Source organism: Tachysurus fulvidraco, chromosome 7 (genome assembly GCF_022655615.1).
Source record: "Tachysurus fulvidraco isolate hzauxx_2018 chromosome 7, HZAU_PFXX_2.0, whole genome shotgun sequence".
Lineage (NCBI taxonomy): Eukaryota > Metazoa > Chordata > Actinopteri > Siluriformes > Bagridae > Tachysurus > Tachysurus fulvidraco.
In genome coordinates this window covers 17,073,918-17,146,006 of record NC_062524.1, presented here as the reverse complement: position 1 = coordinate 17,146,006, position 72,089 = coordinate 17,073,918, and the positions used below count along the sequence as shown (strand labels likewise).

The 72,089-nt window shown below is 40.9% G+C and overlaps 4 protein-coding genes and 1 long non-coding RNA gene across 8 annotated transcripts in view; 4 read left to right on the top strand and 1 right to left on the bottom strand.

Moving 5' to 3' along the window:
* Nucleotides 1-6,682, top strand: part of LOC113660584 — a 9,375-nt gene extending 2,693 nt beyond the window's left edge. Inside the window, exons 3-5 of the mRNA XM_047816663.1 lie at nucleotides 5,160-5,218; nucleotides 6,112-6,391; nucleotides 6,663-6,682. Coding sequence (XP_047672619.1) covers nucleotides 5,160-5,218; nucleotides 6,112-6,391; nucleotides 6,663-6,682 — 359 coding nt within the window. The remainder of the gene's footprint in view (nucleotides 1-5,159; nucleotides 5,219-6,111; nucleotides 6,392-6,662) is intronic.
* Nucleotides 6,683-26,810: 20,128 nt separating this feature from the next.
* On the top strand, nucleotides 26,811-27,890 carry LOC113660590 (DNA-directed RNA polymerase II subunit RPB1-like). Its single transcript, XM_027174173.2, has 2 exons — nucleotides 26,811-27,037; nucleotides 27,354-27,890. Exons 1-2 carry the CDS (start codon nucleotides 27,034-27,036, stop codon nucleotides 27,836-27,838), a joined length of 489 nt encoding a protein of 162 aa, XP_027029974.2. The 5' UTR covers nucleotides 26,811-27,033; the 3' UTR covers nucleotides 27,839-27,890.
* Nucleotides 27,891-41,395: 13,505 nt separating this feature from the next.
* On the top strand, nucleotides 41,396-56,058 carry LOC125145109. The gene is made up of 2 exons (XR_007143438.1): nucleotides 41,396-41,712; nucleotides 55,676-56,058. It is a non-coding gene; the product is annotated as an uncharacterized LOC125145109 (long non-coding RNA).
* Nucleotides 42,243-56,622, bottom strand: LOC113660570 (centromere-associated protein E-like). 4 transcript variants are annotated; one of them, XM_047815771.1, is made up of 5 exons: nucleotides 56,294-56,622; nucleotides 45,258-47,561; nucleotides 43,669-43,793; nucleotides 43,437-43,543; nucleotides 42,243-43,061 (listed from the first exon to the last, which is right to left on the bottom strand). In XM_047815771.1, exons 1-5 carry the CDS (start codon nucleotides 56,439-56,441, stop codon nucleotides 42,926-42,928), a joined length of 2,820 nt encoding a protein of 939 aa, XP_047671727.1. In that variant the 5' UTR covers nucleotides 56,442-56,622; the 3' UTR covers nucleotides 42,243-42,925. The 4 variants fall into 4 exon arrangements, 3 of the variants coding, with proteins under 3 accessions (XP_047671727.1, XP_047671726.1, XP_047671728.1); XM_047815770.1 differs by having other exon boundaries at nucleotides 45,258-47,567; nucleotides 56,294-56,621; XR_007143426.1 differs by having other exon boundaries at nucleotides 42,919-43,061; nucleotides 43,437-43,557; nucleotides 45,258-47,567; nucleotides 56,294-56,620.
* A 10,025-nt stretch (nucleotides 56,623-66,647) lies between these two features.
* The window catches only part of LOC113660589, an 8,000-nt gene continuing 2,558 nt past the window's right edge, over nucleotides 66,648-72,089 (top strand). Inside the window, exons 1-8 of the mRNA XM_047816662.1 lie at nucleotides 66,648-66,911; nucleotides 68,813-68,855; nucleotides 68,991-69,013; nucleotides 69,153-69,283; nucleotides 69,432-69,558; nucleotides 70,593-70,756; nucleotides 71,526-71,679; nucleotides 71,799-71,885. Coding sequence (XP_047672618.1) covers nucleotides 66,686-66,911; nucleotides 68,813-68,855; nucleotides 68,991-69,013; nucleotides 69,153-69,283; nucleotides 69,432-69,558; nucleotides 70,593-70,756; nucleotides 71,526-71,679; nucleotides 71,799-71,885 — 955 coding nt within the window. The 5' untranslated portion in view covers nucleotides 66,648-66,685. The remainder of the gene's footprint in view (nucleotides 66,912-68,812; nucleotides 68,856-68,990; nucleotides 69,014-69,152; nucleotides 69,284-69,431; nucleotides 69,559-70,592; nucleotides 70,757-71,525; nucleotides 71,680-71,798; nucleotides 71,886-72,089) is intronic.

Sequence of the window (72,089 nt, the reverse complement as noted above, 5' to 3'; positions counted from 1 at the left end):
TGGTGGGCTGGAAAACCAAATAATTTGAGCAATGCAAGCTGTGTTATAACAGGCTACACAAAGGCTAAGTTTAACATCTCCTCCTGGGCTGTTTATTCCTGTAACCTCCTTGTAGCTGGGATTTGTGAGATGAAAATATTTAAGAAATAAATAAAAAATAAATAAATTATGATTAAAATGAACAGGTTTAAAAAGATAATAGTACTTTGCATGATTATTTTAATTATATTCCCGCACACAGCATAATAAGTAATAAAAAAAAAAAACATCAATGAGCCAAAATCTGTAACAGAAAGAAAGTTTGAAGTGTTATGTGTTGATACTGGATGAAATCTGACTCACAATGCTGAATAATTTATGTGAATGAGTCTCAGTGTTTATTAATCAAGTTTAGTTCAAACTCATTTATCAGACTGTTATTATGTAGAAAGAAATGTGTTATTTTTTTTTTACTATGTATCTACATTTATTGGAAAATCAAAAATACAATAAATGGTCAAAAATGCCTGTCATGTGAGTCATATGTTCAAGTTAGCTTTATTGTCATTCCGCTGTAATGACTGAGACAACATCTGAGACGTGTACAGTACTTCATAAAGAGGTTTACTGCATACTTAGCAACACTACATGCTCTCCGTTCATGAAACACAACAGCAATCAGTGCCGAGAACAACACTACATCCCTCCCTTTGTTTTAGAAGAAAAATGTCAAAACATGACAACAATAACACATTATCCTAGACATGTTCATTATTGATAAGACTTGAGAGAACTGGCAATGCATTTCTCGAAATTATGTTAGCTTAAATCCTCAATAGAATTATAGTACATTCAGCATTGTAAACACATTAACTTACTGTGACCAGAAAACTTAGAACATATTAACTTTCTTTTTAATGCTATAACTGTTCCTCATAGTGCTTTAATCTTAGTTCATCAAGTGTAATCCATTAGCTTTCGAGGTCTTTTCCTATTCTCTCTTCTAGTATAATGTCGTTCTCGTTGCTCAGGATTTTCAGAAACATATGGAGGTCTTCTTTGTCCTTGAAGTCTGTCTCCATAATCGAATTCATCCATTTCATCATCAGAGAGATCACAGAGTGGTACATGTACTCTTTGTTTCAGGGGTTTAAAACCTCTTCAGGACCTCGCCCCCTTTTTGCAGGTTTTTCGCCTACATGACCTACCCAACAAAAAGTGGTACAGCTCCCACCTACTTTGACACACAGGGGTGAGAAGAGATTCTCTAGTTTCAGAAACTAGTTTCAGATTGATTCTAGGCCTTACTAGCACAAAGTTACAGAGGCTAGAATGGAAGGTTTTCATTTCCGCCTGGGTTGTTTACCTGATAAACTGATTAATCTTATTTTTCTGGAACATGTTAGGGACCAAATAACAACTGAGGGTCATAGCCACATGTCTTGGCTTTCACCAAAAACAATTTCAAGTCAATAGACCCAAAAATGGCTTCAATAAAAATATTTTTCTACAGACATGGTCGTCTGGTCCAGCGTTTTTGTGTACTTGTTTACTGTATAACTTTGAATTAAAAGGCTGCATGCTCAGTTTAAAAGGCCTAAAACATACAGGGCCTCTCTGTCTACAAGTCTGCTGTGTAAATAGGCCTGTAACTTGACACCCTGAGCTGTGAGAGTGACAAAAGGTCAAGGATTACGCAAGAATTCTTCTGCGCAGCTTTTTCACGCAGACACTGCCAGAGAACACACGGCATGTTGCATATCGTTGGAATCGTCTGCTTATTGGCTAAAGAGCTGTATAGGTCCCGGCCCATTTCATTGCTATTGGAAGGAGTAATTGTCAGTCAAACGCGGGTTCCCAAAAATGATGTCATGACATCATTGGCTTCCCAGCCATCTATCTCTGCAATTCAAGCACCGATTGGCTCAAGTGAGGGCTTGTTTGATTCGTTAGGTCCTGGGCTATAAATACTTATACATATAAATAAATACTTACACATATTATAAATATGGCTATAAATTCTAAATTTTGAATTTTTGAATACCCCAATGAGAAGTTAGAGCAGCAAAACAAGATGATGGCGCACTACTGTTTCCAGTTTTCGGAACACAAACGGAATATTTGCGGCGATTTGGATTAAAAGGCTTACAGATTCCAGTTCCTTGGACCTGTGTGGATTTTTGTGGAATATTTGTTTTGGAATATATTACCCCAGTGAAGAAAGGGAAGCGTCTAAACGTAAGGGAAAAAACGGTCTAGCGCCACCTAGGTCAATTTTGTCCAAAATTTTTTTCTAATAGTATGAAGGCTGTGAATCATATTATGCTTTGTGTGTGGGCTTAAAAAAATATTGAGAGTAAAAACTTTACTAGGTAAATAGTTTTTGTGTGTTTTTAGAGGATTTGATGCTTTAAAGATGAAATGAAGATTGTTTCTGGGTCATCCCCTAGTGGTCACTTTGACTTCGACCCGTAAGAGTTTAAAGTGTGAGGTGTTTCTTGTAATGATGTGTTGTCCTCTTTGTGCTGTTATCATTGTGCCTTTTGTTTTTATCACTTTGTATGGTTTTTGGGTTATATGGTGTTTTGAGTTTTCCTTTTGTCTTTTCACGAATGAGTACAGAGTCTCCTGTTGTGAGTTCAGATGTTAACTCTTTTCCTCTTGTCCGAGTATTGCTTCATCTTCTCTTTTTTGTGGCAATCAGCTTACCTAAGTGCATCGTCATGTACTGGGCTGTGTACTGTCGGTAATTTAATGTGCATAGGTCTTACGAACAACAATTCGGCCGGGGATATTCCAGTGGTCTGATGGGGGGTTGCTCTGTAGTTCCTCAGAAACTTGTACAATTCTTATTTCCAAGGTTTTCCTTCATCAAAAGCGGTCGACATGGCTTTTTTTTACCGTTCACATGAATCTCTCAACTTCACCATTGGCTTGGTGTGTAGTGTACCTAGGTGTGTAGTGAAGTTAGCCAGTCCTTAGCTGAAGAAAGGGGGGCCATTATCAGATTTCATTACATTAGGAATTCCTGCGATGGAGAAAACTTTGTCTAGCAATGGAATGACTTTGTTTGTTGATGTTGATGGTGTTATCTCTACAAAAGGAGATCTGGAGTATTCGTCCAAGATAACTAAAAGATATTCACCTGATGGGAATGGACCGCAAAAATCCACAGAAACATTTTGCCATGGACTTTCAGGTAGTTCAGACATCTGAAGTGGTGAGTGTTTGATCTGCGTTGAGGATGCTTGGCATGGTATACAGTTCGAAAGTAAATGTTCTGCCTGTTTGTTGATTCCCGGAAACCAAACTTTTTCCGTGAGTAGTTGTTTTGTTTTCACTAGGCCTTGATGACATTCATGGGCAAGTTCAAGCGCTCTTTGCTGTAAGGTTTTTGGCATTACAATACGATTTCCTCTTAGAAGAATGCTTCTGTCATCCAGAACAGTAAGTTCCTCTTTTACATTGTGGAATGATCTCAGGTCTGTCTGATCACATTCTGAAGTGAAATTATCATCCAGTGTGTGCCATTGGCCGTTGTGCATAGTGTTCATAACGCACTGAAGAAGGTTGTCTTTGGCTGTTTTGGCTTTCACTTCTTCTAATGTCATGGCTTTTGGGACTGCATTGTCAGCAATGAATTTGATATGTAACTCAGTGTCAACGTCATCGGTGATTGTATATTTGTGAAGTTTTTGTGGATGGTGGGACATATAGTCTGCCGGATTTGTTTTTCCTGCTTTGTAAACAACCTTGTATTTGTAGGGTTGTAATCTTAGTGCCCATCTCTCAATTCTTGCTGGGGGTTTTGACTTAGGGTTGTTGAAGATCAACTCAAGAGGTTTGTGATCTGTGATCATGTTGAATTCCGCACCGTAGAGATATAGATGGAAGTGTTCACAGTTCACATTACCCAATCAGGGGCAGAATAGGACGCGTCTCCACACAATGCGGGTGGGGTGATTTGCATGGGATGCTGTATAATGTAGACCTATGTAAAATACAGGACAATTCGCGTCCCGTATTGATTTGATACCGTATTTGACGATGACGATTCCGTATTTCATGGGATGGGTGGCAACCCTAAGTAAACCTCTTTGTGAATACACGTCTCAGGTGTTGTCTCGGTCATTACAATGGCGACGAATGAGTAAAAGGCAAAATAATGTGGAAAAGCAACCGAAACCACAAAGAGAGGGCTCAAACAACAGCATCCTTTCTCCTTTCTTAAAACTACACAGAAACAATCAAGAAAGAAACTAAACCAAAACACAGAAAGGTATAAAGTGGATTTCATACACGTGTGTAAATTTCATATAGCTTCACACGCTTTGCTAACGCCTGAATAAACGCTAAAAGCTAAAGCTATAAAAACTCAACAACAAAGCTACCATCATCCGACAAAACATGGATGCTACTGCTGTATTGCCACATTTTCCAAGATTTTACATTAACTCAGATCAAGGCTCACTTGCAGTGAAATGGAAGAAATGGTTATCGAGATTTGGAACATTTCTAACAGCCTCTGGTGTAACGAACAAGACCAGGCAAAGAGCGATGTTACTGCACTATGCAGGAGAACAAGTACAGGACATATTTGACACAATTCCAGAAAATGGCGACAGTGATGATTATGATAAAGCAGCACAAGTTCTGACTGAATATTTCAGCCCAAGCCATAATACGAAGTATGAAGTGTATGTGTTCAGACAGGCTAAACAAAAAGCAGGAAAGACAAACGATGCGTTTCACACAAGATTAAGACGGCTTGCAACGACTTGTGAATTGACAAATACAGACAGAGAAATAAAATCTCAGATCATACTCACATGCACATCATCTCGATTGTGAAGAAGAGCATTGAGGGATAGTAATCTCACATTAAAACAATTGCTAGATTTTGCCAGAGCATTTGAAACTTCAGAGCAGCAGGTGGCTGGAATTAAAAATGACACACAGGCTAATACCTTCGAAAGTGTTGCAGCAATACCAAAAACAAACCTCAATAAGAGAGCACATACAAGCCACCAACAGAAAATAACACAGAGAAAAACATATATGACATGCAGGAACTGTGGTGGCCCTTTCCCGCATCCTGGAGGACAGTTAACATGCCCAGCTAAAGGTGCGTCATGCAAATGATGTGGTAAACCAAATCACTTTGCTCGTTGTTGTTTCAGCAGGCCACAGATGGAGCGGGACAACAAAAGATACACAAAGAGAGGACATCTCGCAAAAGGTGAGAGCAGTAAAGCTAAGTGAAAACAGCTCACCAACAAAAACACTGAAGCCGGATACAACTTCAAGCACAGATGATGAATATGTCCATGTCACACAAGAACATGCAAATGTCAAACAACCAATGACAAAAGTCTGGATAGCCCAACAACCTCTAAATATATTAATAGACACAGGTGCTACAGTCAACCTGCTAGACAAAAACGCACACGACAAAATCAAAATGTCAACAAAACTACAACCAACCAACAAGAAAATACTGCCATATGGTAAACAACAACCACTTCCAATACTAGGAAAGCTAAATAAAAACATCTCAGCTCATCGAAAAACCACTGAGGCAACATTCTATGTAGTTGAAGGAGATCATGGATCTCTGCTCAGTCACAAAACGGCTACTGAACTTGGACTCATTCACATTGTCCTTTCTACAGACATAATTCAACCTACACCTTCTGTTGCTGACCAATATATATATATTGGGATAATGGTATGCTGGTCCAGCATTAGGTGCTGGTTGCTGGTGTGCTGGCCGACCAGCCTGGGATGCTGGTGTGCTGGTCAACATATGCTGAATATGATGCTAGTATAATCCCAGCAAGACCACAACAAAACCCATTTGTTACATATCACATTTCTTAGTGCATATTCATAGTTAAATAAAGACCAAGACAATTTTCTAGAGAATTGCAAATCACTATTTAATAAAGAAAAACATTATGGATATTCCTATCATTTACATGGCTTTCTTTATATATTATATATATATATATAGTGTGTGTGTGTGTGTGTGTATATATATATACATATATATATATACACATATATATATATATGTATATGTATAACATCATGTCGGTTACATCTTACATCTCCCGCGGGTCCTGGGTGCAGCAGCGGAGGACGCGTGACGGTCCCCGGTCGAGGACCTCTCCCCATTACCGCCGGTCTTTGAGATCCCCCCCCGGAACCGCTTCGCCCCCCCCCCCCCCTCGCAAGACGGACTGCGACAACGTGATCATCGGAGACTCCAACGTCCGCCAAGTCCGTGCTACTGTGGCTAAAGGTAAGGCTCGCACTCACTGCTTGCCTGGTGCTCGTGTTCTTGATGTCTCTGCACAGGTACCTAGAGTCGTGAGCAGAAACACCAGAGCTGTGGTTCTTCATGTCGGCTCGAACGACACCAGCCTGAGGCAGTCGGAGATCCTGAAGAGGGACTTCAACACCCTGGTGTAGACGGTTCGCAGCACAGCGCCCACGGCGAGGATCATTGTGTCTGGACCGCTTCCAACCTACCAGCGAGGAATTGAAATGTTCAGTAGACTTTTCACTTTAAACAAATGGTTACAGTCATGGTGTCAGGCTAAGAAACTACTCTTTATTGATAATTGGAATGTTTTCTGGGAGCGTCCTAGGCTATTCCGTGCTGACGGCCTGCAACCCAGCAGAGTCTCCAGGGCGCTGAACACCTTCTGACTGTTAAACTACTCTTTAAATTTAAATTTCAGTAGCCATCCTTCACCTCAGCACATTGACATAAAAAATGCACACAAAGCTCATCTTATAGAAACTGTGTCTGTTCCCCGAGCAGGGAGCTCAAAAAGTAAATACATGAGAAGTTCTCGAAATAATCTTACTGTAATTAGACCAGAAAAATGCCAAAGAAACAAACAAAAACAGTTCTTAAGGTTTGGGCTTCTGAACATTAGATCGCTTGCACCCAAAGCACTTATTGTAAAATAAAAGATCTCAGATAATAGCCTTACTGCACTTTGCCTTACCGAAACTTGGATTAAACCAAATGAATACATCAGACTAAATGAGTCTACACCATCAGGATATATCTATAAGCACGAGCCTCGTCTGACTGGTTGTGGAGGTGGAGTCGCCACTATCTTTAGTGATTTCCTTACTGTTACCCAGAGAACACAGAATGGATTTAGTTCTTTTGAAGGGCTTGTCCTTAATGTTACACTATCGCACATGCACTCGAAAAAATCCCTGATGTTTCTTGCTCTAGCGACCGTGTACAGACCCCCAGGGCCCTACACAGTTTTTCTTAGAGAATTCACAGATTTTCTCTCAGACTTATTGGTTAACTTTGACAAAGCATTAATTGTAGGAGATTTTAACATTCATGTTGACGACACAAACGACGCTTTAGGACTCACATTTACGGACTTACTAAACTCACTTGGGCTTAAACAAAACATCACTAGAGCAACTCATCGACGTAATCACACATTAGATTTAATAATATCACACAGAATAGATGTCACTGATATAGATATCATACCTCAAAGTGATGACATCACAGACCATTATCTCATAATGTACACACTACCTATAGAACAGACTAATTATGTCTCACCACGTTATTGACTCGGCAGAAACATTATTCCTACCACCAAAGACAGATTCACAAATAACCTGCCTGATCTGTCTGGACTTCTTACTGTACCCTTAAACACAAACGACCTAGATGTAATGACTAGCAGCATAGACGCTATATTCACTAGCACATTAGACACTGTTACCCCAGTCAGATTACAGAAGGTTAGAGCTAAAACACTTGCACCGTGGTATAATAGTCATACTCACACCCTCAAGAGGGAGACCCATAACCGCGAACGGAAATGGAGAAAAACTAAATTAGAGGTTTTTAGAATTGCGTATAAGGACAGTATGTCCAGCTACAGACAGGCTCTAAAAGCTGCTAGGGTGTTTTGACATATGACATGTCCATGTTGTGCTAAATTTTTGATTTTGCTAATTTTGGGGGCGGGGTTACACGTGACGTGAGCTTCCGTACCGGGAATTCCGGTATTCCGATCGCTTATAAAAGTCATAGCACACCTCTCCTCAATGAGCCGGTCGATTTGACACCTTGAGAGTGTGCTTTATATCTACAGAGAGAATAAAAGAGTTTTAAGAATTCCCCATTCAAGTCTATGGGGGAAAAAAAACCCTTTGAGCTTCCGTACCTTGTTATATGAATCAGTGGAACAGGGCATGCAATTCATTTTCAAGGTGTCGATTTATGCGGGGTCACAATCTTTCATCTGTAAATAATAATAATGTGCTTTGCAAGCACATTAACTATGAAATGAAACTGGAAGCTCACCAATTCTAACAACTGTGAAATATAGCAACAAGCTTTAAAGACCTTTACTAGATCTTTACTTCCAACGTTGTGTTATCTGACAGATTCACTGGTGTCTGCTGCCCTCTGTTGAATGTTAGCACATCTACAGAGAGAATAAAAGAGTTTTAAGAATTCCCCATTCAATTCTATGGGGAAAAACACCCCTTTGAGCTTCCATACTGGGAATTCCGGAATTCCGATTGCTTATTAAAGTCATAGCACACCTCTCCTCAATGAGCCGGTCAATTTGACATCTCATCCATGGGTCTAGGACAAAAGCTGCGGGACAAGTTACACGCCGAAAAAGTGTCCAGGAGAAGAATAAAAACTAGAACGGTACATTTCCTAAAGAAAATGTGAATGTGCTTGCAAGTGACGTCAGTTCCCCTCATCGTGCTGAGTGTTTTGATATATGACACATGTCCATGTTGTGCTAAATTTTTGATTTCGCTTATTTTGGGGGCGGTGCTACACGTGACGTCAGTTCCCCTCATCGTGCTGAGTGTTTTATGTTGTGTAACTGAGATATGGCTTCTTTATATTGCAATATGGTTCGTAAGGTGCACTACATGGTTGCTAGGGTATGGCTAAACAGTTACTATGGTTATATTTGCAGACTAGTTTCTCACCTGCAACAAAAGAGCACACCTGAAAATCCATTTATCTTTTCCTGAAACAAGCGCCATGAAGATTTTTAACTAAAGCATCAATCAGTGATTTTACTGGAAAAAAATATAATCACGTTACAATAAGGATCATTAGTTCAAATGTAATGTATTAACTAACATTTACTAACCATGAGCAATAAATAATTGTATTTAGTAATCTTTGTTAAAATAAAGGTTATTTTTTTTTCATGTTAGTTCACAGTATATTAAGTAATGTTAACACGGTGTTAATAATGTATTAGTAAATGTTGAAATTAACATGAACAAAATGAATAAATGCTGTAGAAGTGCAGTTCATTATTAGTTCATGTTAAGTAATGTGGTAACTAATGTCAACTAATGAACCTTTATTATAAAGTTTTAGGGAAAAAAAACTTCTAAGGGTGGATTCGAACCCTGAATCTCTGCATGCTAAACAGATTCGCTATCCACTAGGCCATCCAGGAACACGAGAAAGCCTTTGTGGTTTTATGTATTAATTCACTAATGTGAAGAATGGCGCGTCTAACAATACCCAAGCTTTATTATATTAAAGTCATTCTTATCATTCTTTGTGATATATACGTATCAAAGAAAAAATGTGCTTAATTTTAATTAATGGGTGGCTCTTAAAAGAGCCGTTGCTGTTCTTAAAAGGACATTAGTTTAAAGTGAAATAAAAGATTATAAAAACTACACTGATAGTTGAAAACAACAAAAAGTTATACAAATGGCAGAAACAACAACATATGTGACCGCCGTGCTGTCCAAGGCACGCCACGACTAGTTTTAAGCATTAAACCTCTAAAGTTTACAACTAGTCTTGCAATCCTACCACCTGCCCATTGGATCCACTCCCTACCAATATGCTCCAGACCATCTCACAAGACCTCTTGCCCTTCATTTCCACTATCGTCAATAGATCCATAGCATCTGGTCAGGTACCAACTACTTTCAAGAGAGCAAGGGTTATTCCCATCCTAAAGAAACCTGCTCTGGATCCATCAGACATCAATAACTACAGACCGGTATCACTTCTCTCATTTCTTTCAAAAATTCTTGAACGCATTGTCTATAATCAACTGTCTGTATATCTCTCACAGAACAACCTCCAAGATCCCAACCAGTCTGGCTATAAAGCAGCTCACTCTACAGAGACAGCCCTTTTTAATGTCTCTGAGAAGCTACATACTGCTAGATCAGCCAAACTGTCATCCGTCCTTATCCTCCTTGACCTTTCAGCAGCGTTTGATACGGTCAACCACAAGACTCTATTATCCACCCTCAAGAGTCTTGGGATTTGCGGATCAGCTTGGGAATGGTTTGCCTCCTACCTGGAAGGACGCTCATATCTGGTAACATGGAGGGGAGTGACATCTGCTCCATGCAGACTCTCCACTGGCGTCCCATAGGGCTCAGTACTTGGTCCTCTTATTTTCTCCCTGTATACTCACTCTCTTGGGGAAGTTATTTCATCACATGGGTTCTCTTACCACTGCTATGCTGATGATACACAACTTATCTTCTCTTCCCATCCTCAGATGCCACAGCTTCTGACCGGATCTCAGCATGTCTGGCAGAAATTTCATCATGGATGACTGCTCATCAGTTAAAGCTCAATCCTAGCAAAACTGAACTGCTGTTCATCCCAGGTGATTCATCCCCAGGTCATGATCTTGCTATGTCGTTGCACAACGATCTGATCTCCCCTTCAGCCACAGCTCGCAACCTTGGGGTAACCATGGACAATCAACTGTCCTTTTCCTCTCATGTTGCTAATGTGACTCGCTCATGTCGGTTTCTTCTCTACAACATTAGAAGGATTCGGCCATTTTTGTCCACACAGGCTGCTCAGGTACTTGTTCAGTCTCTTGTCATTTCTAGACTGGATTACTGCAACGCACTGCTGGCAGGTCTACCTATGAACGCAATCCGTCCTCTGCAAATGATCCAAAATGCAGCTGCCTGGCTTGTTTTCAACCTGTCAAAGTTCTCGCATACCACCCCGCTGCTGCGATCCCTCCACTGGCTTCCGGTAGCTGCACGCATCAGATTCAAAACACTGATGCTGGCCTACAAAGCCAAAAATGGACCAGCTCCCACTTACCTCAAAGCCCTCATCATTCCTCACACTGCACCCCACAATCTCCGATCTACCAGCACTGCTCGACTGGTCCACCATCTCTCAGTGTAAGGGGCAAGTATACTACAAGACTCTTCTCTGTTCTGGCACCAAGGTGGTGGAATGAACTTCCCCTAGAGGTCCGGACAGCTGAGTCGCTGGCTATTTTCAAGCGGCGGCTAAAGACCTACTTATTCAGGAAACATTTCAACTAGCACTTCTTTTCGTATCTTTGGCATTTAAAAAAAAAAAAAAAAAAAACTTTTGACACTTTTTCATTGTAAATTTGAACAAATGTTTTAAACTCATGGTATCTTAAGTATGTAACCTAGTGAACCAGCATTAATATATTCAATGTTAGAGATTTAAGCACTTATGTATGTGTCACAACCGGAAGCGGAAGGAGACAGACCCGTATGCAGGATAGCTTCAAAGGAAAGGGGTTTAATAAATAATAAAGACAACGACATAAAGACGATAATAAAAGCGATACAAATGAAGACACGTAACATGACATGACGAGGGGTAAACGTAACTAATGATTCCGCGCTGCACTCGGCAACGCGGCTCACTTAAATATAAAAAGACACGATGACACAATAAGGATCAGGTGTGAAGACAGGGAGGGGCAGACGAAGGCGGGGCAGACACGTGACAAAGAAGGTAAACAAAAACAGCACGTGGCCAAAAGTCCGGGTTGAGTCCTGACAGTACCCCCCCCTCGAGGCGCGGCTCCCGAAGCGCCAAACCCCGACAAGGTCCAGGAGGGGGGGGGGGGTGAGGCACACGGCGAAGGCAGATGGAGGAGCAAGGAACACGGCGAAGGTAGATGGGGGAGCGAGGAACACGGCGAAGGCAGATGGGGGGAGCAAGGTCCACGGCGAGGCCGGTGGGGGGAGCAAGGTCCACGGCGAGGCCGGTGGGGGGAGCAAGGCACACGGCGAGGCCGGTGGGGGGAGCAAGGCACACGGCAGGCACAGCCAGCGAGGGCCGAGCGACGTCCACAGCCGAGCAGAGGGGCCGAACGATGTCCACAGCCGAGCAGAAGGGCCGAGCGACGTCCACAGCCGAGCAGAAGGGCCACGCGACTTCCATAGCCGAGCTGAAGGGCCGAGCGACATCCACAGCCGAGCTGGAGGGCCGAGAGACGTCTACAGCCGAGCTGGAGGGCCGAGCGACATCCACAGCCGAGCTGGAGGGCCGCACATAACCCCCGATGCACCGCTGCCAGATCCACGTCCCGATGACCAGAATATGAAGGGTGGGAGGGTGTGAAAAGTCCTTCGCCCTGGGCCTGCAGCACCCCCCGCGGATGAAGTGAAGCGACGCCCTCCTCGGAACGGAACCGAAAGTGGAGCGACGTCCTTCACCGAAAAAAAAATGCGGGGCGATGCCGCAGGGCACCAAAAAATAAAAAAGGGGCAAAAACGGTATGGTGACATCCTCCGCGAAGGAAGTGAGGCGACGACCGCTTCGGACGGAACCGAAAGTGTAGCGGCGTCCCTCACCGGAAAAAGTGCGGAGCGATGCCACCGAAAAAAGAAAAAAGGGTCAGAAGGACTCGGAAGGAGACAGACCCGTATGCAGGATAGCTTCAAAGGAAAGGGGTTTAATAAATAATAAAGACAACAACATAAAGACGATAATAAAAGCAATACAAATGAAGACACGTAACATAGACTAGACATGATGAGGGGTAAACGTAACTAATGATTCCGCGCTGCACTCGGCAACGCGGCTCACTTAAATATAAAAAGACACGATGACACAATAAGGATCAGGTGTGAAGACAGGGAGGGGCAGACGAAGGCGGGGCAGACACGTGACAAAGAATGTAAACAAAAACAGCACGTGGCCAAAAGTCCAGGTTGAGTCCTGACAGTATGTCGCTCTGGATAAGGGCATCTGCCAAATGCTGTAAATGTAAATGTAATTGTAAAATACACGGTTGAATGTTATATTGTTTGAAAGCTTAGACTCTCGGGATTTTATTAAGCCCACACACAAAGCATAATATGATTTATAGTCATCATACTAATTTAATCCAAGTTGATAGTCACCGGAAATAGGCGGCGCTTACCTTTCTTCACTAGGGTAATATTTTCCAAAACAAATGCTTGTAAAAAATCCCCAAGAGTCTAAGGAACTGGAATATGTAAGCCTTTTAATCCAAAACGCTTTAATCCAAAACGCGTTTCTGACCGAAATGTGTAAACAACAATCCACTTCCGTCCTTTGTTTTCGGCTCTCACTTTATTTTCCAAAACAAATGCTTGTAAAAAATCCCCAAGAGTCTAAGGAACTGGAATATGTAAGCCTTTTAATCCAAAACGCTTTAATCCAAAATGCGTTTCTGACCGAAACACACTGCAGTTCCGTTCTTTGTTTTCGGCTCTCACTTGTCCTAGGAGGCTTAAAAAAATACACTGAGCCGTCAGATTTGTAGTCCAGGGCCTAACGAATCAAACGAAAATCATGAAAATAGGGGGCAATATATATATATGAAATGAAACTGAAGCTCACTGTGAAATATAGCAACAAGCATTAAAGACCTTTACACAGATTCACTGGTGTCTGCTGCCCTCTTTTGGATCTTTTGGATTTAGCACATCTACAGAGAGATTCCCCATTCCAGTCTATGGGGGAAAAAAACCCCTTTGAGCTTCCATATTGGGAATTCTGGAATTCTGATCGCTTATAAAATCCATAGCACACCTCTCCTCAATGAGCCGGTCGATTTGACACCTCATTTATGGGTCTAGGACAAAAGCTGCGGGACAAGTTACGCGCCGAAAAAGTGTCCGGAAGAAGAAGAAGAAAAATGAGTATGCAAGAGAATAAGAATGTGCTTTGCAAGCACATTAACTAGAACGGTACATTTCCTAAAGAAAATCTGAATGTTCCCCTCATCATGCTGAGTGTTTTGATATGTCACATGTCCATGTTGTGCAAATTTTTTGATTTCGCTTATTTTGGGGCGGGGCTACACGTGACGTCAGTTCCCCTCATCGTTCTGAGTGTTTTATGTTGTGTAACTGAGATATGGCTTCTTGATATTGCAATATGGTTCGTAAGGTGCACTACATGGTTGCTAGGGTATGGCTACACAGTTACTATGGTTATATTTGCAGACTAGTTTCTCACCTGCAACAAAAGAGCACACCTGAAAATCCATTTATCTTTTCCTGAAACAAGCGCCATGAAGATCTTGAACTAAAGCATCAATCAGAGATTCTACTGGGAAAAAATGTAATCACGTTACAATAAGGATCATTAGTGCAAATTTAATGTATTAACTAACATTTACTAGCCATGAGCAATAAATTGTTGTATTTAGTAATCTTTGTTAAAATAAAGTTTATTCTTTGTTCATGTTAGTTCACAGTATATTAACTAATGTTAACACGGTGTTAATAATGTATTAGTAAGTGTTGAAATTAAAATGAACAAAATAAATAAATGCTGTAGAAGTGCAGTTCATTATTAGTTCATGTTAAGTAATGTGGTAACTAATGTCAACTAATGAACCTTTATTATAAAGTGTTAGAAAAAACACTGTACAAGGGTGGTTTCGAACTCCGAATCTCTTGCATGCTAAAGAAATTGCTATCCCCTACTCCATTCAGAAACACGAAAAAGTCTTTGCGGTTTTATGTATTAATTCACTAATGTGAAGAATGGCGAGTCTAACAGTACCCAAGCTTTATTATATTAAAGTCATTCTTATCATTCTTTGTGATATACATGTGTCATATGTTTAAAAAATAATTATGTAATGTGAGGAGACAAAGAAAAAATGCGCTTAATTTGAATTAATGGGTGGCTCTTAAAAGAGCCGTTGCTGCTCTTAAAAGGACATTAGTTTAAAGTGAAATAAAAAATTATAAAAACTACACTGATAGTTGAAAACATCAAAAGGTTATACAAATGGCAGAAACAACAACATATGTAACCGCCATGCTGTCCAAGGAATGCCACCACTAGTTTTAAGCATTAAATCCTCTAAATACACGGTTAAATGTTATATTGATTGAAAGCTTAGACTCTCAGGATTTTATTAAGCCCACATACAAAGCATAATATGATTTATAGCCATCATACTAATTTAATCCAAGTTGATAGTCACCTGAACTAGGCGGCGCTAGTCCAGTTGTTTACTTACCATTAAACGCTCCCCTTTCTTCACTGGGGTAATATTTTCCAAAACAAATGCTTGAAAAAAATCCCCAAGAGTCTAAGGAACTGGAATATGTAAGCCTTTTAATCCAAAACGCTTTAATCCAAAATGCATTTCTGATCGAAAACTGTAAACAGCAGTTCACTTCCGTCCTTTGTTTCGGCTCTCACTTGTCCTAGGAGGCTTATAAAACTACACTGAGCCGTCAGATTTGTAGTCCAGGGCCTAACGAATCAAACGAAAATCATGAAAATAGGGGGGTGATCCCACTATATATGTATAAGAAATGAAACTGAAAGCTCACCAATTCTAACAACTGTGAAATATATCAACAAGCTTTAAAGACCTTTACAAAGATTCACTGGTGTCTGCTGACCTCTTTTGGATGTTAGCACATCTACAGAGAGATTCCCCATTCAAGTCTATGGGCAAAAAACACCCTTTTGAGCTTCCATACTGGGAATTCTGGAATTCCGATCACTTATAAAATCCATAGCACACCTCTCCTCAATGAGCTGGTCGATTTGACACCTCATTTATGGGTCTAAATTCTTATTCTCTTGCATACTTATTATTATTATTATTATTATTATTATTATTATTATTATTATTATTATTATTATTAATGTGCTTGCAAAGCACATTCTTATTCTCTTGCATACTTGTTCTTCTTCTTCTTCTTCTTCCGGACACTTTTTCGGCACGTAACTTGTCCCGCAGACTTAGACCCATAAATGAGGTGTCAAATCGACCAGCTCATTGAGGAGAGGTGTGCTATGGTTTTTATAAGCGATCCAACCAACGATGTTCGCACAGTGGACGAAAAAGCGGCCAAAAAAAGTCCCATAGAAATGAATGGGCAATTCCTAAAATTCTAGCGAAATCAAAAATTGAGCTCAACATGGACATGTCATAACATGGACATATCAAAACACTCAGCACAATGAGGGGAACTGACATCATGTGTAGCCCCGCCCCCAAAATTAGCGAAATAAAAAAATTTAGCACAACATGGACATGTGACATATCAAAACACTCAGCACGATGAGGGGAACTTGCCACGTGCAAGCACATTCACATTTTCTTTAGGAAATGTACCGTTCTAGTTAATGTGCTTGCAAAGCACATTCTTATTCTCTTGCATACTTATTATTAATGTGCTTGCAAAGCACATTCTTATTCTCTTGCATACTTATTATTCTTCTGATTATTATTATTCTGCTTCTTCTTCCAGACACTTTTTCGGCGCGTAACTTGTCCCGCAGCTTTTGTCCTAGACCCATAAATGAGGTGTCAAATCGACCGGCTCATTGAGGAGAGGTATTCCCAGTATGGAAGCTCAAAGGGGTGTTTTTTCCCCATAGACTGGAATGGGGAATCTCTCTGTAGATGTGCTAACATCCAAAAGAGGGCAGCAGACACCAGTGAATCTGTGTAAATGTCTTTAAAGCTTGTTGCTATATTTCACAGTGAGCTTTCATTTCATATATATATATATTGTGGGATCGCCCCCTATTTTCATGATTTTCATTTGATTCGTTAGGCCCTGGACTACAAATCTGACGGCTCAGTGTATTTTTTTAAGCCTCGTAGGACAAGTGAGAGCCGAAAACAAGGGACGGAAATGAACTGTTGCGTGTTTCGGTCAGAAACACGTTTTGGATTAAAGTGTTTTGGATTAAAAGGCTTACATATTCCAGTTCCTTAGACTCTTGGGGATTTTTTACAAGCATTTGTTTTGGAAAATATTACCCCAGTGAAGAAAGGTAAGCGCCGCCTATTTCCGGTGACTATCAACTTGGATTAAATTAGTATGATGTCTATAAATCATATTATGCTTTGTGTGTGGGCTTAATAATATCCTGAGAGTCTAAGCTTTCAAACAATATAAAATTTAACTGTGTATTTAGAGGATTTAATGCTTAAAACTAGTGCTGGCGTGCCTTGGACAGCACGGCGGTCACATATGTTGTTGTTCTGCCATTTGTATAACTTTTTGTTGTTTTCAACTATCTGTGTAGTTTTTATAATTTTTTATTTCAGTTTAAACTAATGTCCTTTTAAGAGCAGCAACGGCTCTTTTAACCTCTTACGGGCCCTGTGCCGTACACGGCACGGAAGTAGAAGTGACCACTAGGGGATGACCCAGAAACAAGCTTCAATTCAACTTTAAAGCATCAAATCCTCCAAAAACACGAAAAAACCTATTTACCTAGTAAAGTTTATACTCTCAATAATTTTTTAAGCCCACACACAAAGCACAATATGATTCACAGCCTTCATACAATTAGAAAAAAATTCGGACAAAACTGACCTAGGTGGCGCTAGACCGGTTTTTCCCTTACCTTTAGACGCATCTCTTTCTTCACTGGGGTAATATATTCCAACACAAATAATCCACAAAAATCCACACAGGTCCAAGGAATTGAAATCTGTAAGCCTTTTAATCCAAAACGCTCTGGTCGCGCCGCAAATATTCCGTTAGTGTTCTGAAAACTGGAAACAGAAGTGCGCCATCATCTCATTTTGCCACTCTAACTCCTAATTGGGATATTCAAAAATTCAAAGTCTACATCATATTTATAGCCCAGGTCCTAACGAATCAAATAAGCCCTCAATTGAGCCAATCGGTGCTTGTATGGCAGAGATAGACGGCTGGGAAGCCAATGGTGGCATGACCTCATTTTTTGGGAACCCGCATTTGACTGACAATTACTCCTTCCAATAGCAATGAAATGGGCTGGGACCTATACAGCCGTTTAGCCAATAAGCAGACGATTCCAACGGTATATGACATGCCTTACATTCTTTGCCCGTGTCTGCGTGAACTGGATGCGCAGAAGAATTCTTGCGTAATCCCTGACCTTTTGTCCCTCTCACAGCTCAGGGTGTCAAGTTCCAGGCCTGTTTTCACACCAGAGTGATAGAGAGAGAGAGTCTAGGCTTATTTATGGCTTGTCAGACTGAGCCTGCAGCCTTTTATTTCAAAGTTATATAGTAAACAAGTACACAAAAATGCTGCACCCGACGACCAGGGCCGTAGAAAAATATTCATATAAAATCCATTTTGGGGTCTTGAAATTTTTTTTTTGACTTGAAATTTTTTTTGGTGAAAGCCAAGACATGTGGCTATGACTCTCAGTTGTTGGTTTGTCCCTAACATGTTCCAGAAAAATAAGATTAATCAGTTTATCAGAAAAACAACCCAGGCCGACAGGAAAATCTGCATTCAAACCCCTGTAACTTTGTGCCAGTAAGGCCTAGAATCAATCTGAAACTAGTTTCTGGAGAATCTCTTCTTTCAAATGAGACCAGGCTCACCCCTGTGTGTCAAAGTATGTGGGAGCTGTACCACTTTTTGTTGGACAACGGATATAGGCGGAGGTCCTTGAGCCACCCATTAATTCAAATTAAGCTCATTTTTTCTTTGTCTCCTCACATTACATAATTATGTATATCACAAAGAATGATAACAATGACTTTAATAAAATAAAGCTTGGGTACTTTTAGACTTGCCATTCTTCACATTAGTGAATTAATACAGTACATAACACCGCAAAGACTTTCTCGTGTTCCTCAATGGACTAGGGGATAGCGATTCTGTTTAGCATGCAAAAGTGTCCCGGTTCGAATCCACCCTTGGACAGTATTTTTTTTTTCTAACACTTTATAATAAAGGTTCATTAGTTGACATTAGTTACCACATAACACGAACTAATAATGAACTGCACTTCTACAGCATTTATTCATTTTGTTCATGTTAATTTCAACATTTACTAATACATTATTAACACCATGTTAACATTAGTTAATATACTGTGAACTAACATGAACAAATAATAAACTTTATTTTAACAAAGATTACTACATACAATAATTTATTGCTCATGGTTAGTAAATGTTAGTTAATACATTAAATTTGAACTAATGATCCTTATTGTAATGTGATTACATTTTTTCCCAGTAAAATCTCTGATTTATGCTTTAGTTCAAGATCTTCATGGCGCTTGTTTCAGGAAAAGATAAATGGATTTTCAGGTGTGCTCTTTTGTTGCAGGTGAGAAACTAGTCTGCAAATATAACCATAGTAACTGTGTAGCCATACCCTAGCAACCATGTAGTGCACCTTACGAACCATATTGCAATATAAAGAAGCCATATCTCAGTTACACAACATAAAACACTCAGCACGATGAGGGGAACTGACGTCACGTGTAGCCCCGCCCCAAAATAAGCGAAATCAAAAATTTAGCATAACATGGACATGTGACATATCAAAACACTCAGCACGATGAGGGGAACTTGCCACGTGCAAGCATATTCACATTTTCTTTCAGAAATGTACCGTTCTAGTTATTGTTATTCTTCCGGATACTTTTTCGGCGCGTAACTTGTCCCGCAGGTTTTGTCCTAGACCCAAGGATGAGGTGTCAAATCGATCGGCTCATTGAGGAGAGGTGTGCTATGTCTTTTATAAGCGATCGGAATTCCGGAAATTCCCAGTATGGAAGCTCAAAGGAGTGTTTTTCCCATATGCGGGCTACACGTGATGTCACATGAATACCTGGTGGGGTTATATGTTCATTAAGGATAGTATTTAGTTTTTACACTGTGCTCTGCAGTTCTCTAATACATGGGTATTTCATGCTATTCTGTATCACATGTAGTCGCGCCATCTCCTCCTGCGCTCCCGTTGTGGACAATGTGACTGTAAGGCAGCGCTGATTATTCATTCGATTATTATTCGATTATTCGAATTACTCGGGTCATGAGGAGCCTGTGCCTATCCTCAGGCGTCATTGGGCATCAAGGCAGGATACACTCTGGACGGAGTAGCGCTGATTATTATTATTATTTTAGTTTTAATACATTTTGAATAACGTTTGGATTTTACTAGATGTATATAGCCTAAAACAATCGGCACAAATAACACTGTTGGATTTAATCTTCATGACAATGTAGATATAATGTATGAAATGGAGTGAAATGTCTTTATTTCTTATAATTAAGATAGGATATTGGTTTTGAAACCATTTACATTTTTTAATGGCAGCAAATAAGAACACCGGTTGTCCTTCCAGGTCAAATTGACTTGAATGCTTATAAATCATAAACTGTACAATGATCACCCAATTCAGCCTTTTTGAACATTTGTGAACATTTTACACTTGTAATATCTCTGAGCAACCAACAATGGGCCACACACACATCATCATCATCATCATCATCATCAGAGTTTTCCCTATTTATTTGTTATTTAAAAATATTATAAAAATATTTAATCAATAAAAGCTTCTTCTCTTCCAAAATGTTTGTGCTAATGGTCTATAAAAACACGATTGCAATATTATTTTGCAACCTGGTGGGTCTTAAAAATTCTTTAATATCTTCAGCATGGTTAACAACTGTTAACTGTTCCCTCTGAGAATCAAAGATAAACACAAAGTCTTAAATACAGTTATAACAGTCTGATATCCTTTTCTCTGCCTTTGTTTCTTTCTTAGCCTGTTTCTTTGTACGTTGACTTGTTTTTTCATCTTAGCTTAACTGTTTCTGACCAGGAGCTGAGGGGTGAACCATTTTAGGTTAATTGGATTAGATTAAATGGATGTTTACATTTTAAACAAACAAAAATGAAATTAAGTAGACAATAACACATACACATATTTCTAAGTGACTTTATTTTACCTGAGCTCTCAAACTGCTGGGAGCTTCTGGCCCTCTGGTTCTGCAAATTGTCCTCATTCACATAAATATCTTCATATGATTGCTCACTGTCACTGGAACCAGCTCTATATGTCTCTATACCATCTCTAAATGTCAGTAAAGATTACGGCGACTTTTACCTTCTGTAAAAAGGTCTGGAAAAATACCTCAGGTAATACTAATCCAGCCCGAATAGACCCGCTGTAAACATGTACGGTAAAATTACATCATTTCCTGTTTTGGCACGTTTTGCAAGCATGGAGGCGTTTGAAACAGGAAGCAATGTCATACACACATGACGACAAGGAGGTTACTGTGGTGCGTAAAGCGAGTTACCCCTCCCACTTCTGCTAGTATTACTGAGATGTTTTGTCCCGTGCGAATTGGCCAATTAATATTACAGACGTACTGAGGTAAAATTGCATTACACCATGTCCCCACGTAAAACTAATCCCGTCCGAATAGGGCTTAAGGCTCACATTTTTGTAAAAACTTCACACTCACACAAACATTCTTTGGATGTTTGAATACATTTGAGCTGAGTGTGAAAAGGTGTGATAAAGGTCCCAAAAGTTTCAGAACACAAGCGTCTCAACAATCACACTCTTAAATGATATACTTGTAAGTTTATGTTCCTTGTAGATCTGCATAGTTTCACATACACAGTGCAAAAAGAACTTAATAGATCGGGAGTAAACAGATGTATAGCCTCAAGAAAACAAAGTTATCAATTAGACTAATTTGAAAAAAAAAAATGCTTCAGTTTGCTAGGGAGAATATACATTGGATGCTGGAGTAAGAGGAAAAGGTCATGTGGTCTATTGAGTGCAGATTTACCCTGTTCCAAAGTGATGGGCACATACCTGTAAGAAGAGAGGCAGCTGAAGTGACCCATCATGCCTAGTACCTACCACACAAGCCTGTAGGGGCAATGTTATGATCTGGGCTTGCTCTAGATCAGAGGTATTCAACTAAAATTGAAAGAGGTCCAGTAAGAGAAAATTTCTTGAAGTGAAGGTCCGGAAGATCATAATGTCTATTTAGTGTGATATATATTTAAGTAGCCTAGTAGTTGTAGCAACATCTGCAAGCAATCAATACCTGACTGTCAAATCAAATAAATTCAGTACAATTCAATATTCATTGTCACGTACTGAAACATAGAACTGAACATATGTGTGATTGTAGACATGTATAACGTTCTCTCATTAAATAAATAAAAGTAGGGCTACATTTCAAAATAAGAGAAAATAAATAAAATGTGGAAATTGTGTATGTTTACACCTATGAAACATCCTATTGATTGCTATGTTATTTCCTGCTCTTTTCTTTTAAAGAACCAAGCCAAATGACACCTCATCATATCATATCATACTACTTCGTACCACATTACTACACCCATCTGCATCTACATGCCCTCCTCCATAAACTGTGTACCTGTATTCTGACCAATACCGAGGGATAGTACAGTATTAGATTACAGTCCTGAGATACAACCTTACAAACTTCCCAACAATACTGTAGTTCTTCATCTGCACTAGTCCTCTTTCTTTCTATATGATCTATATTCAAAGATTCAGTTCAGTCAACAGAGCCTTCCAGGTAAAAGTGTTCTTGTGTGCCATACTGTTGTACTCTTCTGAATCTTCTCTCCCTTATGTTCTATCAAATCAGATAGAGGACTGGGGACTGCTTTTTGCGTACCATCTCAATTAACCAGACCTGAAGTGGGCGATTATTGCACCCCAATGCAGCATGATCAGCACTTCCAATAACATTCAGCAATCCTGGCTGCCCAGATCCCTGGTGTACCTGTAACAGAGCCCTGAAAATGCTGGGGCAACAGTGTTCAAGGTAGCATGCACTATACATTGATGGCTTCAGGGTGCAACCAGAATTTGATCCACCAATGTTTTTTTTTGTTTTGTTTTGTTTTTTTTGTCACAATTTTGTGATGCATATGCTCTGATTCTTGCTTATTAAGCCTGAATATAAGTCTGCTCACTGTTCCTAATTCTGATTTTGGATTCTTATAGCTCTAGTAGAACCGAGAGAATCAAAAATTTAGCGAGGCATCCCTCTGGCAGGTCAGGGGGAGAAGTGCATGAGTTGTTATCAGAACTAGCCACCACTGGATGCTTTCACTGATTATGCCATATATCACCAGATCTTCCTGAAAATTAATTGTCTCCTGTTGCTTTGCCAGCAAGAACGCAAATGAAGATTCATCTTATTACTGTATTCAGTAAACATTAACCCAATGGAAACATGTTCATGAATATCTGACTATTGCATATTCCATGGCAAAAGTGACGATATAAGCTGTAAAAATACTTATTAAATATTATATACGGTACACATGCATGTACTATGTAATGAAAAGAAGCACAATGTAATCAAGATCTATCTGACAAAGAAGATTTATTGCACTGCTTCAAAGCACAAGACAACAAAAACAAGTTAAAAGGGAACACATGAGATACAACCTTAAAGGCGAACCTTAAAGCTGCATTTTCCAGGTTTTTGTTAGTTCAAGTTTCATCAACTCCTTAACCACACCCTCTCTTCCAAGGCACCTCAGAAAACCTTCATATTTAAATAAAAAATATACTGCCAGGGATAGGGATAGATATATAGTATTTAAAATTTTCAATTAATATTTTTTAATTAATTTTAAACTTCATTTGTATATATTAATTAATTAATTTTTATCCTTATTTTTTCTTCACACACACACACACACACATACACACATACACACATATACCCTTAATATCAGCTCACATATTACCCTCCGCTATTACCCTTTGGCTGTGCAGGCCAAACTATAGGACACACAAAAAATTATAGTGGAAGCACCACTTCTTGTAAAGTCCCATGATATACAGTATAAACCTGTTTGATCATCTGTTTGTTCTTTGGAAGTTTGTATACATTTGGGCTGAGTTGGAAAAGGTGTACTTTTGATTTCTTGTAAACAAATAGTTCTAAATGCTGTATAAAACACAAACGTTTCAGAATCACACCTTCAAATTACAAACTTGTAAGTATACATTCCTTGTAGATCTGCATAGTTTTACATGATAGGACCTGAGAATACAACAACAGTGGCTAACACAGCTGTATTTTCAGTGTAAATCTGGTTTTCATATAATAAAGCCTTAATTGAACTATTCCATAAGCACACTTTCTCTCAGACCCATATTTGTTTATATGAACATGGCATGTCATTCCACTTCTTACTTCCTTGTCCACCAAAAATCTCAACACAGTCCTCATCATCTAAACTATTCGGCCTTCTCTCAACCCAGTACCTAAAACACAGAATTAAGAAATAGTTCATTGTTCTTTTTTTTTTTTTTTTTCAATTCCACATATTTAAATCAACCAAATGCTTGTGTTTACTAAGATTTTTAACCACATAGCACCAATATAAAGTCATATGATGATATGGTCACCAATATGGCCACAAGTATGATCATAAGAGATAAAATTATATTATTTTAGTATTTAGTTCAATCAGCAGATATATACCTTGTACTTGTAGCACAGTAAAATGGGAAGATATTTATTAATAAACACAGATAAACAAAAGTCTCTTACATAGTGGTCAGTGGTGTACCATTCACCCATTTTCACACCCCCTCTTTGTCTCTGTCACTCAGACCAATCTAAGCCCTTTTGCTGCCCAGCATTTTAGTAAGAACTCTAAGAAGAGTAAGTAGTAAGAAGAGAATTATATACAATATCAATGTATTTCTCTCTTTCTGTGAACTGCTGTATATATTATAGCACAATGTGAAATGTAGAAACTCAGTTCTTCTCCCTCTCTCTTTCTCACTCACCTGTTCCTCTCAGCTGTTTATGACCATCAGGTCTTCTCCTCTCTCTATGCAGTACTTTCTACTAATGATGGCGAAGTGAAACTTTATTGAAGCAGTGAAGCTTTCAACCCAATTGTATCGGAAAAAGGTTCATTACTCGAAGCTTTTCAAATCAGAGCTCGATGAGGACCTCTGCTGTTGAAAGCGCTATCACAGAAAGTTCCACAACCAAACAACGTATTAATTTTAGAAGCAAAAATTAATGAATTGACAAATTAAGGATAGATTAATAAACAATAATGTATCAATATATTAAATACATGAACAAAGCATGTTCCACTGTATACGCATGGTAGCTCCAAACAAACATGTAATAAAGATAACTTTTTGTATGGTGAATGTGGACATTTTGACTGTTTTTAGAAAAAAGAATCAAACTCATGAATTTTGAAGGTACATAAGTACAAGTACACACACTTTTACACGATTATAAATCTGTCTTACAGACTATTGTACTGTAGGCTAGATGGATGCTTTGTGCTTAATTATGTTTTATTAAAAATTAGCAATCAGGTGTCCACCTGTTCAGCATGACTATGTAGACACACAGTCTTATTTATAAGTGTGAACTCGTGAAATGGACATTGAAAGTGTTCTTGAATGAGTGACATGGATGATGTATTATTATTATTATTATTATTATTATTATTATTATTATTATTATTATTATTATTATTATTATTATAGGCCAGCTGCTGGGAGCAAATCAAACACTGGACCTAAAAACAGATTAAGGATAGACCTTGTCTCAAGTATATGGTGTGAAACATTTAAAAAAAGATCACGGTATTAAGCGGTGCACAAAAGTTTTTTTCTTGCATTCCCTGCTATCCTATATACTTATTACTACTATCCAATGAATATATATGCCAAAATATACGACATGGAATGTTACATTAAATCGTATAATTGCCAAATGATGAGTGAGATTTAAGTTATAAATATAGGCTTCACAATAAAACCATATACAGTACATTCACTCTCTCTCTCTCTCTCTCTCTTATACGATACGTATTATGTTCTACACTCACTAATGACAGTAGCATTGTAAGGGCTTAACGAAAACACAATACACGAGACACAATTGACAGCGTGAACGAGAGTGGTGAGATACAGTACATGGGAAGAAGCTGGGAGAGGATGCGAGGATGTGTCGGAACTCAGAGCCGGTCTCCAAGCCGACACATCACAGGGTGTCCTCTTCTCTTAGGCCTTTAGTTAAATTTCACTGTTAACTCTATAATTACTACAAAAAAAACTGAGAGAACTCCTCAGGCCTGGATGAGAATGAGCAAACTTCTTTATTGTGGTCAATCAGCCAACAAATTGTAGTTGCCAAATTCAAAGTATCAAATTTCCAAATTTAAAGTAACAAATTACCAAATTAAAAGTAACAAATTAAAACCCATAAGAGCATGTCATGCCAAATCAATCAAGAAAGAAACAAAAACTCTCGCGACGTCCTTGCGAAAATAAAAACAACCCCGAACTGACCCGCCCGCCCCGGATATATATATATATCCTAACACTCCTCGCCCCCGCTTTGCTTCCCACTATTTTTTGGAGTCCCAGGTGCCATATCACCTGTTTTTATCGGCATTACACACTATGTTCACTAAACACCCGGACCCAATTTCCCCTGATTTCCCATTACCTTTCACCCATATGCCCATTTATGGATTTTCCTTCCCTTATTTCGCATAACTTTAGACTAAACACCTGGGCCTTCTTCAGTCTGCACAACATGTTTATGAGCACCAAATGCCCATTTATGGATTTTCCTCCCTTTAGTTCTCAGGGCCTAGGTCTGTGGACCCCTGTTTTTTTCCATTCTACCTAACATGTTTTTGCTATGGGCCAAGGTCTGAGACCCATGGTCTTCTTCATTTTCCATAACAATTTATGAGCTACGGTCTGGGAACAATGGTCTTTTCCATTCTACATAACATGTTATCGCTATGGGCCAAGGTCTGAGAACCACTGTCTTTCCCATTTTTCATAACAAGTTTACATTTGTTATTACAAATGTGCACAAAAAGGGGCTCCATTCCCTCGTCAAAGTTACATTTGCCATTTGCTTCTGAGTCTTTTACGACAGACATCTGCCCTGAGGATTAAACCTGCATTCAACTAAAATGAGTAAGTTTCCCTTTTGCTATCTTCTCCTGTATATGATGTTTTCTGATTATATTCACTCTATGAGTCTATTCTATGTCACATGATATTATGTAAAAAGCTCTTACCTATTCGTCATTCTATAACGTTACTATTGCTAAGCTATTGCTGCTGTAATATTGCTTGTGTACAAGTGGAGTTCTTTGACTCCTCAAGCCTGTTAAATTGTTTATGATCTCAGCCTGTCTTTTTATCCCCTGGCTGGGCTTGCTAACATATACATATCTCAAGCTTCATTTCCTCTATCTCTACTAAGTCAGTTACTCTTCTCTCTCCTTAGATCCTTCACCTCCAGGTCGGTCAATTCAGCCTGGCTACACCCGCCGGGACCCTCGTCCTTCTCCCTATCCAAGACCTGCGCCTGCTGACCCCATGGCCGGCTATCGCTGCTTCCAACTGCGTCATATCATCTCTGAGCTCACTACGCTTCTGGAACAGCTCAGTTCTCCTGAACTGCCTGCGCATGCTTATCTGCCATCCCATATTGTGAGAAATCCTCCTGTTCTCATGTCCTCCTCTCAAACCACTCTGGTAAACCTCGTGGACAGGGGATCTCAAACTGATGGCTGTCCTCATGCTCACCCTTGCACCCGTGAGCTTGGAACTCCCGGCTCCCCCCCTCCTTATGCCTATGTTTGTCCCCTCTCTCCAACCTTTCCATCTTCTCCCTCTGATTCTAACCCTGGATCTCCAGATTACACTCCTGGATCTCCAGATTACACTCCTGGATCTCCAGATTACACTCCTACTACCCCCCTTTACTAAGGTCTAATAATAAACACCTTAATAATAATAATAATAAATCACCTTCTATCCACCCTCTGACTCAAGTGTGGTTATTTGGTTATTTTATTCTCTAGTTATATATTACCTTAAGATTATTACAACATCTGGGGTTTATCCCCATGTGTCTTATGACTCCAATCATAATTGCCTTAAGGCGATTTTTCACAACAGATGCCAATCACGTGCCTTGTCTGAGTGCCCGTGGGTATGTACAAAGCCTCTGAGAGAGTTTCTCTCTTTGTCTGGCATCCTGGGAAACCGTTTTTATTTATATTTTTCGATGAATAATCGTTAAAAAATCACCGGTGCACTGAGGCCGCGAAACTTGAACCATGAAACTTGAACCAAGGGATTACTGTATTCAGAACGAGTTCGCGGCTTCGCGCTGTTGCTCAAGTTACAAGTCTCATACGCCTGTGGTTGCAACACAAAACTGCTGAACAATTGTATTGCTTCCGCTAAAGAAAATAGTGCGCTTCAAAAAAAAAAAACTAAAACTAAAAATTCTGAGCCCACCGTCTAGGCAGGCTTTTTGTGTTAAATTATATTTCCTGTCGCTGCGCAGGCTCTTTTATTGTACATGACAGCTTATGTTCCTATGACCAGTCTTTGCATTACGATTAAAAGCAGTTTCAAAAGAGTAAAAAATGTTCAGTCAAGTTCGAGTGTATGCACTGTTTAAACGAGTGTTCTCAACTTCTCACTGATACTTTTGTGGTTCGCGGAGTTTTAACAAGTTTTATAGCCTTGATATTGTTTCTTATTCAAAAGTGGTGACATAAAAAGCACTCCCAACCTGAAACCTCTTCCCACGCCCCGTCACAATCACATCATAATCAAAATTAATAATTAGGCTTAAAAGCAAATGTATATGTAAGGGAATCAAGTTTCACATTTACATGTAATATTGCTCCAAATATCAATAATGGTGTGTGCAATACCATGTATAACTTGCATTAAGTTGGTAATTTACTTATATATATATACATATATATATATATATATATATATATATATATATATATATATATATATATATATATATATATACACAAACAGTACACCTACAGTTTTGATTATGGGCTTTTCATTAATCATTAATAATGTGTTATTTTAAAAAATACTAAAATTTTTTGACTAAAACTAGACTAAAATGACGAGACTTTTAGTCGACTAAACTTGACTAAGATACCTTGAGTTTTCTTTTGACTAAAACTAGACTAAATTGACGAGACTTTTAGTCGACTAAAACTTGACTAACAAAAAAAGATATGTGAATGACTAAATATGACTAAAACTAACAAGGACATTTGGCACAATACTAAGACTAAGACTAAATTAAAAATAGGTGATGAAATTAACACTAGTAGTCTGCCATAATTTCTATTGCCCTCCAGGTGGTAAAAAATGAGGTTAAGTACTGTTACAGTTGCATCCTGGACCCCTCTATTTAGTCTGTATGCAAACTGTAATGGGTCAAGGAGGCAATTTGTCATAGACGACAGTTTTCTTTTGATCAGCTTTTCAAAACACTTCATCGCAACTGACGTAAGGGCTATGGGACTGTGGTCATTTAAAGTCTTAGGGTGGCTACTCTTTGCAACAGGAACTGATTGACTGTTTCCATAAGTCTGGGACCATCACTCGTCCAGCCCAAATTAACCCAGCTCTCTGTGTCCTCCTCTGTCTGTCAGTGGATCACCAGCTTTCTGACAGACAGGCAGCAGCTAGTGCGATTGGGAAAACTCAAATCCAGCACCCGCAGCATCAGCACTGGTGCCCCCCAGGGCTGTGTCCTCTCCCCACTGCTCTTCTTCCTGTACACAAACGGTACCTCTAATGACCCCTCTGGCACCTCTAATGACCCCTCTGTCAAGCTCCTGAAGTTTGCAGATGACACCACACTAATCGGACTCATCCAGGACGATGACGAGTCTGCTTACAGACTGGAGGTTGAACGGCTGGCTGCCTGGTGCAGCCTTAACAACCTGGAGCTGAACACGCTCAAGACAGTGGAGATGATAGTGGACTTCAGGAGAAACCCCCCTGCTCTCCCCCCACTCACCATCATGGACAGCATTGTCACAGCAGTGGAGTCATTCAGATTCCTGGGAAAAACAATCTCCCAGGACCTGAAGTGGGACATTCACATACACTCCATTGTGAAAAAGGCCCAGCAGAGGTTGTACTTCCTTCACCAACTGAGGAAGTTCAACCTGCCACAGGATCTGTTGAAACAGCTCTACACTGCTATCATTGAATCCATTCTCTGCACCTCAATTACTGTTTGGTTCAGCTCAGCCACCCAATCTGACCTCAGAAGACTACAGAGGGTAGTCCAGACAAAGAGCGAATCATTGGCACAACACTCCTCACTCTCCAAGATCTGTACTTCTCCAGAGTGAGCAAAAGGGCAAAGTCAATCACTCTGGACCCCTCACATCCAGCACACTCCCTCTTTGAACTGTTGCCATCTGGTCAACGCTACAGAGCCCTGATCACTAGAACGACCAGATATAGGAACAGTTTCTTCCCTCAGGCAATCCATCTGGTGAACACTTAACACACATGGAACACACAGCACTTCAATTGCACATTTCATACTTGCACATCTGTACATACAATTGTCTATGCACATTTCATACTTGCACATCTGTACATACAAATTGTCTATACTGTTTACTTCAATTGTACATTTCACAATTGCACACTTGTACATACAAATTGTACATATTGTATACTTCAATTTCACATTTTCACACTTGCACATCTGTACATACAAATTGCCTATATTTGTATGTGTATAATTCAATTGCTCATTTCAACCTGTACATGTGTACATACATTTTTGCCTATATAATATATGTCATTCTGTTACACTGTGGAGCTTCTGTCACTAAAACAATTTCCTGGCATGCGAAAACATGCCTGGCAATAAAGATCTTTCTGATTCTGATTCTGATTGATATAGAATGTGTAGAGGCACCTATTATGTCAGTATGAACTCAACCAATAAAAAAAAACATTTCTTCAGCTGATTTCCACTTAAAAATCTACTAAATGTTAATAGTAAGTGTGTGTGTGTTCTCTTCACATGGGTTTGCAGGATCCTGTTTGCTCTTGTTCCAATAACTCTCCAATTTCAGGTAATTCTCATAAACACCTTCATCCGAGTGATTTGCATTAACTCCTGCTTTTGTATTTACTTCCTGACTCACCTTCATTCTGCACTCACCACTAATCCCGATCTTCAAGTGCAGGCCAATATACAAAAAAGATTTTTAATGAATTTATATATATATATATATATATAGAAAGATAGATAGATAATATAATCAGGGCAAAGTCTTAGCGTTGCGCACAGGCCTGGACAGGTTTCAGTCTGGAAAAATGAAAAGTGGGGTGGATGCACACTGGGGGAGCTTGAGCTCTCACAACCGGATTTCTCACCTTGGATATGGGGAATGGACCAACGAACCGGGGAGCTAGCTTCCTGCATGGCAGCTTCAAAGGGAGGACTTTAGCAGAAAGCCACACCCATTGTCCGACACGATAAGGAGGAGCGGGGCGGTACATGCGGTTTGCCCCCGAGCGTAACTCTGGGAGGATTTAAGCAAGGCGATCCGAGCTCTCCTCCAGACTCGACAACAGCGGAGGGCATAAAGTTATGGGCTTTATCTCTCTACATTTGATTATATTGTCAAATATATTGTCTATAAAGTAGTTTCCAGACTTTTGTATACTATCTGCTTAACTCACTTTGTTCTAGAGTAGTGTGATTTGAATTGTGTTATCCTAGTGAAATGCTCTCTGACAACAAATGCAATGAGTTTGCAACCTTTTTCTCTGAGAAAATCAGTAATATCAGAATGGCAATCAATACGGCCTCATATTGTAATGTGGTCAGTCAGACCTCACTACAACAACCTCAAAAATTTGTCATTTTCTCAAAATTTGATATAATACATATAAAAACCCAGGAAGAAACAGTACAACATGCAGCCTTGACACCCTCCCCACATCCTTTCTCAAAAAGGTACTTAACTGCCTAGAAACTGACCTCTTAAAAATAGTAAATACCTCTCTGCTCACAGGCACTTTTCCAGAGTCCCTAAAAACGGCAGTTGTTAAGCCTCTCCTAAAAAAGAGTAACCTAGACAAAACCATACTTAGCAACTACAGACCAATCTCTAATCTTCCTTTTATAGGCAAGATCATTGAAAAGGTTGTTTTCAATCAGCTGAACAAATTCTTAAATTCAAATGGCTACCTGGACAATTTTCAATCTGGTTTCCGCCAGCATCATAGCACAGAGACAGTGCTCATAAAGATATTATTAGAGTTTTATTTTAGAGTCTGTTTTAGTTTATTTTAGATTTAGTTTATTTTACTTTATTTAGTTTATTTTAGAGTCTGTTTTATTTTAGTTTAGAGTCTGACCTTAATTTCAGTAGTCATGTGAAAGCGATAAGCAAATCAGCTTACTACCATCTCAGAAATATAGCCAGAATTAGATGTTTTGTCTCAAGACAGGACTTAGAAAAACTTGTTCATGCTTTCATCACCAGCAGGGTGGATTATTGCAATGGACTCCTTACTGGGATCCCCAAAAAGACCATTAGACAGCTGCAGCTCATACAGAACGCTGCTGCCAGAATTCTGACCAGAACCAAAAAATCTGAGCACATCACTCCAGTCCTCAGGTCCTTACACTGGCTTCCAGTTACATTTAGAATAGATTTTAAAGTATTGTTACTCGTTTATAAATCACTTCATGGCTTTGGACCGAAATACATTACAGATATGCTAATTGAATATGTAGCCCAGTTATGGTTCTATTAGGTATAATTTCTGTGTACTGCAAGTACCAGGTTGTTTGTAATGCACTGGCTCAAAACGTGTCTTTATCTAGCAAGCTTGTTTAGTTATTGGTGATTGGTCATTTTCCACTTATTAACGCCTCCGCGGGTGGAGGGTGAATTCTGGTTGGACAAAAAGAGAGAGGAGAGAACTGCCGATGGAGTGAGAGTTTGTTTTGTTTTTGCTCCAGCGAGTTAATTCGGATATAGACAATATACCCACTAGCAAAGTGCGTTAAATGGTCTGTATTTCGTTAAAGAAGTGTTAATACTTGTATTAAGTGGATTAGTGTTTATACTCGGTAAGAGAGTAAACGGTTATGTTTTGTTTTCAGAGTCTGAGGTAGAGCCAGCCTGTCGCTAAGCTAACTATCGGGACTAAGCTAAAAAAAAAAGGATTCTATCTGACGGGTTTTCCAACCGGTTAACCGCCTAAGTGTTTAGTTATTTAATTTTCGGGACGGAGAGTAGTTCATGGAGCCGTTGTGACTCTATGTCGGACGAGGATTGGATGTTGCTATGCTATGGTGATACAGTATCGCGTGGCTGCTGTTCGGGAGAGGAGGCCGTGAGACTACCTAAATATCTACCGCTGCATTTAAGGGAAGTTCGTGTTTTAAGCACCTTGGAAGGCATTCAGGTGATCTATTTATTTTCTTTTAGCTCGTCAGAGCGAAGAGGCCATTTGTAGTTTTAAAGGCCACCACGTTCCCCAGCAACGTTACAGGCCTGCAACAGGTTAGGGTTTGTGACTGGCGTGTGTGTGTGGGCCCATGCATGTGTTTGCCTGAGAACTATATTATGGTGTGTTTTGTTTCCTGGAGTTTTGGATTATTGATATTTTTGTTGTTCTAGAAGGTTGTTCTGCCATATATGTGACGCACTGAATCTCTGCACAGTGTTTATTCGGGGGTTGTTACTATTTATGTTTGAGTTAATTTAGTGATAGGGTCACACATCTTTTGTGAGTTGACCTGAAAACTGTGAAGTTCTGAGAATATAGTTTAAAGAGGCTAGGCAGAAGGAAGAAATACATAATTGGTTTACCTTTAACTTTATCTTTATTTATTTTGTTGTTTTATATATATACTTAAACAATTACTTACCATTTCCATGTGTACATAAATAAATGCCTTTAAGTTTACTTATCTTGTGAATTGAATTTAATTGTTGATAACTTGCTGCATTTAGTGTGCACACCGTCTAACTTAGCTCATAAGTAGACAAAAGTGCAAAGGAAGGAAAGTGATATCCCATCGAGAGACAAAGTGAGAACCCGGTCCTCCATCCAATTAAAGTTTAGGGGTAGAGGGCGCTACAAATATAAACCAAGCAGACTACTCAGATCGATAGGATCAGGTCAGTTAGAGATACCAAGGGTTCACTCAAAACAAGGTGCGTCAGCATTTAGTTATTACGCCACCTATAGCTGGAATCAGCTTCCAGAAGAGATCAGATGTGCTTCAACAGTAGACACTTTTAAATCAAGATTAAAAACACATCTGTTTAACTCTGCATTTACTGAATGAGCGCTGTGCTGCTTCACACTGACTGCACTTTTTATCCAAATCACTTTACTCCTGTTTTATTCTTTTTAACATATTTTAAACTGTTTTTATTAAAATCACATTTATTTTCTTTAATTGTTATTTGTTTTTGTTATGATTTTATTGTGTTTCTTATTTTTCATATATATTTCTTTTTCTCTTTTATAAACTGTTTTCTAATTTCTATGTAAAGCACTTTGAATGACCTCTGTGTATGAAATGTGCCATACAAATAAACTTGCCTTGCCTTGCCTTATATTCTATACCATTGTTGATTTTATAGTGTTAGTCTTTGTTGTTCTCTCAGCTGATTAATCAGGAGTAGTTTCAGTCTCCCTAAAGGTGTGAATTGTGGGCAGGGCTTACCTATTTAAATTGAAGTTTCTCTGTTCTCTAAGTTTGTCAGTATCTCTCTCTCTAACATTAGTGTCTAGTACTGTTTTGATATATTCTACCATTCCTTAATTCTCACTCTTGTTTGACTACAAATATGTGCCTTAAACCCATCTCTGTACTCAAGGCCTACTCTCGTAGACGCTCTCATCCACAGAGCAGAGGTCACAATCCCAGTAACCTCATCTACCCTCCTCTGTTGTGTAAGTCTCAAACAGTGGTGGGAGGTGGGCTCTGGAATTGTCAGTCTGCTGTAAAGAAAGCTGATTTTATCTCTGCTTTAACTTCCCATTACTCTTTTGATTTCCTTGCACTAACAGAGACCTGGATATCCCCACAGTACACTGCTACACCAGCTGCTTTATCCTCTGCCTATGCTTTCTCTCACTCACCACGAGAAACAGTAGATGCAGAAGAGAATAGAATAGAATAGAAGCAGAAGAGATTTTACAACTCATCCAGTCCTTTAATCCTACCACCTGCCCATTGGATCCACTCCGTTCCACTATGCTCCAGACCATCTCGCAAGACCTTTTGCCCTTCATTTCCACTATCATCAATAGATCCATAGCATCTGGTCAGGTACCAACTACTTTCAAGAGAGCAAGGGCTATTCCCATCCTAAAGAAACCTGCTCTGGATCCAAGAGACATCAGTAACTACAGACCGGTATCACCTCTCATTTCTTTCAAAAATTCTTGAACGCATTGTCTATAATCAACTGTCTGTCTATCTCTCACAGAACAACTTACAACTCTGACTCATGACCTCTGTCTTAACTGTGGTAAGGCGGGACACTTTGAAATTTCATGTCCAGCAATAGACAGGGCTTGCCATTGAAGGAGCCTCTGGTGCTTAGCCTCCCCCAAGCCATTTCTCAAGGCCCATTTTCAGATGAAGAGTCAAGATCACGAACTAATGCCCCAGTAGGTAGAAAGAAGCAAAGTCTTCTGCCTCTTTCTACCAGGAGAAGATTGAGGAAATCTGCCAGACCTTCACTTTACCTACACCTTTGTTGTCGCATTTCTCAACTGTAGCAGCAGAAGAGATTTTACAACTCATCCAGTCTTGCTATCCTACCACCTGCTGGTAAGCATGGACAATCAACTGTCCTCTTCCTCTCATGTTGCTAATGTTACTCACTCATGTCGGTTTCTTCTCTACAACATTAGAAGGATTCGGCCATTTTTGTCCACACAAGCTGCTCAAGTACTTGTTCAGTCTCTTGTCCTTTCTAGACTTGATTACTGCAATGCACTGCTGCAGGTATACCTATGAATGAAATCCGTTCTCTGCAAATGATCCAAAATGCAGTTGCACGGCTTGTTTTCAACCTGCCAAAGTTCTCGCATACCACCCCGCTGCTGCGATCCCTCCATAGGCTTAAGGTAGCTGCACGCATCAGATTCAAAACACTGATGCTGGCCTACAAAGGCAAAAATGGACCAGCTCCCTCTTCCCTCAAAGCCCTCATCACTCCTTGCACTGCACCCCACACCCTCCGATCTACCAGCACTGCTCGACTGGTTCCACCATCTCAAGTCAAGTCACTTTTATTGTCACATCACCACAGCACGTGTGCCATTGTGAGTGAAATTCTTGGGAGTGAACTCCAGAAATCGCAGAACAGTTTACATATAGTAATTATACAGAAATTAAGAACAGTTTACAATCGCATGAAAATGTGCAAAATGCTCAATACCAGGTGAAATGTGCAAATGTGAAAAAGATGCAATATGCTTATACATAGTCAGTACACACAGTGTACTTTTGGATATTTACAATGCACTACACATTATATTCGATATGTACTTTTATATATATGTATATGTATGTATGTATAAGTATAAATATAAATATATATGTAATATCTCTCAGGGTAAGAGGCAAGTATACTAAAAGACTCTTCTCTGTTCTGACACCAAGGTGGTGGAATGAACTTCCCCTAGAGGTCCGGACAGCTGAGTCAAGACCTTATTTAAGACTTATCTAAGACTTATTCAGGAAACACTTCGACTAGTACTTCTTTCCTTATCTTTTGCATTAAAAAAAATACAACCTTTGACACTTTTTCATTGTAACTTTGAACAAATGTTTTAAACTCATGGTATCTTAATTATGTAACCTAGTGAACCAGCATTAATGTATTCAATGTTAGAGATTTAAGCACTTATGTACGTCGCTCTGGATAAGGGTGTCTGCCAAATGCTGTAAATGTAAATGTAAATGTATGGGCATACTCGACCCATACCAAGTTGGAGGCCCAGGAAGAATGATCCAAGGCACAGAGGAGGCGGAGTCCTGTCTCCAGCTCCTGGTTGATCATTCCGTCTGCCCATTGGACTGGGGGTGAAAACCCGAGGAGAGATTAAGGAGACACCTAAGAGCTGGCAAAATTTCTTCCAAAAGTTGGAGGTAAACTGGGGTCCTCTGTCTTAGACTATGTTCCGTTTCTTTGGTTGAAGGAAGATTGGTCAGGGGAACAAAATGGATGAGCTTAGAAAAGTGATTGACCACTGAGAGAATAGCCGCCGGAAAGAGGGAGACCGGTGAAGAAATCTAATGAGATATGTGACCATGGTCTGCAAGGAATTGGCAGAGGCCAGATGGGAGAGATGGAGAACTCTTGTGTTGAGCACATACTGGACAGGCCACGACAAAGTCCCAAGCATCACGTCTGAGTGAGGGCCACCAGAACTGTTGCTGGAGAACCGATAAGGTCCAAGGGAACCTGGGGTGACAGAAAAGTTGGGAATTGTGACACCACTGGAGAACTTGAGACCAGAGGTGATCTGGAACATAGAGTTTGCCCTCTGGACAGTCAGTAGGAATAGGCAGGATAGAACTGGCTTGCTGAACTCTTCTCTCGATCCCTAGTCAAAGCGCCCGAATAGCAACGGAGTGAGGAAGAATGTGTTCAGCAGTGGCCTCGACGCGATCAGAGGAGAACTGACGAGATAGAGCATCTGGCTTCCTGTTCTTCGTTCCTGGCTGATAGGACAGCGCAAAGTTGAACCTAACAAAGAAGAGTGCCCAACGAGCCTGTCAGGGGTTTCAGCCTCTTGGCTGTCCAAAGGTACTCGAGGTTCTTGTGGTCCATCCAGACCAGAAAAGGTTGTTCAGCTCCCTCCAACCAGTGACACCTTTCCTCCAGGGCGAGTTTGACAGCCAGTAACTCACGTTTGCCAATGGTGTAGTTCTGTTTGGATGGGGAGAGACGACAGGTAAAGCTGGCACAAAGGTAATGATTATTGTCTTGGGGTCCCTCTGAGACAAAATGGCCCCAACACTGGTATCTGACACATCAACCTCCACCACAAATTGTCGAGTGGAATCCAGCAAGGTGAGGATGGGGGCAGAGGTGAAAAGCTGCTTAGGTTTCTTGAAGGCTTGCTCGGCTTGAGGTCCCTAAGAGTAGGGTTTAAGGGGGGAAGTTAGCTGGTGCAAGGGTGCTGCGGCTGAGCTGTAGCCCCGGATGAATCAGCAATAAAAATTGGCAAACCCCAAGAACTGCTGGAGATGCCTACATGTCCCGGGTTGAGGCCAATCCCTAACAGCCTCGATCCAACCGAAAATTCCCTGCTGCCAGAATGAAGCCCAAGAAGGTGGTTTTCGGGACATGGAACTCACATTTCTCAGCCTACACATAATTGGCTTTGTCAAAGCTGGGGCATTAATGAGGCCGAATGGCATCACCAGGTACTCGTAATGACTAGTGAAAGTGTTGAATGTGGTCTTCCATTCGTCAACCCCTCTGATACGGGCTACATTTACATTTACATTTACAGCATTTGGCAGATGCCCTTATCCAGGGCGACTTACATAAGTGCTTAAATCTCTAACATTGAATACATTAATGCTGGCTCACTAGTGTATCCCCAGTTACAAAAGTTATTAAAATATAATTATTTTTCATATTGAAGCTCTAAATACAGTTATTTTATGTCAATGAATCAGCCAATAAGAAGAGAGTTTAGTGTCACGTTCGACTAGTGATGTGTCTGAATGTTGGTTAGTGCATTGCTTACTTCCTGGTTTCTCTCGCCCATGTGAGAGAGCGTCGAGTAATGTGCACGTGCGACAGATAGAGAGCAGACGTAATTAGAGAACTCCGGAGAAATTTGGGGTATAAACTACTTTAATATTGAGCTTTTACTCAATTCACGTGACGTCATGTGAAAATCACAAATTTGCACAACATGGACATGGGACATATCAAAACACTCAGCACAATAAAGGGAACTGCCCCATGGGTATTCGGATCACGTCACATGCTCATGTCCGCTCACCTCCAAAAGTATTGGCACCCTAGCGGTCCAGTAGCTTTCACAATCTTTCTGTCCACTCGCCTCCAAAATGTACCGGCCTTTGCGAATACTTGCACCGTCAAAGCCAACATCAAAGTTTGTCGCGACGAACTTTACAAATCTAGTTACATTTAATGTGTTTAAATGTATATAAGTTAAATATGCAATGTGAAGAAGTTTATTTAATTTTCTTTACGGTTTGAGAGTGAAATGTGAAGCTTATCTGCTTTATATGTAAAAGACTTTGAAAACTAATGATGCTTTTATGGCCGTGTGTATTCAAGGTCAGGGTTTTTTGTTTGTTTGTTTGTTTGTTTTTTGTTGTTGTTGTGATTGTTTTGAAGTTGCATGATCCTTACTCTCCATTGCTCCTGCGCTGTGAATGCTGCATGTTGGGGTGCTGATTTGTAGACGAGGCTAACGTGCTACGGTAACGATAGCGTTTCCTGGAATCATTTCAATTCTCCCTTTAATGGGTGGAGTTGCGACTGGCGAGCCACGAGGAGTTTTCATCGAGTCGTAAATGCGTGAGATTTAACCCTTTCATTGCCAAACAGACTGTAGGCAAGTGAAACACACACAGTTACATTTTTTCTATTTTTCTTGTGTAGGAAATTCACCTTAAAAGAAAGACTGAGATACAATACTGTTTTGTAAAAGACTGATTAACTGTTTTGTAAACGACTGGTTTACTAATTTGATGAATGTGATGTACATTTTAAATGTGCATGTGAGACCTTACAGTGAATTTGTTGTTTTTGTTTTGGGTTCAATTCTAAGGTTCAAGTCTAACCTTTTGAAATAATCGTTATATGCACAGTGAGAAGTGTTAATGTGAATTGACTTACCAGTGCTTTATTTAATTTTTTTCCTGTATTACTGTGATTCAGGTGATTTACTTTCACAGAGTAAATTATATATTTATAGAAGGGAAATAGAAATTTTGATACCGTTTACAATATAGCAACAGAACAATTATTTTGGTTTATTTTTGTTTATTTTCTTATTTTCCTTTTCATGTCATGTTATTTGGCAATTCAATACATTTATCTATTTTCAGTTGAACTTAAGTGTGTGAGTGATTCATTGTTGTTGGAAGCTCCTGGGCTCAGTAGTCGAATCAAATCTTCTGAAAGAGATGGTCCATAGTTCAGACCCGTTGTGTCTGTAGGAAATAAAAGAAGGATTACATTAGGTTACATACTTAAGATTCCATGAGTTTACAGTAAAACATTTGTTCAAAGTTACAAAGAAAACGTGTCAAAGTTTTTTTTTGTTTTTTTTTAATGCAAAAGATAAGGAAAGTAGTGCTAGTTGAATTGTTTCCTGAACAAGTAGGTTTTCAACCCCCGCTTGAAAATAGCCAGTGACTCAGCTGTCCGGACCTCTAGGGGAACTTCATTCCACCACCTTGGTGCCTGAACAGAGAAGAGTCTTTTAGTATACTTGCCTCTTACCCTGAGAGATATTACATATATATTTATATTTATACTTATACATACATACATATACATATATATAAAAGTACATATCGAATATAATGTGTAGTGCATTGTAAATATCCAAAAGTACACTGTGTGTACTGACTATGTATAAGCATATTGCATCTTTTTCACATTTGCACATTTCACCTGGTATTGAGCATTTTGCACATTTTCATGCGATTGTAAACTGTTCTTAATTTCTGTATAATTACTATATGTAAACTGTTCTGCGATTTCTGGAGTTCACTCCCAAGAATTTCACTCACAATGGCACACGTGCTGTGGTGATGTGACAATAAAAGTGACTTGACTTGAGATGGTGGAACCAGTCGAGCAGTGCTGGTAGATCGGAGGGTGTGGGGTGCAGTGCAAGGAGTGATGAGGGCTTTGAGAGAAGAGGGAGCTGGTCCATTTTTGCCTTTGTAGGCCAGCATCAGTGTTTTGAATCTGATGCGTGCAGCTACCTTAAGCCTATGGAGGGATCGCAGCAGCGGGGTGGTATGCGAGAACTTTGGCAGGTTGAAAACAAGCCGTGCATCTGCATTTTGGATCATTTGCAGAGAACGGATTTCATTCATAGGTATACCTGCAGCAGTGCATTGCAGTAATCAAGTCTAGAAAGGACAAGAGACTGAACAAGTACCTGAGCAGCTTGTGTGGACAAAAATGGCCGAATCCTTCTAATGTTGTAGAGAAGAAACCGACATGAGTGAGTAACATTAGCAACATGAGAGGAAGAGGACAGTTGATTGTCCATGCTTACCAGCAGGTGGTAGGATAGCAAGACTGGATGAGTTGTAAAATCTCTTCTGCTGCTACAGTTGAGAAATGTGACAACAAAGGTGTAGGTAAAGTGAAGGTCTGGCAGATTTCCTCAATCTTCTCCTGGTAGAAAGAGGCAGAAGACTTTGCTTCTTTCTACCTACTGGGGCGTTAGTTCGTGATCTTGACTCTTCATCTGAAAATGGGCCTTGAGAAATGGCTTGGGGGAGGCTAAGCACCAGAGGCTCCTTCAATGGCGAGCCCTGTCTATTGCTGGACATGAAATTTCAAAGTGTCCCGCCTTACCACAGTAAAGACAGAGGTCATGGGCCCGGTGCTGCTCCTTCTCCGCTGAGGACAGGAGGCGGCGTCCAATTTCCATGGGTTGGGAAGATGGGGGCGACTATGATCTGCTAGCTCTGCATAAGATCACCATCAGAAACGCACAGCAAAGTCCCGCCTCTCCAGATAAACGAAGGAGTACGCTGACATATAGGCTGTGTAAGTACATTATCATGAGTCGACCACGACACATTGTACAACACTGTTATTTTTTTATGCTGCATCAATGCTTTTCAAGGGTAACAGTTGACATCTACACTTCTGTTTTCTTCACGTCAACACACGTAGAAGCCACAGTGCCTCAGTTCCTGTTTTAATTGCAGAATGTTAATTTAATCTCAAAGACACTCAGTAAGGAAGTACAGCGGTACAGTCGTGCTCTCATTAATTTAGAGAAGAGTTTAAATGTTTTATTTACGCATGAAGACGTGATGGGGGTCATCTATACATCCACAGACAAAGGCACTGACAATGAGGCCGCCTACTTCAACACAAAGGGTCACTGACAATTTCAACTCACAGTTTGGACACTAGAGGGTAGTAAATATACAGATTTAATAAGATTGAATTTTTTGGTTCTTGCTGTGATGGATCTATTCAGATTCCTGAGATTTTATTTCATTTTATTAGTAATATATATTTTTTTGTAAAACCCTTAATTTCTGTACATAAAAAATAACACAAATGAATTCATTATTTGAATTATTTTATTGTTTCTTATATATGGAAAAATAGATAACAGGAAAAAAAATTGCAAATAATCACTTATTTTTATTATTTTATTCACGAGTATGTAAATAAAACCATTCACCATCAGCACATATGCAAATTGAACAATGATGTTTTATACAGTGTGAAATTCCCCAACGTAAAATTTAAACCTACATATGAGTTTAGATTTATTCAGCACACTGAATGCAAACACAAACAATAAAACGTACATGCATTAGAAATATAACCAGTGGTAAAGCTGTACTTTTCACAGCCAGATGCCAAAGCGTTTTCAGAGCAATATTTTTTTTAGTTGTCTGAATTATGAAGGTCAAAATATTTTTGTTTTATTGCTCTAATCTTCTGTATGTTGAGAGAATATGGACTCCACTTTACTGTACATTATAAAATCTTCATTGGGTCCTGGTCATTATTTAGTTAAAATATATAGTATATATTATTTTATTTCATGAAAATAAATTTCATTCCATTTAAATGTTACATTTCTCATATACATTTAATCATAATATCTTTTTTTTAACATATAAAATAATTCTGAACTGGATCTGACTGAATTTTTTTTTATAATCAAAGGAGATTATATAGTATGGTTACAGTTGCTATATGTGTAATTGTAAGTAATGATACTGTAGTCTAATGTTTATGTCTGAGAAATGTATTCACAGATCCAGTAGTATTTTTCTGTGCAAGGTCTGTCATACCATCCTGTATTTCCATCATAACCATTTACAACACAGTCTTCCGAATCTGAAAAGACATTTCCATTTGACCAGTACCTGGAACAACACAGAATTCAATTTCAAATTAAAATTTTATTTGTCACATACACAGACATGCAGTGAAATGCTTTAAGTTTTCGCATATCCCAGGTTATTATGAGCCTGGGGTCAGGGCGCAGGGTCAGCCATAGTATGGCTCCCTGGAGCAGGTGAGGTTAAGGGCCTTGCTCAAGGACCCAACGTTGATGTCTCAGCAGCTTGTGGGCTTGAACCCTGACCTTCTAAACAGTAATACAAAGACTTCCACTGAACCATCACGTCCTCATCAGAAAAAGTGCACTGCATCAGATACACTGAGCAAGAAAATGTTTTCCAATGAATAATGTACCATCCAGTGTTGTGTAAAATAAATATAAACCTATAAACTCTTACGAAGTGATCAGTGCCGTTCCATCCACCCATTTCCACGTGCCTTCTTTGTCACGATCACTCAGACCAATATAATATCCAGGCTTCTTGTTGAGATTTCCCACAAAAGTCTGGTGACAGAAACCTGATTATCACAGTGCAATCTGGAAACCCAAAGTAATTGATGTATTTGTACAATATTCACACACACAGTCTTGTATTATAACTAAAACAATGCTGAACTATGCAGAAGTACCTGTTCCTCTTTGCTGTTTATGATCACCAGGTCTGCTCCTCTTTTTCTGCAGTCCTCTCTGCTCTCAATCCAGTTCTTATTCTCAATTGAGATATAGTAAAATCTGGACTGAAACAAAGTCCACCCTGGGAGGGATTGAATGAATGAATGAATAAATGAATAAAGAAAGAAAGAAAGAAAGAAAGAAAGAAAGAAAGAAAGAAAGAAGAAATTTAATGTTTAAAGTTTGAAACCCAATTAATTTCTTGTTGTTTTGCCTGTTAGATGTAAATAGGAAGCTGTTTGGAATTATTTGCTAAGTCCTAACAGGCTGATGGTTAAGGTGTTGTATGTATGATCAGAAAGTCATGAGTAGAATCCCAGACCAAACTGCCACTGCTGGGACCCCTAGATGTCTTTTAAACCGGTTATGGGTTTAAAGGTAAACTGTTAAATGTAAAGTCTCAATTTAAATATTAAATTCTTTTTAGACTATATAAATAAGTTCACAGTTGACTGTGAATTTTGCTTGTATTCAGTTTAATGCATCAATGTTATCAATGCTATGCTGTCACTACAACACAGATGGAATTCAGCATAGCATCAATATACAGTCATAAGGTGATATGGTCACCAATATGACCACCAGTATGAGATAAAATTATATTATCTTAGTATTTAGTTCAATCAGCAGACATATACTGTACCTTGTATTGCCACTCTATGATGAAAAGTGAAAATGATCACACAGAATGATACATTTAGGTCTGTAAAGTATGTCAAGGACATATTTAACAGTTTAAATGAACACCTATTGTATCATATTTGCTACATGATTTTCTGAGACTCTATGGGACTTGTCTTCTGCTCCTGGGAATATATCCTCTTTTCAAATGTCTACCGTCAAATTATTGTCTTAAATTTGGCAAAGAAAGCTATTTAAAAAAAATACTTTGAAGGATCATAAGCAGAGAGAACAAACATTTGGTGAAATCAAATTGTAAAAAACAGTACATATCATGGATATGTTTAATAGTGACAGTAAGAGCATTTCAACATGCATGATGTGAAGAGAAGTCAAGGGATTTGGGAGAAAATAGCTATGTTGCCTTACTAAAATCTTAAAAAAGCCAGTGCTGTGGACAGGCCACCACCTTAACCACCACCACCCAGTTCAGACCATGAAGTATTTTGCAGGTGCTGATGGAGACTTTCCATTGTTGTTAATGCAACTGTGGATAGAAGTAAATGTTGCGACATTGCAATGGCCTTTTAAAACAATGCCATGGAAAAAATGTGCCAAAATCAAAGTGTGTGACTTTTTTGGCCAGGTAGAGTACATAAAACAGAATCCAGCATAGAACTTAAGCTAGAGTGCCGGAATACTCTTGCACCTAAAGGTAAAGTAGACAGTGAATGAAATTTGCTCTCAGTAACAGATGCCAGAAAATAAGCGTGCCATGCTGTGCTACCAGTGATGCCAGCAAATGGTGTACTTCACGGTCACTACTTTTTGTCCCAGTAGTTCCTAACAATAATCCATGTTCTCTGACTTTTCTTATCCATGGATTCTGTTACAAACATTGACCATCTAAACAGCATGTACTCACCCGAACCAGTTAACAACTTCTGACAGTCATCATTTTGCTTCTTTAACTGGTTTCTCTCTTTAGTCAAGGTGTTGTAACTGGTCTGTAACTGGTCTCTCTCTTTAGTCTGGGTGTTGTAACTGGTCTGTAACTGTTTTTTTTCTATAGTCAGGGTGTTGTAACTGGTCTGTAACCGGTCTCTCTCTTTAGTCAGGGCATTGTAACTGGTCTGTAGCTGGTCTCTTTCGTTAGTCAGGGTGGTATAACTGGTCTGTAATTGGTCTCTCTCTTTAGTCAGGGTGTTGTAACTGGTCTGTAACCGGTCTCTCTCTTTAGTCAGGGTGTTGTACCTGGTCTCTAACTGGTCTCTGTCTTTAGTCAGGGTGGTATAACTGGTCTGTAATTGGTCTCTCTCTTTAGTCAGGGTGTTGTAACTGGTCTGTAACCGGTCTCTCTCTTTAGTCAGGGCGTTGTAACTGGTCTGTAGCTGGTCTCTTTCTTTAGTCAGGTTGTTGTAACTGGTCTGTAACTGTTTTTTTTCTTTAGTCAGGGTTTGTACCTGGTCTCTAATCTGGTCTCTGTCTTTAGTAAGGGTGTTGTAACTGGTCCGTAACTGGTCTCTCTCTTTAGTCAGGGTGGTGTAACTGGTCTGTAATTGGTCTCTCTCTTTAGTCAGGGTGTTGTAACTGGTCTGTAACCGGTCTCTGTCTTTAGTCAGGGCGTTGTAACTGGTCTGTAACTGGTCTCTTTCTTTAGTCAGGGTGTTGTAATTGGTCTGTAACTGGTTTTTTTCTTTAGTCAGGGTGTTGTACCTGGTCTGTAACTGGTCTCTTTCTTTAGTCAGGGTGTTGTAATTGGTCTGTAACTGGTTTTTTTCTTTAGTCAGGGTGTTGTAACTGGTCCGTAACTGGTCTCTCTCTTTAGTCAGGGTGGTGTAACTGGTCTGTAATTGGTCTCTCTCTTTAGTCAGGGTGTTGTAACTGGTCTGTAACCGGTCTCTGTCTTTAGTCAGGGCGTTGTAACTGGTCTGTAACTGGTCTCTTTCTTTAGTCAGCGTGTTGTAATTGGTCTGTAACCGGTCTCTGTCTTTAGTCAGGGCGTTGTAACTGGTCTGTAACTGGTCTCTTTCTTTAGTCAGGGTGTTGTAATTGGTCTGTAACTGGTTTTTTTCTTTAGTCAGGGTGTTGTACCTGGTCTGTAACTGGTCTCTGTCTTTAGTCAGGGTGTTGTAACTGGTCTGTAACTGATCTCTCTTTTTAGTCAAGTTGTTGTAACTGGTCTGTACCTGGTCTCTCTCTTTAGTCAGGGTGGTGTAACTGGTCTGTAACTGGTCTCTCTCTTTAGTCAGGTTGTTATAACTGGTCTGTAACTGGTCTCTCTCTTTAGTCAGGGTGGTGTAACTGGTCTGTAACCGGTCTCTCTCTTTAGTCAGGGCGTTGTAACTGGTCTGTAGCTGGTCTCTTTCTTTAGTCAGGTTGTTGTAACTGGTCTGTAACTGTTTTTTTTCTTTAGTCAGGGTTTGTACCTGGTCTCTAATCTGGTCTCTGTCTTTAGTAAGGGTGTTGTAACTGGTCCGTAACTGGTCTCTCTCTTTAGTCAGGGTGGTGTAACTGGTCTGTAATTGGTCTCTCTCTTTAGTCAGGGTGTTGTAACTGGTCTGTAACCGGTCTCTGTCTTTAGTCAGGGCGTTGTAACTGGTCTGTAACTGGTCTCTTTCTTTAGTCAGGGTGTTGTAATTGGTCTGTAACTGGTTTTTTTCTTTAGTCAGGGTGTTGTACCTGGTCTGTAACTGGTCTCTGTCTTTAGTCAGGGTGTTGTAACTGGTCTGTAACTGATCTCTCTTTTTAGTCAAGTTGTTGTAACTGGTCTGTACCTGGTCTCTCTCTTTAGTCAGGGTGGTGTAACTGGTCTGTAACTGGTCTCTCTCTTTAGTCAGGTTGTTATAACTGGTCTGTAACTGGTCTCTCTCTTTAGTCAGGGTGGTGTAACTGGTCTGTAACTGATCTCTCTCTTTAGTGAGGTTGTTGTAACTGGTCTGTAACTGATCTCTCTCTTTAGTCAGGTTGTTATAACTGGTCTGCATCTGGTCTCTTTCTTTAGTCAGGGTGTTGTAACTGGTCTGTAACTGGTCTCTTTCTTTAACCAGGGTGTGGTAACTGGTCTGAAACTGGTCTCTCTCCTTAGTCAGGTTGTTGTGACTGGTCTCCAGCTTCGCTTTTTCTGTATTAAGGATGCTGAATTTGATCCACAGCACTGTGATGGCAGTCAGCAGCAGCAAACACACTGTAGTCAGTCTGTAAAGTTTCTCCCCTGCAATGTTGATTCCTGTAACTACAGAGAATTTATGTTATGTAATCATTTTTAAATTTGTACATCAGTTAAAAATTCATACTGAGAAGAAATTAGTTTCTTTAATATATAGGTCCCCTCCTTGAACCGCCACCTTATTGTGGTGGAGGGGTTTGTGTGCCTGAATGATCCTAGGAGCTATGTTGTCTGGGGCTTTCTGCCCCTGGTAGGGTCTCCCAAGGCAAACAGGTCCTAGGTGACAGGCCAGACAAAGAGCGGTTCAAAAACCCTTTATGAAGAAAATTATAACAAGGTCTGTGACGTCGCCCGGTATGGCGCAACCGGGGCCCCACCCTGGAGCCAGGCCCGGGGTTGGGGCTCGCATGCGAGCGCCTGGTGGCCGGGTCTTACCCCACGGGGCCCGGCCGGGCTCAGCCCGAAGGAGCGACGTGGGGCCGATCTCCTGTGGGCCCACCACCTGCAGGAGAAACCATAAGGGGCTGGTGCAATGTGGATTGGGTGGCAGTCGAAGGCGGAGCCTCGGCGACCCAATCTCCGGACACGGAATCTGACTCTAGAGACATGGAATGTCACCTCGCTAGGGGGGAAGGAGCCTGAGCTGGTGCGGGAGGTTGAGAGATACCGACTAGAGATAGTTGGGCTCGCCTCCACGCACAGCTTGGGCTCTGGAACCCAACTCCTCGAGAGAGGCTGGACTCTCTACTACTCTGGAGTTGCCCGCGGTGAGAGGCGGCGGGCTGGTGTGGGCTTGCTCATAGCCCCCCAGCTCAGCAGCCATATGTTGGAGTTCACCCCGGTGAACGAGAGGGTCGTTTCCCTGCGCCTTCGGGTCGGGGAGAGGTCTCTCACTGTTATTTGTGCTTATGGGCCAAATGGCAGTGTAGAGTACCTGACCTTCTTGGGGTCTCTGGGAGGGGTGCTAGAAAGTGCCCCGACTGGGGACTCCGTCGTTCTACTGGGGGACTTCAACGCTCACGTGGGCAGCAACAGTGACACCTGGAGGGGCGTGATTGGGAGGAACGGCCCCCCCGAACTGAACCCGAGTGGTGTTCTGTTATTGGACTTCTGTGCTAGTCACAGTTTGTCTGTAACAAACACCATGTTCAAGCATAAGGGTGTCCATCAGTACACATGGCACCAGGACACCCTAGGTCGGAAGTCAATGATCGACTTTGTGGTTGTTTCATCTGACCTCCGGCCGTATGTCTTGGACACTCGGGTAAAGAGTGGGGCGGAGCTGTCAACTGATCACCACCTGGTGGTGAGTTGGGTCCGATGGCAGGGGAGGAAGTTGGACAGACTTGGCAGACCCAAACGTACTGTGAGGGTCCGTTGGGAACGTTTGGCAGAGTCTCCTGTCAGAGAGATCTTCAACTCTCACCTCCGGCAGAGCTTCAACCAGATCCCGAGCGAGGTTGGAGACATTGAGTCCGAGTGGACCATGTTCTCCACCTCCATTGTTGATGCAGCCGCACAGAGCTGTGGCCGTAAGGTCTCCGGTGCCTGTCGTGGCGGCAATCCCTGAACCCGGTGGTGGACCCCGGAAGTAAGGGATGCCGTCAAGCTGAAGAAGGAGTCCTATCGAGCCTGGTTGGCTTGGGGGACTCCGGAGGCAGCTGATAGTTACCGGAGGGCCAAGCAAGCTTCAGCCCGGGTGGTTGCAGAGGCAAAAACTCGGGTCTGTGAGGAGTTCGGTGAGGCCATGGAGAAGGACTATCGGTTGGCCTCGAAGAAATTCTGGCAAACCGTCCGGCGTCTCAGGAGGGGGAAGCAGTGCCCTGCTCACACTGTTTACAGTGGGAGTGGGAATCTGCTGACTTCGACTGGTGACATCCTCGGACGGTGGAAGGAGTACTTCGAGGATCTCCTCAACCCCACCAACATGTCTTCCATTGAGGAAGCAGAGGCGGAGGGCTCGGTTGTGGACTCGTCGATCCCCCAAGCTGAGGTCACTGAGGTAGTTGAGAAGCTCCTCAGTGGCAAGGCACCGGGGGTGGATGAGATCCACCCTGAGTACCTTAAGTCTCTGGATGTCGTGTCTTGGCTGACACGCCTCTGCAACATCGCATGGCGGTTGGGGACAGTGCCTCTGGACTGGCAGACTGGGGTGGTGGTCCCTCTGTTTAAGAAGGGGGACCGGAGGGTGTGTTCCAACTATAGGGGGATCACACTCCTCAGCCTCCCCGGAAAAGTCTATGCCAGGGTACTGGAGAGGAGAATTCGGCCGATAGTCGAACCTTGGATTCAGGAGGAACAATGCAGGTTTCGTCCTGGTCGTGGAACACTGGACCATCTCTATACCCTCACCAGGTTGCTGGAGGGTTCATGGGAGTTTGCCCAACCAGTCCACATGTGTTTTGTGGATCTGGAGAAGGCATTTGACAGTGTCCCTCGTGATGGCCTGTGGGGGGTGCCCTGGGAGTATGGGGTCCGGGGCCCTCTGTTAAGGGCTGTCCGGTCCCTATATGACCGGAGCAGGAGTTTGGTTCGCATTGCCGGGTGTAAGTCAGACTTGTTCCCGGTGCATGTTAGACTCCGACAGGACTGCCCTTTGTCACCGGTCCTGTTCATTATTTATATGGACAGGATTTCTAGGCGCAGTTGGGGGCCGGAGGGAGTCAGGTTTGGGGACCACAGGATTTCGTCTCTGCTTTTTGCAGATGATGTTGTCCTGTTGGCTTCTTCAAATCAGGACCTTCAGCATGCACTGGGACGGTTTGCAGCCGAGTGTGAAGCGGCGGGGATGAGAATCAGCACCTCCAAGTCCGAGGCCATGGTTCTCAGCCGGAAAAGGTTGGCTTGCCCTCTTCACGTTGGTGGAGAGTTCCTGCCTCAAGTGGAGGAGTTTAAGTCTCTTGGGGTCCTGTTCACGAGTGAGGGAAGGATGGAGCGGGAGATCGACAGGCGGATCGGTGTATCTTCTGCAGTGATGCGGTCGATATACCAATCTGTTGTGGTGAAGAAAGAGCTGAGCCACAAGGCGAAGCTCTCTATTTACCAGTCGATCTACGTTCCTACCCTCACCTATGGCCATGAGCTTTGGGTCATGACCGAAAGGACAAGATCCCGGATACAGGCGGCCGAAATGAGTTTCCTCCGCAGAGTGGCTGGGCGCACCCTTAGAGATAGGGTGAGGAGCTCAGTCACTCGGGAGGAGCTCAGAGTAGAACCGCTGCTCCTCCACATTGAGAGGGGTCAGCTGAGGTGGCTCGGGCATCTGTTTCGGATGCCTCCTGGACACCTCCCTGGGGAGGTCTTCTGGGCATGTCCAACCGGGAGGAGGCCCCGGGGAAGACCTAGGACACGCTGGAGGGACTATGTCTCTCGGCTGGCCTGGGAACGCCTCGGTATTCCCCCGGAAGAGCTGGAGGAAGTGTCTGGGGAGAGGGAAGTCTGGGCATCCCTGCTTAGACTGCTGCCCCCGCGACCCGGCCCGGATAAGCGGTAGAAAATGGATGGATGAATGGATAATATATAGGTGAATTCAGAAGTTACATACACCTTGAACACATACAATTAAACTTATTTCACGACACACAATGTTTTAAGACACACTTGGATCAGTTAGAATGACTGTTTTAAAAGTTTTGGGTAGCAAACTTTTCACAACAGGTTGCTGGAATATTTGCCTATTCCTGTAGACAGAATTGGTGTAGCAAAACTGCTCAGTTCTACTCACAAATTTTCTATTTGTGATGATACTAATACCTTAACTGTGTTGTAATTGAGCCCTTTTTCCACAACTTTGCAGGTAAACATGGGTCATTATCCTTTTGGAAGACACATTTGTGACCATGCTTTAATTTCCTCACTGATGTCTTGAGATGTTGCTTCTGTACAAATTGTCCTTGTTTTGTTCTTGATTGTAGCTTTCCATTTATTTAAATTATACATTTTTTGTGCATTTTTATTTTTACTGGATGGTTACATTATAAGTAAATGTAATTTCAATTCCAAGTAAATTCAATTAAATCGATCAGCACATACACACATCGGTGAGTGTGAATGTAGTTTACCTGAGCTCTCAGACTGCAACTCCCAGCCTCCTAGCACATAGAAGCCGCCCTGGCCTACAGTACCTTGTGTGCTTGCTTCTCTACTCCAAATGAGAAACGATCATGGGGCAGTGCCAAGGAGCATGCACCCGAACCCTGATTGCTTTTCTGTTACCCACTGTATTGTGCCCAGTTTGCTTTACTATCACACGTGGAACCCATTTGTTCCCTCCTCCTGTGGTGTTACGAAGATAAACTGCCTCGTTTTCAGAATAAGACCTCTCCACTGCTCGTTGGTCATGATAGAACTTTTGTAGTTTCTGCTTCCTACGAACAGTGACAATGACATCTGGATGAACAAAATCCAGACGAGTACAAAATCCAGACAAAGATCCGCTGGTGATTGACCTGTAGTACAGTTTGGGGTTGTGCGATACTGCATCAGTAAAAGTGAGATCTTATCTTCCAAGTCCATTGTCAAATGTGCGAGTTTCTTCATTCCGTTTTTAAATGTCTTCACATACCTTTCTGCCAGACCGTTGGTAGCCGGATGACCGGGAGCACTCGTTGAATGGAGAATACCATTTTGCTGTAAGAAGTTTTTGAACTCCACAGACTTAAATTGTGTCCCATTGTCTGTAACAATGTGCTCCGGCAGTCCGTATGCTGCAAACAACCTCCTTAATCTTGTGATGGTCACTTGTGAGGTGAGGCTAGGCATTTTAAAGACCTCCAACCACTTTGAATATGCATCCACAAGTATCATGAATGTGTGTCCCTGGAAAGGACCAGCAAAGTCTATATATAGTCGTTTCTATCCAGAAATTCCCATGGTTGTAATGGAACTTGTTTTCTGTTCCATCTGACACGACTCACATGCTCTACTGACTTGTTCCAGATCTGCATCTACTTTAGGCCACCACACATATTTGCGAGTGAGAGCTTTCATCCTCACTATCCCTGGATAACCCACATGTACTTCTTTTAGCACAATTTTTCTCAGCCTATCTGGAATTATCACTCTGGTGCCCCAGACCACACATCCTCTCTCTGCAAACAATTCATTCCTGCATGAGTGATAAGCTTTCAAACTCTCGTCCACATTCATTGGCCAACCATCCATTACATATTTCAGGACTTTGGATAACACCTTGTCTCTGCGTGTTACGCGTGCAACCTGATCGGCATTCAGTGGAGCGTGTTAAAAATATTCAGCGATCAAAGCATGAATATTCTCCGACAAAGCCGCTGTGCCTACATCCATCGTGTCAGGTAATGGAACCCGTGAAAGTCCATCCCCATTACTGTGTTTCTCAGAAGGACAGTATTCAATATGGTAATCATACGCTGAAAGAATGATCGCCTACCTCTGAATGTTGGCTGCTGCCATGCTGGGTAAACTTTTATGTTCTCCGAACAGAGTCAACAAATGTTTATGGTCAGTTACCATCTTAAACTTCCTCCCCCACAGATATTGGTGACATTTTTAGCTCCAAAAATGAGCGCCAGTCTCTCTTTCTCAATTTGGGAGTACTTTTTCTCAGCTGGCCCAAGTGTTCGTGAGGCATAAGCCACGGGACGTTCCTCTCCAGTGGGCATGGTGTGTTGCAAAAGCGCTCCAATTTCATATGCTGATGAATCGCAGGCTAAAGTAAGTGGAAGACTTGGATCGTAATGTACCAGACCGCTTTCGTCCGTCAGCAGATCTTTGCATTTTTCAAACGCACTTTGCTCAGACTTTTTCCATTCCCAAGTTACATTATCTCTCAACAGCCTGTAGAGAGGAGCCGCCATGGTACTTCGGTTAGGCAAAAACCGTCCATAGTAATTTACCAAATGCAGAAATGCTCTTAGATCCTTAGCACACGTAGGTGCAGGTGCATCCTTAATTGCAGTAGCCTTGTCTGGAGATGGATGAAGCCCCTTACTGTCTAACACAAATCCCAGATACTCAATTTGTTTTTTTCCAAACTCACATTTTGACTTCTTCACTCTCAAGTCGTTCTCCTTAAGTCTTTTCAACACTGTTAGTAGCCTCAGCAGATGTTCCTGTTCTGTCCTTCCAGTGACCAGTAAGTCATCAAGGTACTGTATATGACAATATCCAGATCTTTCATGATGTTCTCCATGATTCTTTGAAAAATCAAGGGCACTGAACTGACACCAAATGGTAATCTATAATCTAAATGGTTATCTCGTAGATGACGAGTTTGTACTTGTCATCTACAAAAACCTGCTGGTACGCTGACGCTAGGTCTATTTTAGAAAATACAGTTCCTCCACTCAGTGTAGCCACCAACTCCTCAATCTGGGGTAATGGGTACGTTTCTGTGATAGCTGCTTGATTCACGGTTAATTTATAGTCTCCACACAGCCTTATGGTTTTGTCCTTTTTTATCACTGGCACAATTGGTGCCGCCCATTCACTGTGTTTTACAAGTGTGATTATACCAGCTTTCTACAGTCTGTCCAATTCCGCATCAACTTGAGCCTTCATGGTAAAAGGCAGTAGGCGAGCTTTACAAAAACTTGGGGAAATTTCAGGATTCACCAGTATCTTTGCCTTAAGCCCACTGAGTGTGCCTAGTTCATCTTTGAACACCTCTGGGCACCTAGCACCTCTTGAAGTGTCTTTGGTTGATGCACTTGACTGAAATGTTTGTTTTTTCCAATTCAATGTAAGCTTTTGTAGGCAATTTCTGCCACACAGAGCTGGCCCCACCCCTTTTACTACAACTAAGGGTAGCAGTTCACTTTGTCCTTCATAGCTCACTTTCGCTTTAAACTGTCCCAACACAGGCATAACCTCTCCTGTATAAGTCTTAAGTTTGACTCCAGCGACCTCTAGTGGCTCAGATGCGAATGCTGCTTGGAACATTACCGGTATCAATTTCCATCAGTATTTCTTTGTCATTTACCTTAAATTTCTCTGTGAATGACTTTTTGTCCTTCTCATCACTTAACAGCGAAAACATGGGCAACTCAGCTTCCTCTGCTTCTACATATTTAGTGTTTTTGTCAGCAAAACGTTTTCCTTTCCCCTTTGTCCTCTGCATGCTCTTTTAATGTGTCCAATGTTTCCACAATTATGGCACTGTGTACTCTTGAAATGACACACCTGCGGGCTGTGATTTTTGCCATGACATCTGTAACACGCCTTCCCTTTCTGATCGGAATGTCGTGCTGCCCGCACATCCACTTTATGACCTTCCCCTGGGCACGTGCAAACGTCAGATTCGATTCGGACAACAGTCGCCGTTGACAGGCTCCGTTGTGGATTCCACTTACAAAACAGTCACGCAATGCCTCGTCCAACATTGCACCGAACTCACAGCTCACAGCACATTGTTTCAGCTCTGCTGCATATTCCGTCACAGATTCATCAGCTCTTTGGTTGCAATGATTAAAACAAAATCTTTCAGCAATCAGCAAAGGCTTTGGCTCTTTAAAATGTCCACAATGTCTGTGTGCGACTTATCTTTTGGCTTTTCCGGTTGTACCAAGTTCCTCAGTAAACCGTAGGTAGTTGCGGCCATCACATCCAACAGGGTCGCCACCTGTTTCTCCCGGCTTATGCCATTCGCCACGAAGAACCAGCCGTTCAATATAAGCCTACCAAGACTCTGCTTTTGGGACAAACTTGCCTAAGTTTCCAACAAGCTTTTTGCCAAAAGTATTGGCACCCCAACAGGTATTCTGATGACATCACGTGACATCCCGTGTAGCCCCGCCCCCAAAATAAGCGAAATCAAAAATTAGCACAACATGGACATGTCAAATATCAAACCACTAATCCCAATGAGGAGAAGTGCCTCACGTATATTCTGGTCACGTGTCGTCACGTGAAAATCAAAAATTTGCACAACATGGATATGTGACATATCAAAATACCTCACGTGTATTCTGCTCACGTCACATGCTCATGTCCGCTTGCCTCCAAAAGTATTGGCACCCTAGCGGTCCAGTAGCTTTCACAATCTTTCTGTCCACTTGTCTTCAAAAGTAACACTGACCCTTATGTCCACTCGCCTCCAAAAAGCACCGGCTTTTGCAAATACTTGCACCGTCAAAGCCAACATCAAAGTTTGTTGCGACGAACTTTACAAATTTAGTTTTGTTTTTGATTCCTTTCAGGAGCTGGGGTCCCACGGGTGAAAGACCTTTGGTGGTGGTACTACGTCAACGTTTGCCATGTGGCACTCTTGAAGTGTACGAGTGTGTTATCTGAGTTCATGGTGAGGTGTGTGTGTGTGTGGAAGTTTTGTTTTGTTTATTTGGAATTTGTGTAAATTGGTTGTTTAACATTCCTTTCGTCTGATCGTGTATTTTTGTTATTTTTGTAATTGTCTGTCACTGGACCTTTTTTACCAGTGAGGACATTTTCTTTTTGTTAAGTTTGCTTTTGTAATGTTGGTTTGAGCTGCTATGAATGGCTCCTTAGTATTGAGCCTATTTTAAGAGATTTTCTTAAAATCTTAAATTCAAGTTTTCAATAAACGTTGTATTTTTACATAATGCCCATGTTTCCTGCCTACACTTATTTATAAGAGAATCGAACTTGTGTGATCTAATAACAAACTTTGGGGTTTACTTCTTTTTCCTGGGTGTAACCCTCCCAGGTGGCGTAGTCGAATTTGTTACAAGTAGATAAACTTGGGCTTGTGTTTGACAAGCTGTACAACTCTCCCCCACACCCCTCCCGCCACAAATACATGACACATACATACATCGGTGAGTGTGAATGTATTTTACCTGAGATTCCAGACTGCTTGAAGCTTCCAGCCCTCTGGGTCTGCAAATTGTCTTCAACATCTTCATTTGATTGCTTGCTGTCACTGGAATTAGCTCTATTATCTGCTGCAACTTCAACATTTGCAAAAATCTGCTCTCTCATCTCCATTATTCTATTTACAGTAATCCTGGTCTTTTAATTCTGTAGTTATAAGTCCTTATAAATATACTTGTACCGGTATATAATCATCTAAAACTACATTCAGAGTAGCTGACTGAAGAAACACTGCTTAAGTGACTGAATATGATGACATTATGCTCAACCCTATTTCCTCTTGGGTTTTTTTTATGCATGCAGGTCACAAGTGTGTTTAATGTGTGCGAAACACTCCCTGAATACACTTAGAGCAGGAAGACTTTAATGCAGAAGTTACAAATGTGTCCTTACATAGTCCTGCAAGTCATGAGAGCTATAATCTAGTCGTCATCAGAATTAGGCCTCACCTTATTCTCAACACTTGCTATGTACTCATTCATGGCTCACTTATTTTGTGCAGGTCAGAACTAATCATTAAAAGTTCAAACCCAAACAAAGTGATATTTTTGATAAAAAAAAATAAAAAATAAAAAATAAAGTTGTGTGTGAGAATTATAGAGGAAGTAACAGTGAAGATGTTATTAAAGGCCATGTCATTCTATTTTATCAGCACTTTCACAGGGTTCATGTCTTTGTATTTGCTGGTGTCACACTTTTTTGGAATGTTCAGCTACACTGTCAATATTGTGATGCAGTTAAAATAAAATGAAAACCAAAATAATTTTAAAATAAGGGATAAAACACCTGACATTTTGCTATTACAATATTACAGGGATTGGTTTGGTTAATGTATTTATCATGGGGCATTGGTTATGTATTTTTCTTGTGTGTGAAACTCTTGTCAGGTTTTGATAGAGTGAAGCTTGAGGCAGGCTTGGAACAATTTAAAAGGTTTATATTTTTCATTCAGTTTTCAGCAGTTTAATTTTATCCAGTTTTTTTTCTGTGCTGGTTGGCTCTCACACTTGATATGCTCATCGCTTTCCATTTATCAGAGCTTAAACATTACTATATATAATAATTTCATCAATGTAGTAAGCTGCATAAGCAGTATTTGGATGGTGGATACTATTAATGAGATTCTGGAATGTCACTGGATCTCTCAATAACCCAAAAAGAAGAGTGACGAATCTGTATAACTCAAATGGAGCAAAAGAGGTCCTTTTTTCACAAGCTATCTGAATGGGATATGCCATGCAAATATGCCTTGGTTAAACTGAACGTCAATGATATCGACCTGCACCTGCGTGATTGTTACAGAGCATTTTGAAGAAGGTTTGCCTTATTTAAATCACAGATTTTCTCTTAATTGTTGTAGTGAGAGGTATCACTATGGTGAGATCCAAAGAGCTCTCTGAAGCCTTCAGAAAGAAGATTGTTGATGCTTATGAGTCTGGTAAGTGATACAAAATGATTTCAAAGAATTTATAATCAGCCATTCCACTGTCCGGAAATTATTTACAAGTGCAGAACTACCATGGCCAGGTCAGGACGTCCTAGAAAATTCACCGCAAGAGCAGAATGTAAGTTGTTTAAATAAGTCCCCAAAAACCCTAAAATATCATCACAGGAACCTACAGCAAGCTCTGGCTGTAGGTGATGTCAAAGTGCATGAATCTACAACACCTTCATCTACAGGTACGAATTAAAACAAGATCAGAAATTGGCATTTTGACATTTCTTTTTAAACCTAATATTTAAAAGGGTGTCATTTTTTTACATAACTGTTGAAAAAAATACATGCATCTGATTACAGAAGTCAAAACATGTTTGTCAGCAGGATCCTTAACTAATGACAGTCTTAATGAATCCATAAATTGTTGAGTATATTGGTTTAGTATAATGCTTCATAATACTGTTGCATAGATAAAAAGGCAGCTACAGGAATCAAACAGAGAGAAATGAATGGGAAACCTGAATGGGAAAGTAGACTACAAAAAAAAAGGTGACACTGTGATGGTGACGATTTTTCAGACACAACACACTGATCTACACATAAAACAACGTAAATGCAGTGAAACAACAGTTTACAGCTTTTAATTCACATAGAGCATTTCAGTTAAAGATTGTCTTCTCACTGATCCAAATAAACTTATCAATACAGTGATAATCACCTCAGGTCCAGACATAATGAGTTTACACCTGTGAGAACACAGTCCTCAACTTCTACATGGTTTATCATGTCCCCAATACCTGAAGGAGAGAATCAGACGATCTGTTGTGTTACTCATTAAGTCAGTACCTCATCACATAAAGAATATTTTAGTGTAGTGATTTCTTACTCAGTGGCCAGAGGTGTATTGTCCAATCCCCCTCTACGGGTTTTTATCCTTCTACACTTATTTTCATTATATATGTAGTGAACACTGGAACTGAAATATACCCATCCTTAGATCCAGACCATTTCAGTGAAAAACATTTCATTTCAGTTAAATAAATAGTTAAACCTCAAAATGAAAAATAAATTTGAGTCAGATAGAAAAGGCCTCATCAATCCAGCTTCGCGTTAGTTCTGGCAGGCCACGTCGTCAAGCCTGCATCAGCTGTCCACAACGTGCACCAATCTGGTTACGACATCTGTATTACCCGACCATTTAAATTCCCATTCATAGAGCCGTTCAGCGCTTCGCTGCTGCCGTGATCTAAACTCGGCGGCTATTCAGAGTTCAAACGGCAAGCTGTCTCCCTTCGTGTTCGCGATATGGAACTATAAGCGGTCGTGATTACTACCGGATACCCGAGCCAAAGGGAACGTTTGAATATGCTTTAAACTTACTGTTAGTCGACACGGCGCGTGCGTTTGCGTTTAATGGCGCGTTCGTTAAGCCGGAAGCAACCTTAGGGCTGGTGTGTTGTCCAGTCCGTTATGCCACGCTGCGTCATGCTACGCCTCGCGTGCTACGCTACGTTACGCAGGCTAGGCTACGTCATTTCACGCTACGCTACGTTATGTCACGGTACGTCATGTCACGCTACGTCATGCTAGGCCACGCTATGTCATGCTAGGCTAGTGTATGCCTCGTGGTGTTAAGCTTAGGTAGGTGTTAAGCTTAGGTAAGGTGTTATGCTTCGATACGCCTCGCTATGCTAGGTTATGCCATGCTACGCCATTCCCATCATGTTATGCCAGGTTAAGTCATGCCTTGCTAGGCCATGTTATGTCACGCTAGGTCATGCTACACCTTGCTAGGCTACGCTACGCTACGTCATGTCAGGTTATGTTATGCAGGTTACGTCATTCCTCTCCCCGATTCTGTTTTATGCTCCGGTTGATATGCTACCCAGCTCATTAAAACAGTCGAAAATGGATGGGCAAAGCCGACATCGCAGAAGGAGCTTCAGGAGACAGAGCAGAGAACACAAACCCCCACCATCGACGGACCTCTGCGGAGCGAGTGAGCAGCTTTAAGTTCTCGTGTTAACATCAGCGAGGATCTCACCTGGACCTACACACTGACGCAGCACCGAAGAAGGCACTCAACGTCTCTTCTTCCCAAGATGGCCGAGGAAGATAGGAACAAGCCCCGGCATCCCCAGAACATTTTACACCTGCACAATAAAGAGCATCCTGATGGGCTGCACCACTGTCTGGTTCGGAAACAGCACGATGGCAACCATAAAGTTCTGGAACTGTTGCGCGTACCGCCAGCCACATCGTCGGAGGTGAGCTTCCCTCCCTCCAGGACATCTGCACCAGGCGGCGTATAAGGAAAGCCCGGAGGATCATCATGACTCCACACACCCGTCCCTCTTTCTACTCCCTCAGGAAGACGTCTCCGCAGCATCCAATCACGCACTAGCCAACCGGAAGCTTCCCCTGCTGCACTAGCTGAATGGATATACTACATGCTCGTTGCAAATATGTCGCCATCCGCTCAGCTCGGGGGAAGCTTCCCCTGCTGCACTAGCTGAGTGGATATACTACATGCTCATTGCAAATATGCCGCCATCTGCTCAGCTCAGGGGTAGCTTCCCCTGCTGCACTAGCTGAGTGGATATACTACATGCTCATTGCAAATATGCGCCATCCGCTCAGCTCAGGGGAAGCTTCCCCTGCTGCACTAGCTGAGTGGATATACTACATGCTTGTGCAATATGCGCCATCCGCTCGGCTCAGGGGAAGCTTCCCCTGCTGCACTAGCTGAGTGGATATACTACATGCTTGTGCAATATGCGCCATCCGCTCAGCTCAGGGGAAGCTTCCCCTGCTGCACTAGCTGAGTGGATATACTACATGCTTGTGCAATATGCGCCATCCGCTCGGCTCAGGGGAAGCTTCCCCTGCTGCACTAGCTGAGTGGATATATTACATGCTTGTTGCTAGCTTAGCATATGCACAACATGCCGTCGCTATATTACTGCCACGGGGCGTATCCCGCTCCCTCCGTTACGCTGCACACTTGGCCTCAACTTCTGCAGCTGCAAGCTCGTGCAAATATGCCGCCATCTGCTCGCCCAGGGCGATGCTTCCCCTGATTGTTGATTAGCCCCGGACGCACTAGCCTTTATAAGTATGTTCGAATACCAAGCCCCACGAGCAACTAGAGTCCTCTACAGGGTGCATGCTTCCCCTGCCTGTTCCCACTATAGCCTAGCTTATATACTACATGCTCATCGTTTCATCGCTGCCGCAGGGGCGTATCATGCTTCCCCCTCTACGACTCACACCCGGCTTGTCGCAATATGCTGCTTCGCTCAGCCCAGGATGACCTTCCCCTTATCATTGTTTAGGTGGAAGTACTGGCTTCATACTGCAACATCTTTTTCTTCCCTCAGGATGTCGAAACCAAGCTTCATGAGAAACCAGAGTTCCACAGGATGCGTGCTCCCCTACCCATCATTTTATTATTAGTGGATATCCAACATGCTCGTTCATAGCGCTGCGCAGGGGTGCATCCTTTGCTCCACACTTCGCTTTAACTGACCCATCAACGTGCTCGTTGCATTATGCCGTCTTTCGCTCAACCAGGACGACACTCCTCCAATCTTTGATCAGTTCCGGATGAGCAGCTTCACACTGCTACAGTTATGTTGGGGGTTTTTCCCCTTGGCACATGGTTTTGTTTTGGGGGTCTATTCTATTTTCTAGTCGCTGCTCTCCCCGCTCTGTCCATGCATGCACGTGGACGGGCACGTGGATTCTTGCCCAGAACAGAACCATACCGCCAACACTAACTGACAAAGTGGTCCTGACAGAAATCAAGCTTCGCGTTAGTTCTGGCAGGCCACGTCATCAAGCGTGCATCAGCTGTTAATCAGCTGTCCATGACGTGCACCAATCCGGTTACGACATCCGTATTACCCGACCATTTAAATTCCCATTCATAGAGCCGTTCAGCGCTTCGCTAAACTCTAAACTCCCTCCTCCAACCCGACTCCACCATGCCGGAACCCGTGTTTGCTGTACCAGTTGTCTCAAATCTCCACATATTTTTTTCTCTCTCTTTCCCTCTCTCTAATTATTTGATTATCTATCTATCTATCCATTCATTTATTACTTTCCAAAAACGTGTAAGTGAGCTTATCAATACTATGCATGCTAATGGTTCTGTTAGGGGGGGTCTATTCTATTTTCTAGTCACTGCTCTCCCCGCTCTGTCTATGCATGCGCATGGACGGGCACATGGATTCTTGCCCAGAACAGAACCATACCGCCAACACTAACTGTATGCATATCATCTAATTCCCTTTGACAAAGTGGTCCTGACAGAACTAAGATTATTTTTCTGTACAAGCCTAGCTTACTAAAAACCTGACACTCAAACAGGTTGCGCCCAACCACCAGAAGTCACAATTCCCTGAATTCTAGCCAGTTTCCATATACAGTACACTTGCATCATATACACATGTATACTGTCATGATTGAAGCACCTGCCTCTCCCGCCGATCGCCACCAGAGGAAACCCTCCCCAGAGTACTAACAGTTTCCGGACTGCATCTCCCATAATCCTCTCACTGGGACTGATTACACCGCTACCTGCTGCCAATCACCCATTTTCTATAAAGCTGCACTTGAACTTGCCCTCAGTGCGAGGTCTCGATTTGCTACGGCTGTCAGTCTGAGCATTCTCTTTCCTGTGATTTCCCGGTTTAATACTTTGTTCTTTTTTCCCTGTTTGTTGATTGTTTGCCGCCTGTCCTGACTTTCTGCCCGTATTAGTGATGGCGAAGTGAAGCTTTCTTGAAGCAGTGAAGAAAGCTTCACTTCGCCATCACTAATACGGGCAGAAAGTGCTTTCTGCCCGTATTAGTGATGGCAAAGTGAAGCTTTCTTGAAGCAGTGAAGCTTTCAACCCAATTGTATCGGGAAAAGGTTCATTACTCGAAGCTTCTCCAATTAGAATGAGGACCTCTGCTGGTGAAAGTGCTATCACAAAATGTTCTACAACCAAACAATGTATTAATTTTAGAAGCAAAAATGAATAGATTGGCAAATTAAGGATAGATTAATAAATAAATGAATCAATATATCAAACACAATGTATGTTATTATTGTATTTCTATAATTTACTATTTTACTTTTAATTATACACAATGTACTTTCTTTAAATTTAACTTTTTGTACTATTTGTATGCAGCACAGCTGCAAATGCTTTGGTAATACAAATGTACAGTTTTTGTCATGCCAATAAAGCACACTTAAATTGAAATTAAGAGAGAGAGAGAGAGAGAGAGAGAGAGAGAGAGAGAGAGAGAGAGAGAGAGAGAGAGACTTTGTTCCTATTTTGATAATAATAAAATAACAGCAGCCCTTTTAAATCACTTAATTATTTTAATAATTAAAACTGAAACAAGTGAATAAAATTAAAAGTAGGCTTTAACCTTGGCTGTTGGCTACAACTTGGCCAGAGGATCTGGCTCTGTCATGCTTTGCACAAAAATGCCTCAACATGAATTATGTATTGTTATTATTATTATTATTATTATTATTATTATAGACCAGCTGCTGGGAGCAAATCAATTAAATACCATACAAGAATATCAAGAACAATTTAACAGCAATTTAAATATTATTAATACTTGAAAAATAATAAACAAAATTTATCACAATCAAATCACTAACAATTGCCTGTGTTTTTGTCAATGCTGTATTTGCAAAACTGTTTGCTGATTGCCTGAAATATGCCTGTATTTTTTTTTACTGTTTTTTTATTAGAACTATTTGCCTGCAATTGCTTCGGTTTTTGTGACACAATTATTTGCTTTTACTCGGATGCAGCTCACAACACAGGAAGATAATAGATGGTTTTAACTTTCCTTTGGAACGAACATTTATCGAGTGAAGAAAACAAATGTTTCGATGTTGTTGCAAAATTTTGTTTTATTTTCACTTTTTTAAATATATTATTATTGTCACGGTGTGACACGGTGAGACAAAGGCGAGTGAGGATCCAAATGCAGTTTAAGGATTTAATAAACAAAACACAAACAAACAGTAGGCAGGCAAAACAGATCGGGACACTGAACAGGAACAGAGAACGACACAGACCAAATACAAACACAAACACAAACAACGACCAACAACCGGGAAGTGAACAGACAGAGTAGATATAGTGGACAGGAGCCAATAACAAAGCAGAGACGATTAGAGACAAAGACAAGACACCTGGGGAAGAGATGGAATGTGATTAGTGTCCATGGTGAGCAATGAGTGGGCGGAGCAAAACAATTAATATCAGGGAGAGACGGCAGACAGAAACAAGGGGAAAACACAGACAGACACATTACAATTATACTATTTGCATCATAAAAGAAGTATTTTTGAATCAATAATGTATTGTGTGTGACATCCTGTGGAATTTTTAACATTACTATAAGGTGAGTAAGATGCTATTGCTCTATGCAAATGGATGGTGCCTGGTTGTGTTTGTCATCATTGTCATTTTTATACTGAATTGTCATATTCCCGTAATGCTGATTTATTCAAATAAAATTGAATTGAATCGAATTTGTTTGTCTCTGTATACCTTCTCGGGGAGTACAGATGGAAAATAGCTGCTGTCAGTTATTGTCTCATTTACATGCTTGCCACTAGATGTCCATAGTTAAAGAAAAAAAAACAATGAGATTCATAGAGAAGTGTGTATTTTACGCTTCAAATTTGATGAACAGATCAAATAGTGAAACCAACATTATCACAAACACACAATATTAATAAACAATAAAATTTCACATTAAGCTTAACCCACATTCCCAATTCGTCATGTGTGACCCTTTTTTGTATTTTTGATTTTCTAACATATAGATACTGTACAGTGTTCTATAAACACACGTGTTATTGCTTATGACACATTTATTATTGTTGTTATGTGCCTCGTGATATCAATATAAAGCCTTTATTATGAATCATTAGTTATTACTTTATTTTTATATTGTCATTGTCTACACTTAAAATAACTTGATGTGATTCAAATTCTTATTATCATTATCATCTTTTCATCTCACAAATCTACAGGGAAGTAACAGGGACAATCAGCCCAGGTTGAGATAATTGTTTAGCTGTCTGTCCCACCAGAACCTAAAAATACACACAGAGAGTCAGAATATTATTTCACATATGAAGCTTCAGATTGCATCATGGGTAATTTTCAGTTCAGTGATGTCTTTTTTAGTGGTCAGATGTGAACTGTCCACCCATTTAAATGTCACCTCTGTGTCTGCGTCAAGCTTCAGTACTACTGAAATATTTACTCCTGGTTAATTGTTACAGAGCAATATAAATATAGAGACTTATTAATTCTCTCTCTTTCTCTCTGAACTTCCATCCATCTTCTACCGCTTATCCGGGGCCGGGTTGCGGGGGCAGCAGCCTAAGCAGGGATGCCCAGACTTCCCTCTCCCCAGACACTTCCTCCAGCTCTTCCGGGGGAATACCGAGGCGTTCCCAGGCCAGCCGAGAGACATAGTCCCTCCAGCATGTCCTAGGTCTTCCCCGGGGCCTCCTCCCGGTTGGACATGCCCGGAACACCTCCCCAGGGAGGCGTCCAGGAGGCATCCGAAACAGATGCCCGAGCCACCTCAGCTGACCCCTCTCAATGTGGAACAGCGGCTCTACTCTGAGCTCCTCCCGAGTGACCGAGCTCCTCACCCTATCTCTAAGGGAGTGCCCAGCCACCCTGCAGAGGAAACTCATTTCGGCCGCCTGTATCCGGGATCTCGTCCTTTCGGTTATGACCCAAATAGATCGACTGGTAAATAGAGAGCTTCGCCTTGTGGCTCAGCTCTTTCTTCACCACAACAGATCGGTATATCGACCGCATCACTGCAGAAGATACACCGATCCGCCTGTCGATCTCCCGCTCCATCCTTCCCTCACTCGTGAACGAGACCCCAAGATACTTAAACTCCTCCACTTGAGGCAGGAGCTCTCCACCAACCTGAAGGGGACAAGCCACCCTTTTCCGACTGAGAACCATGGCCTCGGAATTGGAGGTGCTGATTCTCATCCCCGCCACTTCACACTCGGCTGCAAACCGTCCCAGTGCATGCTGAAGATCCTGATTTGAGGAAGCCAGAAGGACAACATCTCTCTGAACATATGATGATTATTCACCTCCCGAGTGCTAGAAGCACATTGTAAAGTTCAGATGTGATCTGCTGTAACTTCTCACTCTCTGTATTCAGGTTGTTTGTATTTGATCCACAGCACAATGACGGCATGAGCAGGGCCCCTGATGCACAAGGATATTAGAGTGAACCGTGATACAGGTGAGGATGATTTGGGACATGAGCCAAGACAAGGAAACATGCAGGAGCTGAAGGATAACAGTACAAGCACTATTGTCTTCTGCACCTCTGCGTTGAGTTTGTAGGTTCCCGTTTGGAGCACACTCCATCTTTGTGTCGTAGCCCTTAAAATCATTTACAGTTTTATAGATGACCAACGTCACATGATTTTCATCTCCACTATTCAGCTCGTCCATGCAGCTGCCATTACAAACACACTATAATACGACTATATACGTATTAAATATACAAATATACGACTGTACAGATACACAAGTGTTGGATGTTGTGTAACTGCATCCGATGCTGATAGAGAAGGAAGTGAGAGGGCAGAAGTGATTTCTTGTGGTTAATGTGTCCTTTTTTTAATCCTTAACACCCGCTTCGAATGTTATCACACTATTGAATGGATGTTATCAGTGGTTAATGGGCCCATCGATATGGTCCAGTAGGGGCATTCTGTGGCTACTGGAAGGCTCAGAAGGTTGTTGTCACCTATCAAATGCTCAATCAATGAATACAACTACAAGAGAAGACTCCAGATCCCTTCGAATGTTATCACACTATTGAATGGATGTTATCAGTGGTTAATGGGCCCATCGATATGGTCCAGTAGGGGCATTCTGTGGCTACTGGAAGGCTCAGAAGGTTGTTGTCACCTATCAAATGCTCAATCAATGAATACAACTACAAGAGAAGACTCCAGATCCACTCAGAGGAATCCAGTTGACCGGGAATCCACTTCACCGATGACTGGACTGGACGTCGACTGGATAACGCGGCAACGTTGTGCACTTTCCTGGTTAATTGTTTCAGGTAAGTCCAATTAAATGATAAAACAGAGCGTTTAAACTGTTATTAATTAGCCAGTAAGCGAAAACATTACAGAAAACGTGTTTTAAGGCGGCATTAGTGTTGACATGAGATAACCGTGTTGAAATGGTGTTTGTAAACGTTATATAGGCTATTACGTTATTAGCATGTTGTACGTGCCTGTGGCCTGGTATGAAATAAGAACCGTGTTGAAATGGTGTTTGTAAACGTTATATATTACGTTATTAGCCTATCTTTACGTTACATACGTGAGCATCATGAGATAACAGTGTTGAAATGGTTTTTGTTAAAGTTATATATTACGTCATTAGCCCTTTACATACGTGAGCATTAACTTTATTAGCATGTTGTACGTGCCTGTGGCCTGGTATGAAATAAGAACCGTGTTGAAATGGTGTTTTTAAACGTTATATATTAAAGTTTTGTGACATGAGATACTATTTAGGTTGGTCAAGCTGGACTTAGCTGTTCAGGCTGGAAAACCAGCTTGACCAGCTTTGCCAGTCTGGGCACCGAGCACCAGCCCACCGTCACCTGCTTTTTTTTTTTTTCCCCACCATTAACGTTACTAATTACCATGTTTTACATGTCTGAAGCCGATGAGGAAATTTAGTTTAATATTAAAACACAAAGTTAGCCTGTAAAAATGACGTTTTCCACACTGTAAGACAATAATATATTGTTTATCTGCTTTTTATCGCTTGGAACTTGGAAAATAAAACCCAAAGGCACAGGTTTGCCTGTCTGTCTTGCTTATCTGTCTGTTTATGTACACTGTAAAAAAAAAAAACTCTGTAAAAAAGGGAAAATGTCCTGGCAGAAAATTACCAGAACTTTCTCTGTTTTGTTTACGGACATTTCCTTTAATTAAAAACAGTACATTCAGTACATTCTCCGTGACCTTTAGGGACACTTCAATCCGCCTTGAAACACAACAATGGTGACAATCAACAACAAAGCTTCATGCCGCAATGCATGCTGGGTACCAGGATTGTAGAAAACTCATTCACAAGTCCCATCATGCATTGTGACATTACAAAATTGTGCAACTTTCTTACCATTTACTGTCACCATTGTTGAGATTTATATCCAAAGTGTTAAAAAAAAGCTAAAAAAAAAAAAAAAAAACTAGCACATTACAGCAGTCTTATTCAATACAGTGTCATTTGCATAGAGCATCACTTTTATATGCTTTATCTCTTTATTGTTCTTTTATCATTTCATGTTTAAATAATAGGCAGCATAACATATAAACAATCAATCTTAGATGACATGATAGTTTTTCCTCTATAGTCATAATAAAATTTTGTTGCAATTGCTAAAAGATGAGAGTTAGTTCAGTGAAAGTCAAGAGACAAATGCCTAACTAACGGAAACAGTAATCACCATAATGGTGACTTTAAATGAATCTAAAATAAACACAAACTGGAGATTTAATGTGATAAATTTGGTGGAAAATATCCATATGACTTGTTATTACATTACTTATCATCCATGTTTAGAAAATAACTCTGCAAGCAAGTTGTAATTTTAGGTTTCAAACAGAGATGGTGATAGAAAGGCAAAAGTGAAAGATTAAAAGCTGATTAAAAGGCAAAAGTAAAAAGCTGCAATCACAGAAGTGTGAGAAAAGTAGGAACTTTAAGGCAAACGCTTGCACGATGACCTCGTGTAATGGACGCCTTGCTGTCTCCTTAGGGGTTATTGCACCCACAATTCAATGCATTATTAAAAATACGGATAAAACGCCTGTAAACAGAAATCACGGAAAATTATTTTATATTATACGGTACCCGTTTTTTTACTGAATTTTTTTACAGTGTATTTGTCTGCCTTTGTAACATTAATTCATCTTTACCTAATGTTTTGGTCTTGTTTTACAGCATCAGTTTCCAACGGGTTTCCAGAAGTACAAGAACTTCTTTGGTAAGTTTGTTTTATTACTTACATGCTCTATGTCTATGTTGAACAATCCAAAATTAGGTTTTGGGCCAAGCTGTTTAGAGAGACGGCCCATCCACAAATCTGTCTAGTGCAAGTTTCTCTCTGTTTATGTTTCAGGTGTTTGAAGATGGCCCAGAGAGGTAAGTCTTACAATTCCTAATCTAGAAGCATTAGGTGAGTGTGTCTGAGAATGATGGTTACGATCTGCAAAATCCACACTTACCTTCAACACTGTCTACTATAACTACCTAGCCTTTTTATTCTTTGTTATTCAACAAGAGAGAACATACATTAATGAGGGGCAAAGGGAAACCCTGAAATCCTTTTTTAAGGAAGGAATGACACGTGTTGGCTCACCCATAATAATAAGAGCAGCTTCAGCTACTGGATTGGACACCAGTGTCATAGAAGTAAGGTTTACTTTATTGCCACACTAACAATAAACATGTCAAATAAATATATCATTCTGCTGTACCGTTGGTGTAAATTAAGTGTTTCGTTAACATTCATTTTAAGTGGTGTAATACTCTTTCGTTATTTTTCATTTTTCTCTTTCAGAACTGGATCGGTAATTACAAAAGGTCATTAAATGCTTCATCTGAGCCCCGACCATCAAAGGCCAAAGCTCACATCCGAGAGCTGTCCCCATACAACCTTTTTTGTAGGGACATTCTTAAAAACAAAGGTGAAGGACAACATTAACATATACTTTTAATTCATTCATTCATTCATTCATTCATTCATTTTCTACCGCTTTATCCGAACTACCTCGGGTCACGGGGAGCCTGTGCCTATCTCAGGCGTCATCGGGCATCAAGGCAGGATACACCCTGGACGGAGTGCCAACCCATCGCAGGGCACACACACACTCTCATTCACTCACGCAATCACACACTACGGACAATTTTTCCAGAGATGCCAATCAACCTACCATGCATGTCTTTGGACTTTTAATTGTTATACTAAATGATTTGTTGCTGTACATCAGATTTTCAAGGTTGTTGTGTGTATTGAATGAATCATCAGGTCATCTACTTCACATCTTGTTACAGAGAAAAGAGTTTCACAACACAAGTGAACCAGTATGTGTACTCACATTATGCTAACCCTACCCACATACGTTTGACTCCAAAGTACGGTTCATTTTGCTAGTGTGATCGCTTCGTACTGTACCAGGGTGCGGTACCCATAAGCTTTCCCTGGTATGCTTTGCAGAGGTGGTGTTGGGTATGGTTCCTGTCCCTATAAAACACTCTGATATACGCGGCACAAATACGTACAACCATGTGTCACTGCATCCACACAGCAGGTTTGTTTGACATTATGCGTGCTGCCTGAACCGATTTCCTAATGACATTAAATCAGCTTGTGAGTGATTCACAAGTTTACACATACATGAAATCAAAAGAAAGTAATTTGTATATATTCGTTTTATGCATATTTGTGTGCTGTCCGGAGAGGTCTCCGAGCTTAGAATTTGGCCCGAACGCAGAGTATCCCCCTTTTTTTTTCTGGGAAAACAAGAGTGAGGTAATGGGGTGGTGTAGGGATGTTGTGAAAGTTGCAGGATAGAGGTGAGAGATGGCTATACAGTATATACCTGCTTCCTCTTGCACTTATTGGTTGATTGTCTGGTTATGTATAATGTGAGAATGCCCTGAATTTACTTTAAAAAAGAGAGGCTGACTCAATTTTTCTGTGCATCTTTTTTTTTCTCAGGCACAATGAAAGATATGGGGAGGTGGTCCACATTAGGGAAAGAGGACAAAGACAAATACTGTCAAGAAGCAGCAGCACTGAGGGCACGTGGCCAGGCACAGGACCTTAGCCCTGAGATGAGGGATCACCAAATTAAAATGCACCTGAAGAAGCTGAAGTTAGAGGTTTGAAAATAAGTGTCATTTGCTAGGAATTAGTGGTATTATAGTATTAGATACAAGGGTGATCAACAGCAATTGTGATGTGAGCAGAACATGTGATAGACAACTAGATTATTTATCTGTAGATTTTTTTTCATCATTTCAAATTAATTCATCCCCAAAAAATATTCCATCTGATTTTTGTTTACAAGGCTATCAGCATCAAATATTCTCACATTGAAGAGACTGTCAAAGGCACATACAACCTTCTCAAACTAAATTCCTACTGGTTGGGCTAGTCTATTTAGATCAAGGTGGTCAATTGAAACATTAGTAGTCAAATATGGCCATGAGTCAAATATTAGTTGGATATTGGACTCTATGTAAGCACAGCTAATGTATAGATGGTTTCAGAGGCAACAACATAAACAGATTGCTTTTGTGGCCCAAACTTCCGGTAATCTTCCGCAAAAAATCAATAAGAACAGAGCAATCTAGAGCAGAGCCACTGTCCTGCAGAGTTTAGCTCCAACCCCAATCAAAAAGACCTGAACAAGCTAATCAAGGGCTTCAGGATCACTTGTAAATTATAAGCAGGTGTGTTGACGCTGGGTTGGAACTAAACTTTGCAGGATAGTGGGCCCTGCAGGAGCAGGGTTGAAGACAAGTAAATTACCTTAGTACAAATCATAGCTAAAGCATATATACTACACTGAGCTAATGTTACTGTGAAAAATGAATGTATACAATTATTTACTATTTTTGTGGTTGTCTTTATGTAAGTATTGTAAAGGTGTCCAAGCTTGAGGATTTGGGTGTGGAAACAGCTGTTTTATCTTTTGATCGACAAAAGTCCAGCTTAGAGGTGTATGAGCTGAGCAGCAAAGAAGCTGCAGATTTCCTGGACTCAACAGACACAGTGAACAACTTTGCACTGCATTTCAAAGGTAATATTGGTTATATGAAATATCCATATATTCACAGAAATCGACTCAGGTTTGTAATAGTGCAAATATACATAATATAGTTTGATAAAATTAATTGTTGTCTGTTGTTACATCTGTAGCCAGCTCCTCAGCCGCAACATCGAGTGCCAGAGTTGAGGTCAATGTGCTGCTGAGAAAAGTGCAAGATCTGTTTAACCAAAAATATAGTAAGCATATGTCCAAACACTTTTTAAGTCTTGACAACCTAATATACCTTCATGAATCCATGAATCCAACTTATTTGTGTCCATCAACCATACGATTATGACACCTTACCAAAATGACTGTTTACTGCCTGTACACTGGCTATCAACAGGATGGGAGAGTCACAATTGTCCAACTGTGTTACAATGTGTAACATGTACATGCAT

Coding starts and splice junctions, on each gene's coding strand:
- LOC113660570 (XM_047815770.1), bottom strand. CDS start 56,441: ATGGAGATGAGAGAGCAGATTTTTGCAAATGTTGAAGTTGCAGCAGAT. Junction 47,568..56,293: donor CAAGCAGTCTGGAATCTCAG/GTAAAATACATT, acceptor AATTCTCTGTAG/TTACAGGAATCAACATTGCA. Junction 43,062..43,436: donor GGAACGGCACTGATCACTTC/GTAAGAGTTTAT, acceptor GTGTTGTTCCAG/GTACTGGTCAAATGGAAATG.